This window comes from Lactuca saligna, chromosome 2 (genome assembly GCF_052625555.1).
Source record: "Lactuca saligna cultivar CGN05327 chromosome 2, ASM5262555v1, whole genome shotgun sequence".
NCBI lineage: Eukaryota > Viridiplantae > Streptophyta > Magnoliopsida > Asterales > Asteraceae > Lactuca > Lactuca saligna.
In genome coordinates, this window is record NC_136418.1 from 24,452,638 (window position 1) to 24,524,726 (window position 72,089).

The 72,089-nt window shown below is 34.9% G+C and overlaps 5 protein-coding genes and 2 long non-coding RNA genes across 8 annotated transcripts in view; 4 read left to right on the forward strand and 3 right to left on the reverse strand.

Moving 5' to 3' along the window:
• Positions 1–28,430: 28,430 nt before the first annotated feature.
• Positions 28,431–29,451, reverse strand: LOC145028811 (uncharacterized). Its single transcript, XM_078977543.1, has 3 exons — positions 29,182–29,451; positions 28,776–29,062; positions 28,431–28,637 (listed from the first exon to the last, which is right to left on the reverse strand). Exons 1-3 carry the CDS (start codon positions 29,233–29,235, stop codon positions 28,565–28,567), a joined length of 414 nt encoding a protein of 137 aa, XP_078833669.1. The 5' UTR covers positions 29,236–29,451; the 3' UTR covers positions 28,431–28,564.
• A 920-nt stretch (positions 29,452–30,371) lies between these two features.
• On the forward strand, positions 30,372–30,943 carry LOC145028812 (uncharacterized). Its single transcript, XR_013676194.1, has 3 exons — positions 30,372–30,420; positions 30,523–30,647; positions 30,755–30,943. It is a non-coding gene; the product is annotated as an uncharacterized LOC145028812 (long non-coding RNA).
• Positions 30,528–32,070, reverse strand: LOC145028813 (uncharacterized). The gene is made up of 3 exons (XR_013676195.1): positions 31,963–32,070; positions 31,814–31,878; positions 30,528–30,628 (listed from the first exon to the last, which is right to left on the reverse strand). It is a non-coding gene; the product is annotated as an uncharacterized LOC145028813 (long non-coding RNA).
• Positions 32,071–32,929: 859 nt separating this feature from the next.
• On the forward strand, positions 32,930–35,127 carry LOC145029600 (uncharacterized). Its single transcript, XM_078978096.1, has 7 exons — positions 32,930–32,944; positions 33,017–33,089; positions 33,161–33,409; positions 33,519–33,590; positions 33,701–34,371; positions 34,490–34,730; positions 34,814–35,127. The coding sequence occupies exons 1-7, from the start codon at positions 32,930–32,932 to the stop codon at positions 35,125–35,127; spliced, it is 1,635 nt and encodes a 544-aa protein (XP_078834222.1).
• A 12-nt stretch (positions 35,128–35,139) lies between these two features.
• Positions 35,140–40,439, forward strand: LOC145029602 (uncharacterized). Its single transcript, XM_078978097.1, has 2 exons — positions 35,140–37,886; positions 40,430–40,439. The coding sequence occupies exons 1-2, from the start codon at positions 35,140–35,142 to the stop codon at positions 40,437–40,439; spliced, it is 2,757 nt and encodes a 918-aa protein (XP_078834223.1).
• A 978-nt stretch (positions 40,440–41,417) lies between these two features.
• LOC145029603 (protein FAR1-RELATED SEQUENCE 11-like) lies at positions 41,418–43,125 on the reverse strand. Its single transcript, XM_078978098.1, has 4 exons — positions 43,100–43,125; positions 42,779–43,037; positions 42,649–42,702; positions 41,418–42,032 (listed from the first exon to the last, which is right to left on the reverse strand). Exons 1-4 carry the CDS (start codon positions 43,123–43,125, stop codon positions 41,418–41,420), a joined length of 954 nt encoding a protein of 317 aa, XP_078834224.1.
• Positions 43,126–70,515: 27,390 nt separating this feature from the next.
• The window catches only part of LOC145030783 (uncharacterized), a 6,661-nt gene continuing 5,087 nt past the window's right edge, over positions 70,516–72,089 (forward strand). For both annotated transcript variants that reach the window (XM_078979198.1, XM_078979199.1), the window contains exons 1-2: positions 70,516–71,098; positions 71,376–72,089. The exon at positions 71,376–72,089 is cut by the window's right edge and continues 37 nt beyond it. In XM_078979198.1, the coding sequence (XP_078835324.1) occupies positions 70,578–71,098; positions 71,376–72,089 (1,235 nt within the window). In that variant the 5' untranslated portion in view covers positions 70,516–70,577. The remainder of the gene's footprint in view (positions 71,099–71,375) is intronic.

Genomic DNA, 72,089 nt, shown 5'->3' on the forward strand with positions numbered 1-72,089 from the left:
CTCTTTTGATTGTATGAGTGCCATTAGTAAAGCTCACACCAAGCTCTGATTGTGAACCCGAAAGCTCTGATACCAACTATTGGAATAGAGCTTATAGGATCTTGAAGATTCACAACGCAAACAAACACACAACACACTTAAATTATAAATGGGAAAGAGAGAAATTTAGAACACAAATTGGTTCTGTATTTTTCATTGATAATAAACTGATTACAGGGAGATTAAATACTTCTAACTACTAACAATACTTCTGGGAAACTTGTATCAACCAATGCTTCTGCACGTGTGGCCACATGCCACTTTATTCTCCTAAAGACATGGTCTTAAGAGGACCATATCAACTTTATTCAAATGAGCCTCCAACGGCTATAAACAAGAATTAACCTAACAGTAATGAGCCCATGATGTCATGTGATGATGAACTTTAAAAGGCTTGGTTAACTGAATAAAAAAAGGAGTAGTAAATGAGGTTGTTGATGTGTCTTCGTGTTATTGGCAATCTGATGCAGTGGAGTTAAGTGAATGATGTTATGATTCAGTATATTAATAAGAATATCGTGGGTTTAGTTAAGCAACAATGCCTTGTAAAACTCAAGAAGAAAGTTAAGTTAAAGATAGGAAATCTTTTCTACTTCACTCCTTATTTGTCGATGTATTAGTGTTAAAAGCAGTTGTTGTCATTACGAAATCTTGCTAAAAGTAGCAGTTTTTCCTTCAAATGGTCCACCAAATCAGTTTTACATGAGGAGAAAGTTGGAGATTTGGTTATTAGAATTAAAAGAGATGTCTTAGATGCAAGCTCAAAGTTGGATGATAAAAAAACTTTCTTAAAGGCATAACAGCAGACGAGAGCATGATAGTTAATGTTAGTGAATTCCATATTTTATAAAAGAAACTTGCTTAGAAGCAAAATAGCAATTTGCTTTCATTTATTTATATGTTAGAGCATCCTACTTTCATTTAGTTCTATTACAACATTATACTTTTAGTTTCTTTTTCTTATTAAAACATTGTATTTTAAGAATCCTATCCAATTATGGCATTATATTTTTATTAGATAGCATTAAAATTATGATGTAATAATAAGGGGAAATGGAAGTATAATGCTATAATAGACAAATAAATGAAACTACATTGGTGTTTGTTGCATTTTACCCTTCGATAATGTTGTAGAAAATGTTTTTTGCCGTTTTTTTTCTAATTAATGTTATTGCTAAAAGATATAAATACCTTGAGCATCTATCTTTGACCATATTAAACCCATTGCAAAACATACATATAAAAAATTGCGGGATGCAAATTTCAGTTACGAGACCTTATACGATTGTCTTCGTTCCAGCATCAAGTTCATCCCAATTCTGATATTGACTTTTTAGTTTAACTTTGTCATTTAATGACATCAAGTTCATCCCAATTTTGATATTGACTTTTTAGTTTGACTTTGTCATTTAATCATTAAATCGAAATTACTCATTCGTAAAAGTGCAATTCCATTTGGCATTTAATTGACATACTTCAGCACCTCGTCATTGACTTATGAATAGATTCAAATGCGAATAGAATCAAAATCAATTCGAGTTGTGTGACCTCTGAAACCTTCGATTTTGATTTTTCCGTTTGACATTTCAATTGATTCAGACTCACACACAATCATCAAAACAACTTCACTTTGATCTGTCTTCATCGCTTCGATAAACATCAAATTCCTTGATTCCATAACTTTTTCAGATCGAACGATTAGTTTCAAACAAATTCATCATCGTCTTTAACTGTTCATCATCTAATTCTGAAATTCCAAAACTTTTCCAGATTAAAACAGTTAATCAATCATTAGTCACTGATTCTAATCCCAATTGAATCAAAACAATCAATCTCCGGAATAAATTGATATCAATACCGAATTGAGATTGATATTTCAAAGAATTTAAAGCATGATCATGATGCAAAAGCTTCGATGAACAAAAAGAAAGATTGAATCAAAGACGGAAAATCAATCGAGATCAATCCTTGAAGACATAAAATCGTGAATAAGCAGATAACGTCCTCAAAAATAAAATTGTGAATAAAGATTTTAACATTGAATTAAAACATAATCTGAAAAGAAACAGATAATGAAATAAGGGCCAAATGTCGGATCCTATGAACAGTAACGAATCTCAGTCTTGGCTCAATATAGGATTGAATGAACAATAACAAAATCAAAGAGATTTTAATTTTGGATTTGGGCTTGAAAAGTGAACAAGACATAAGGATCAAGAATATTGGGCAAGAAAATGAATATGATCCAATTAAATCAAAACGAATCACAATCGATAACATAAACACGATTCTAAGAGATTAATTGAGGGAACCGGACGGGCCTAAGCGGTTCTTAAATTTTTGAAACCAGTCCCGGAGCCATCCGTTCCGGTTCAGAATCGGGTAATCCGGTTACATCAGTTTTAATTATTATTATTATTATTATTATTATTATTATTTTTTAGTTTCGTCAATAAAAACCGCAATTTAGTTCGTTCCAAATCGAATTAATTCGAACCAAACACGGCCAAAATCTTACCATTATTTTCTAAATTGGTCTAACTCAATGGAGCCAACCAGATGAAAAGAGAACCTAATATATATATATATATATATATATATATATATATATATATATATATATATATATATAGGGAGTGGTTCAAATGAGAACCAAAAAAGGTTAAGAACCTCTAACTTTAGATGTTTATAAAGGGTTTAGAGTAACCCTAAACCCTAAACCCTAACCCCAAAACCCTTAACCCTAACCTCTAAACCCTAAACCCTAAACCCTTTATAAACATCTAAAATTAGAGGTTCTTACGGTTAGGGATGTCAACGGGGGCAAACGGGGCGGGGATTGCATTCCCCACCCCCGAAATCTCTAGCCTTCCCATCCCCGCCCCCGCCCCCGAATCCCAGGATTACCCCCGCCCCCGCCCCTGAATCCCAGGATTACCCCCGCCCTCGCCCCCGTTTCCCCACCCTCGTTTGGGTTGACTTTTTTTTTTTGGCAAACGAAGGTGTTGTTTAGGCTAACAAATATTCCCCATTCAGGATCGGGGCCCCACGGGTTCGGGATCCCGCGGGACTTTTTGACATCCCTACTTACGGTTCTTAACCTTTTTTGGTTCTCATTTGAACCTTTATCTAATATCAATCTAACCAGCGGCGAATGTTGTGGAGGTAGTTTTCAAATGTTTGCAACCGTTTACACGAGGGCGTATGAAGAATTACTTTTTGATTCTTACAAATTTTCTTCATAGTTTTTTGTTAAAATTTTCTGGAATAATAGATTATGCATTTTTATTTTATTGAACTTAATGTTTGCGTTCAAAGTGTTGTTAGATGCGAAAGTAAAGAGGAATAGGGTTGGTTTGCGTACAAAATTCACGAAGAAATATAAAATGGCCTCAGAGAATATGGTTTTCGGGAAGAATGATTGTGAAAATGATTGTGAAAATGACTATGTGGACAAAGTTGAATTCATGGTTAATTCCGTTGATCATCCCATTGAAATAGATGATGATGATTTATCAATAGAAGAAGAATTTCGAAGCGTTGACGTGAAAAAGGAGAGTAAGTTAAAGTGTTTTGTTGTTAAATTTTTTTAAAATGATCGAATTAGTATTGTATTTGTTTTGGTTTTGTTCTGCATCTATTTTCAGATATAGAGAATCCAATTGATATTAATTCAAGTAATTTTATGAAGAAGTCAATTGACATTTCATCTAGTAATTCTTGGAAGAAGAAAAAAGCAATGAATAATGTTTATGAGTATGTTTATAGTTTAATGAAAAAGAGAAAACATGGTTTGTTTGGTCGATTAAATTCAAAATCATCTGATAGAGAATAGAGAATGTTAGTTATCCTAAGTGTATTATTATTTGAATTAATTAACTATATAGATTTTAAGTTAATATTTTTTTGTACATATTTTAGACTATTTAAGTGATTGCAGTAAATTGAGTCAAATAGTGATTACTTAGATGTATGTTCAAATTTTCAGATTTAGTTATTATATATATATATATATATATATATATATATATATATATATATATATATATATATATATATATATATAGGATATAGATCCGGTAAGAAATTTTTTTTAGTAGGAAGGTAAGAAGTTTTTTTTCTACATAGTTTTTTGACGAACAAGAAAAATGAATCACTAGATGATTCATTTGTAAGATGTTGGTAGGAAGGTAAGAAGTTTTTTTTCTACTTTTTTTTTTTGCGAACAAACAAAATGAATTATTAGATGATTCATTTGTAAGATGATTCACAAGAAAAATTTCTCAAAAAAACATCTCGATGATTCATTTATACAATGATTTTGTTGTTATTCACTAAAATTATCATAAAAATGAATTTTTTCTTAATTTACTTAAAAATGAATCATAAAAATGTTTTTTTGGAAATTTTTTCTTGTGAATCATCTTACAAATGAATCATCTAGTGATTCATTTATTTTGTTCGTCAAAAAAATATGTAGAAAAAAAACTTCTTACCTTCCTACCAAAAAAATTTTCTTACACGATCTATATTATATATATATATATATATATATATATATATATATATATATTTGTTCTCAGGAGTTTCATTAAAAAATTAAGTGGTGTTTAATAGATATGTCTAAGAAGGTGGATAAAGCTATTAAAAAGCATGGAAATCTGAAAATAATAAAGCTCTATGGATTGAAGGTGTAACGACCTGTTCCCGGTATGTTAATTCATTGGTAATTGTTGTGAGTTTTGCAAGAGGGACTCGGCGAGTTCATAGCCTGACTCACCGAGTAGGGTCGCGTCTGCGAGCACGCGTGAGCCGGGGACTCGGCGAGTCCATATCCTGGACTCGGCGAGTCCATCCGTCTGGGTGAAACCCTAAATCCCCGGGTTGCCCACTATTTAAACCACCTTATAGCCCCCTTTCTCGCCTCCCTCACCCTGAGAACACAGTGAGAGAACCCTAATCCTCCCTTGAGAGCTTATAAGTGTTTTGGTGCCATTTTGTGAAGGTGTGAAGAAGGAGAAGAAGAAAGAAGCAAGGAGAAGAGTTGTAGTGAAAAGATCCAAGGGCAAATCTGAGTTAATTGAGGTATTTTCGGAGTTTCCTTCTTGTTATATGCTTTAAACTTCCATTAGAGCTCTCCTAAGAGCTAGTTGATGCTTGTTCCAAGCCTTATGTTTGCATGAATGTCTTAATAAGTCGAAATATCTTTGGATCTGAATGATGGGGTGTTGTAGAGCCCAGATCTACTGTCTTTTTGGAGTTACTTTGCATATTAACCATAGATCTACTCATTTTGTGCATCTTTTAGCCTTATTTCCCTTATTCATGAGGTTGTGCACGTAAAGTTGGAAACTTTACGTGGTAAATCAGCTTATTAGACTCAGATCTATCAATTGTATGTGTTGGATTCAAACAAAATCGAGTAAAAATCAGTTGCATGGCGGCAACTCGGCGAGTCGGGAAGAACGACTCGGCGAGTTGGGTCGCGAGTTCCCGAGTCCTTCAGTTTTATCAGTGTCGAGTGGACGAGGTGAGTTAGGGAGTGGACTCAGCGAGTTGAGAGTAGACTCAGTGATGGAGGGACTCGGCGAGTTTGTTCATACAACTCGGCGAGTCCAAGGCAATCTTCTTAGGATCAAGAACAACTCGTCGAGTTTGTTCATACGGCTCGACGAGTCGGATGAAGATTGTCTGAGTTCTTGGATCAAGAGGGTACTCGTCGAGTCGATGCCACACTCGACGAGTAGCAGCGTGTAGAACTGAGAAGTGAGAGTAGGACTCGGCGAGTTGGGTGGCCCAACTCGGCGAGTCAGCCCAAAGAGAGTTGACTTTGACCAAGGGTAAAAGAGTCATTTTACCCCAAGTGCAGTGTTTAGTATTTGATTGAGTGTGTTTATGGACTTGTAGCCGAGGAGATTCAGGAGCAGCAGCCGTTAGCTTCCCGAGCCACACACTCATCAGCCAGCTTACGAGGTGAGTTTCCTTTCAGTAGGGACGGGTCTAAGGCCACAATGCCGGCCCGTCCAGTTAGCAGTAGTTTCCGGACTTCGGTCCGATGTAGTAGTTGGTATGTTTGATGCCTTCGTGGCTCAGACAGGATTTATGTGTTATGTGTTCCGGGCTACGGGCCGATGCAGTATGCAGTATATGTGTTCATGCTAGTTGATATGCTATGCTATGTTCAGTCAGTCAGTTCCGGACTTCGGTCCGATGCAGGGACAAGGTCCCAGATAGTTCCGGACTTCGGTCCGATGCAGGGACAAGGTCCCAGATAGTTCCGGACTTCGGTCCGATGCAGTTAGTTCCGGACTTCGGTCCGATGCAGTTAGTTCCGGACATCGGTCCGATGCAGGGGACAAGGTCCCAGTTAGTTCCGGACTTTGGTCCGATGCAGTTAGTTCCGGACTTTGGTCCGATGCAGGGGACAAGGTCCCAATCAGTTCCGGACTTCGGTCCGATGCAGTTTCCGGGTTTCGGCCCGATGCAGTGGGCGGGGCCCAATATGTGTTTATATGTTATTGTATGGTATGTGGTATTTTGGGGGAGCTCACTAAGCTTCGTGCTTACAGTTTCAGTGTTGGTTTCAGGTACTTCCGCAAGTAAAGGGAAGAGCTCGGGGTGATAGCATCGCACACACCACAGCTTAGCTTTTATCCTGGGGATGGTTTTAGTTGTTTTGTATTTGATGTAGTATGATACAGTTTTCCGCACAGTATTTTATTATGATCGCATACATCGCGTATGTTTTTTATGTTACGATACTCATATTATGGTTTTGACTATATTGAAAAAAATGAAATTTTTGGGTCGTATTCTTGGGTTGTTTCAAGTTGGTATCAGAGCCTTGGTTTGAGGGATTCGGATACACTTCCGGGTGTATCTGAACTCAAACTAAGGGAAATAAAAGATTTTAGTAAAATAAAAAATGTTTTACAAAAAGAATTTTGAAAGCACTTAGAGAAAAAGAATTGTTTTTAACAAAATAGAGGTGTGTGCATGCGGTCAGCCGAGCTCAAGTAAGTACTCCCAAATTACCCATACAAGTTATTTGTTCAGTTTCAGTTTCAGTAGAACAGCATGCTAGAATAGGACTAAGGATCTAGGAGAATGCCTTATGTGCCTGCTTATGTGTTACAACTTTATGAGTATTGCATGCTAGAATTGAGTAGACAGCAGTAGGATAGTCTGTTTAGGTTATGCCTGATAGTATGAGCTTAGCATCCTATGCTAGTGCAGTTTCTTGTTATAAGAATAGTTTTGCTTGAGTCTGTTTCCCTTACCCGAATGCTGCTTGCTTCGTGCTTGGTGGGGTTATGAGTAATGGGAGTTAGCCATTAGGTGAACACGCCACACCACATGTAATCAGGATTGAATAATCCCAGAGTGCTGGAACTGGCCCTATTGCGCAACTCTTGTTTGAGTCCAACCGTTGTAGGGACGGATCTTTTACTTGAAGGATTATCTGATCCTCATCACATGTGATGGTGTTTAGGTGGTGGCTAACTGGCATTATGAAGAGACCTACGACAGCTGAGGACCAGTCGTGTTGAGCTTGAGTTTTTCCCTAGGGCAAGCCTAGGATGAGAGCAGCAGAGAATATCAGTAGTAGAAGTGACTTGGTGGAGTCAAGGCAGTTCTTGAGGAAAGTACGGATAGATGTGGAAGGTAGTATGGGCCCGTACTACTGAAAGCAGAGGATCCGTACTCGAATCAAGGAAGGCCAAGACAAGACCAGGAAGCTAGTAGTAGTAACATGATCCCTTGAGATATTTTAGTGTTCTGATGTTGTTATGATATGTTTCAGAATGGTAGTTTTGTGTCCGAGACCAGCAGTCGGCAGCTCAGATGCCGGAGGGGGATCAGGATCGGGATCAGGCCCGGAGGTCGGGCAGATGGATGAGCAGACTAGAGAGTTCCTTTCTTCTGAGGTTACTCGCATCATACTGGAGCAGACTCCTGTGATCTTCGGTTCGATCAAGGAGGGTATTTTAGAGCTGATGGATGAGAAATTGAGTACTTTCCGTGCTGAGATGGCGGCCGTGATGGGGTCGCGCACACTTACGTTCAGGGAGTTCAGGGCATGCGGAGCTCCAGACTATCATGGGGCGCGAGACCCCATAGCGAGTACCATATGGTTGGCGGATGTGGCCAACGCTTTCCGCACTAGTAGGTGTCCCGAGGGGGACAAGGTCAGATTGGCGTCCTGTCTTCTGAAGGACAGGGCACGGGACTGGTGGGAGGAGGTCGGACATGCCATCGGGGATGATGCGGCATTGGATGCCATGACCTAGGCTGATTTCTCTACCAGGTTCAGGGCGGAGTTTGCACCGGTCATTGAGGTGCAGTAGTTAGCTAGGGAGTTCCAGAACCTTACCCAGACTACCGAGACAGTGACGGAGATCACCGCCAAGTTCAGGGAGAGGGCTCTTCTTGTTCCACAGTACGCAGCCGATGAGGAGATGAAGAAGGCTCATTATCATGAGATACTGCGGAGTGACATTCGCATGTTTGTGAGCCGGTCCAGTTGTAAAACGCTGGACGATATGATTGCTAGAGCCAGGGAGAGGGAGATTGATCTCGAGATGGAGAAGAAGAGGAAATCGGAGGCGGTTTCGGGTTCAGGCAGTATGGGCAAAAAGCCCAAGGTTTCAGATCACAGGTCCAGGGGTCAGCAGAGCCACGGTCGGTGTGGCAAGTGTGGGAGGTTGCACGAGGGGGCGTGCAAGGCAGGGAGTTCCGGCTGCTACAAGTGCGGTCGGACTGGGCATTTGAGTAGGGATTGTACGGCCCCTGCTACTACAGTTACAGCATCAGATCTGATTTGCTTTCAGTGCAATCAGAGGGGACATAAAAAGTCCCAGTGTCCCAGTTTAGCTGCAGCAGGGAAGGTGTTTGCACCTGCCCCTGCCACCTTGAGGATTACGGATGGCCGGCAGGGCCGAGTTGATGCGCCAGTGGCGAAGAGCAGGGCATTTCAGATGACAGCAGAGGAGGCGCGAGCGACTCCTGATGTGGTGACGGGTATGTATATTTCCTTCATTCTTTTAACTTTTAATATATCGTTTGAATATTACTTGATGATACGTTTTATTTAGGGTCGTTCTCGGTGAACGGCATCCCTGCTTTGGTATTATTCGATTCAGGGGCCACCCAATCATTTGTATCGCTTACGCTTAGCAAGAGATTTAGCAGAGCTCCAGGGGAGCTGGATTGTCTATTAGAGGTTGAGATAGCAGATGATAGGACCGTGAGGGTCGGCAGAGTACATAGAGGGTGTTCCCTTAAGATATTTGATGAGCAGTTTTCAGTGGACCTGGTTCCTATTCCCCTGCGAGGGAATAAAGCTATTGTGGGCATGGATTGGCTAAGCCCCAATAGGGCGGTGATTGATTGTGAGCTTCAGCTAGTGAGGGTTCGCACTCCCAGTGGGGGAGAGATAGTGATTAAGGGCGAGAGGCCCCAGCGAGGACCGACCTTTTGTTCCGCCGCAAGGGCGAGGCGCTATGTTCAGTAGGGTTGCGCCGGTTTTGTAGCTTACGTCTTGGATGCCCGGGATAAGGGCAAGACGGCGATTGATGATGTTCCTATTGTTCGAGACTACTCGGATGTGTTTCCCGAGGATTTGCCGGGGATACCTCCTGAGAGGCAGGTTGAGTTCAGGATCGACCTAGTTCCTGGTGCGGCTCCGATAGCCAAAGCGCCGTATCGACTTGCTCCCCCTGAGATGCAGGAGTTGTCTACACAGCTTCAGGAGCTGTTAGACAAGGGTTTCATTCGGCCGAGCAGTTCGCCTTGGGGAGCGCCGATCTTATTTGTGAGGAAGAAGGATGGGTCGCATCGTATGTGCATTGATTATCGGGAGTTGAACAAAGTAACGGTGAAGAACCATTACCCACTTCCGAGGATAGATGACTTGTTTGATCAGCTTCAGGGAGCGTCTTGGTTCTCCAAGATCGATCTACGCTCCGGTTATCATCAGATGAGGGTTAGAGATGAGGATGTACAGAAGACTGCTTTCAGGACCCGGTATGGTCATTATGAATTCGTGGTGATGCCATTTGGGCTCACCAATGCCCCAGCCGCATTCATGGATCTCATGAACCGCGTGTGTAGACCGATGCTGGATCGGTCGGTGATAGTGTTCATAGATGACATCTTGGTATATTCCAAGACACAGGGGCAGCACGAGGATCACCTGCGGGAGGTGTTGGAGACTTTGAGGAGGGAGAGACTTTTCGCAAAGTTCTCCAAGTGCGAGTTCTGGTTGCGCGAGGTGTAGTTTCTTGGGCATCTCGTCAACCAGAAGGGTATTTTGGTAGATCCGGCCAAGATTGAGGCCGTGATGCAGTGGGAGGTCCCGAGGTCTCCATCTGAGATTCGGAGCTTCCTAGGGTTGGCAGGGTATTATCGGAGATTTATTCAGGACTTCTCCAAGATATCAGTGCCGCTCACCCGACTAACCAAGAAGTCAATGGTTTTTCGTTGGGGGCCTGAGAAGCAGGCGGCGTTCGAGACTCTCAGGCAGAGATTGTGCGAGGCTCCGATCCTTACCTTGCCAGAGGGAGTAGAGGATTTCGTAGTCTATTGTGATGCTTCGATCACAGGTATGGGAGCAGTATTGATGCAGCGAGGCCATGTGGTAGCTTATGCCTCGAGACAGTTAAAGCCTCACGAGGATAATTATCCTACCCACGACTTGGAGCTGGGGGCAGTTGTATTTGCCCTCAAGATTTGGAGACATTACCTTTATGGGGTCCGCTGTACTATATACACGGATCACAAGAGTTTGCGATATCTTATGGATCAGCCGAGTTTGAACATGAGGCAGAGGAGATGGTTGGACGTGCTGAAGGACTATGACTGTGAGATCCTTTATCATCCAGGGAAGGCCAACGTGGTGGCCGACGCCCTAAGCCGCAAGGTGTCGGCGGCCCCTATCAGGGATCTGTGTATGAGGATGACTGTGATCACTCCACTATTGGAGCGGATCAAGGAGGCTCAGATGGAGGGCCTCAAGGAGGAGAGGCAGAAGTGTGAGAGGATAGTGGGCCGAGTAGCTTCATTTGATTACAACAGTCGGGGTTTGTTGACGCTTCATGGTAGGATATGGGTACCGTACTGGGGTGGGGTACGGCAAGTATTGATGGACGAGGCTCATAAGTCTCGATTTTCTATCCACCCAGGAGCGACGAAGATGTATCGAGATCTTCGACCTGATTATTGGTGGCCCTGCATGAAGCGAGACGTCGCTTGGTATGTTGAGAGATGTTTGACCTGTCGGAAGGTCAAAGCGGAGCATCAGAGACCTCACGACAAGATGCAGCCGTTAGACATTCCCGTGTGGAAATGGGAGGATATCACCATGGATTTTGTCACCAAACTCCCCAGGACCGCACGTGGAGTGGACTCGATATGGGTAGTAGTGGATCGGTTGACGAAGAGTGCCCATTTTATTCTAATTCAGGAGAGTATATCGGCGGAAAAGTTAGTCGATATCTATGTGCGGGAGATTGTGGCACGTCATGGAGTGCCGGTATCGGTGGTGTCGGACCGAGATGTTCGATTCACGTCCAGATTCTGGAAGCGGTTCCACGACGAGATGGGTACTCGTCTCCATTTCAGCACCGCTTTTCATCCTCAGACAGACGGGCAGAGCGAGAGGACGATTCAGACTCTTGAGGACATGCTTAGGGCATGTGTTCTAGATGTTGGGGGCAGTTGGGATACGTATCTTCCGTTAGCGGAATTCTCGTATAACAACAGTTATCATGCGAGCATTGATCGACCTCCTTTTGAGATGTTATATGGCAGGAAGTGCAGGACCTCGATTTGTTGGGGCGACGTCGGTCAGTGAGTCATAGGGAGCACCGAAGTGGTGCTCAAGACGATGGAGTTGATCCAGCAGGTCCGTAGTAGGCTGCAGACTGCGTAGAGTCGACAGAAGAGCTACGCCGACATGAGGCGTTCGGACTTGGAGTTCCAGGTGGGAGATATGGTTCTTCTAAAAGTCTCACCTTGGAAAGGTGTCATCAGGTTCCGGAAGAGGGGCAAGTTGGGCCCCAGATTTATTGGTCCTTTCAGGGTTTTGGCCCGGGTGGGTCGGGTTGCCTATCGGTTAGATCTTCCTAAGGAGCTTAGTCAGATACACAACACCTTCCACGTATCGCAGTTGAGGAAGTGTTTGGTGGATGAGATGGCAGTCGTTCCCCTAGAGGATATTCAGGTTGATAGCGGCCTGAATTATATCGAGAGGCCGGTCGCGATTCTGGAACGGAAGATCAAAACCTTGAGGAACAAGGTAATCCAGCTAGTGAAGGAGCAGTGGCAGCACCAGAAGGGGTCTGAATGGACGTGGGAGGCTGAGGAGGAAATGAGAGCGCACTACCCGGAGTTATTTGCAGATCCAGCCGTAGCAGACTTCGAGGACGAAGTCTGAGTCAAGTGGGGGAGAATTGTAACGACCCGTTCCCAGTATGTTAATTCATTGGTAATTGTTGTGAGTTTTGCAAGAGGGACTCGGCGAGTTCATAGCCTGACTCGCCGAGTAGGGTCGCGTCTGCGAGCACGCGTGAGCCGGGGACTCGGCGAGTCCATATCCTGGACTCGGCGAGTCCATCTGTCTGGGTGAAACCCTAAATCCCCGGGTTGCCCACTATTTAAACCACCTTATTGTTGGATTAGTGTCTAAGTCCATAACTATTTTGGTATGTACTTGACCCGATGGTGCATGGTCCTTTTGGGTTGCCTTCACCAAAGCAACTTGATTGGAGAAATGAATAAAGAGAGAGAGGATAATATGATTTATTAATATGTTATAAGAATAATATATTAAAGGAGAAATCATATTTGTTTAATTAATATTGGTCAATAATTAATTAAGAATTAGTTTTGTGATCAAATGTAATTAATTAAACTAGAGGGGCTGAATTGTAATTATGTGATAGTTACAAAATAAGGTAAGGATTACCTTATATATATATATGGTGAACGAATTTGAGGTGTAAATCCCTTAGAATTCGAGTATGATAAGGATTCAAGGATTATCTTATTGGTTGCTTAATGGATAATCAACTAGATAAGGATAATGACTGAAACCCTATCTCTACACCTATATAAACACCCCTAGGGCTATGAATTCGTGTATCCCTTTCCAAGAGGTCCTAGATACGAATTCTAACCTCTCACCTCTCTTCTTATACCTTCTCCATTTGCTTATGGTGTTTGTGAGCCATTAGAGGAGTGACACTTGTGACTCTAAGCCTTCCAAAGTCAATTCAAGGAGGAATTGGGATTGTTATTGCTACATAACAATCAAGGTAACACTATAAACTTATTCTCAAGTTAATATGATTATATGTATGCTAGAATTAGGGTTTATAGTCTTGGAATCAAAGCATGTACAATAGAGAAACCTAGATCCAAGCATTAGGGTTTGTATAAGCACATAGGATGTCTTATGACCAAAACCCATCAGTGGTATCAGAGCCTAGATTGGTTTCAATTGTATTGATGCATATTTGATCGAAATAAGCACTGAAAATCGATTTTTTGAGTTTCTGAATGTTTGACTCGCCGAGTCACTTGGTGAACTCGCCGAGTCAGCTGTACTCGACGAGTCCAGGTCCAGACTCGACGAGTCAAAGGGTCTGACAGCTCAGATTCGCGATTTTCTTCCTGTTTTGGTTTTGGATAATTACCATAAACTTGCTTTTGAGATAAAATCCGAATTTTTTCATTATTATGTGATTATCCTTACCAAAATAGAAGATAATTATCAAAATTTAGATAATCACTTGTTTTATTAGATAAAGTTTGATTATTTGAATTATCTTGTGAAATAGTTTCAATTTATCCCTTTAGGTTTTATAGTTTAAATTTGAACCCCAAAAGTTTTGTTGTTTTGAAATTTAAATAGTTAAAACCCTAATGTTTTGAAATGTTTCAAAACTTGCCCTCAAGTTTTGGAATTTAAAAGTTGATTAAAAGTTTAATTAGAAATGTTAAATTCTAAAACTCTAGTAATGTTTTGAAAAGTTCAAATCACACCCTTATGGCTTTATTAATTAATTAAGGTGTATAATTAAAGGAGGTTTAATAAATCCATAAAAGTTTAGGTTAACCATTTAATTGAATTAAAAGTGTAATTGTTAAAGTTAACCATATAGTATTTTAAAAGTATAAAATACACCCTATACTATATATATAACATTAAAGGTCTAACATTATATATGTATGAGTAAAAGTCAGTCTTACCATTAGTAGGCCTCATTCACGAAACTGGTCTATAAGGGGTGTTTAAGGAAATTGCCTATAAAATGGCGATTGAATGGGTATCCACTCTTACCAACCGCACTCTTGACTAGTGGAGGGTCGTTAGCCGAACGGGTAGGATAGGACGAAACCTTCCATTATAAGTATAATGAAATACAAAGTAACTAAATGTTTCGCAAATTCCCAATATTAGTTACTTAGGCAAAAGTGAATTGATGCAATTCCATGAAATTACGCTTTGTGCCCTTGCGAAGACGTTAGTGGAGCGTGTGTGGTTTACCGGCACACTAAATGGTTCTAAGCAAAGGTAGCAAAGGGTGACTCAATGTTTGTCATAGTTCGGTGGAGCGTGTGTGGTTTACCGGCACATCGAATAGGTGATTGTAACATGTGAGGGCACCATGTAGTTTGCATGGTTATTCACACCCGCTTTGTGATCCTCGGCATCCCAGTCACAAACTAGAGGGGCATATCGAGATTTAAACATGCCATTGAAATGTTCAATGAATCTCAAAGGATCTAGGAGTTTTCATAAATTTAAAACTTAAATTTCTTTTTCGTTTTTCATGGTGGAAATTAGTGAATCGTCATTCACTTACCTTCAAATGTTCTGCATTTGGGTTACGGCATCCCTCTCCCGAGTTGTAGGATATTGTGTTGGGTCCTAGCCTTGGAATTTCATTTGGGTGATTTACCAAGGACTCAATCAATCAACTAACTTGAATTCGTTTTTCTCCCGATGTCAAAGTTCGACAACTATGGTCTTCTCAAATCCCGTGGAACAAGCATTCCACATGAAGATGATATTCCACGATTCGATCGAGGAACAAGAAATCATGCTTCACTTCCTCCTCCTCCTCCAATTATTCTCCCTAACCCACAAGATTGTAAAATTGAAAAGTTCAATATCACTCAAGCCCTTTTGGCAAGTAAACATAAAGAAGGAAAGTCGGTGTGTGCACACGTCCTAGGGATGAAGTCGCACATTGATAGACTAAGAATGATAGGATCCATTGTCGGTGAAGAGATGGCTGTTGATTGGGTTCTTCAATCACTTCCTAACTCATAGAGTGAGTTCGTAAGAGAGTACTATATGATGAACCGCGACGTGACCCTTATAGATCTCATCTATATGTTTATTGCTGCTGAATCAGCAATGGTTTGGCGCAATAGAAAAGCAAAGTTGATTGGTGAATCTGCCTTCGAGACCTCTGTGGATATAGACAATGGCAATGAAAGACATGCAATGATCGAAAAGTTTGATCATAAGAGAAAGGCGATGTCTGAAGTAGTTCCATGTGTTGTTCCAAAAAGAGTCAATTTGCTTTTATTGCCAAGAGAAGGGGCATTGGAGACGAAGCTGCCCTATTTACCTAAGAGATCTAAGAGATGGGAGAGTCGAAACGTATGGCTCTAATTTAGGTAAAATCCATTGACTAACTCTTTTAAGCTTCATTCTAGGTTCTGAATACATAATGTGATAAGATTACAATTGATGTTTAGAAGGATCAAAGAAAAGAAAAGAAGCTTAAGGGAAGAAGTGAGCAGAATCTAACCGTGAAGGAATGGATTTCGATTGCATTTCTCAAAGATTAGATTCTTGAGCTACTACTTAGAGTTAGAATTAGATTGCTAAGAAAGATGTATTCGCATAAGTTTTTCAATGAGTTGCATTGTGAAGGACAAATTTTTCCGCAATAAAATAAATTTTGATTTTAAATTTTATTTATTTATCCTTACAATGGCGTGTATGAAAAATTGATGTTAAAATTATTAGCAATAATGGATTTGTTTCTTATTGTGTTATGGAAAGTCAAGAGTTTACCAAATAGGGAGAGTTTCTCATCGCCCAAGTTTCAATTGGACAGAAACTTGGAATCATGCAACTTGGTTGCATGATGAATGAGAAATTTCATATTTGATAATTAGACTAATTCGTTGACAAAGTGTCAAGTGAAGGACTAGGAGATCGAGTACACAAAGTTGTGTGTTGATCAAGTTCACCATAAGAGTAACAAAGATATTCGTCATCATTTACTAAAGGTTTAGTAAATATGATTATACTTACAAGATTAAGTGTGATTTTGAATTGATTAAAGGGTTTAGATCAATAGCAAAACGAATAAGAAGAATCAAATAGGCAGAAAGATAAGAGTTTCTCCATTCTAAGAAGAAGGGAGAGTGGCTTTTATGCTTTATGATAGGTCTTAATGATTAAGAACCATATCTCAATTGATCCTCTAAGTGAGTCTTGGTACAATTGTATGTCCAAGAAGAGGAATCAAAGATTGATGAAATGGTCAAATCAAGAAGACAATCATACTTTGTTCCAATAACAAGTCTTAAAGTTAAGATTGTGACAATGAGTAAAAAGTATTAAAGGTTTATAACATTCATCAAATGTGGAAAGTTGTGATGTCTTGGATAAGACAAAGACCAACTATGACCAATTTATGAAGTGTTTTGATACAAGCTACACTAACTCTTGAAAATTTGTTTGTCAAGAAATGTTTATTGACAAAAGAATCTTATATGTCAAGGAGTCAGTGGGAGTCTTAATGGTCTTGAAAAGTTTCAAGAACAAATCAAATAAACCTTATCGATCATCACTAGCACACGAGTTGAGGTTTACAACCTATCGTAAAGACATTATTTTGTTTCTGTGCCAATCCAATCGAGTTAATTATGCATGTGAGTCCTATGAGTTCTCATTTGAATGCGTAAAAGGCAAGGACCTTGATCAATGAAAGGTACATTGATAGGAAAAAGGTAAGATGCTTAACTACTTGGAAGACGTGGTGGGCAGCTGTGCTACCATAAGGCAAGAAATCAAGATTAAGAAAGTTCGATCCATATGAGTTTGAATTTGTCGTAAACTTTGGTTTTAACAAATTCGCATGGATAGGAACACACACCGTTTAAATCTAAGTGTCATAAGATTTCCTCCTTCATGAAAATGATTGTGAGAAAATGCTTTCACTAAGAAAGATTTTAAAAGATAGTGATTGTAAAATTGCATTCTCAAATTCGATCATGGTTACGGCATCCATTTCCATAATTTGAATTGTGAGGTTTGGCAATTAGTCTTAATTGTTAAGACACACATATGAACTATCTAAGGCAAAAGTGTATAAGTTCAAGAAGCCTTGATAAAAGATTATCAAAGCACTAAGTATTAGAAACATGAACTTAAGAAATTCAATAAGTATTGTTTTTCTGAAAGTTAAGATGTTTATGAATACATGTCGAAGCTAGTGGGAGCATAAGTGTTATGTTTTATAATAATCATCATGATAGTGGGAGCATAAATGTTATGATTGTATGATTATTAAGGCACGTATTGCATAGTTGGCAATATTAATTATAGAAAACAAGAGTCATACTTTGCAAAGTTGTAAGAGTTGAAAGGTTGTTTTGCTATAATTAAGGGAGAGAATATTATGCTTCATTTCAAATCTAAAGGATTAGGTTGTGGAATGTTAATAAATTTAGTCAAAGGTACATAGTGTGTTCTTAAAATTTCGATTGTGATTACGGCATTCCTCTTCGCAATTCGAGTTTTGAGAACATAGCAAATAAAACATTATGTGTCGTGTCCCATACGCTCCGGGTATAGGATCGATTGCGAATGCTTTAATGTTTGACCATTCTAAAATTTTCCAAATGTATAGTGCATTTAGAGGGAAAAGGGACTAGAATTGGTTTTGACTAAAATAATTAAACAACTATCAAAGGACAATCCAAAGTTCGACGAGGATTGGTCGCTTGCGAGTAGTTGGAAGTATAGTATTGGAAATTATGGAAGTGTTTCCATATTGGATGGGCGATATCGACATCATTACGAATAGATAAGATTCTATTAAGAATGAGTTGTCATATAGAAAATATGGAAGTGTGTCCATGTTGGGAAGTAAAATCTATGTATAGATTAGAAACTTTATGCGAAAGGATGTTCAAAGGAATGTACTTTGAGTGAGAGACATCATATCTAAGGAATTGTCTTGTAACAATCTCCGATAAAGGAATTTGTAATATCATTGGCAATAGTCCTTGAGACCTTGGTGCAGTGACATTACAAAAGGATCGTTGCATAAAGTGTTAGAATCTAGTATATTCTATAAATAACAAGAATTTGACATTCTTACACTTAAGAAAATGGATTTGGTGTTGTAAAATGAGAATGATTGGAAATGTGTTCAATTTGTCTATTTCGCAAAAGTAAGAACCATAGGTAAACATTGTGTGCATACTAGGAGCATGGGACAAGTGTTGGAATTCAAATGCGAAGTTGATTACCCGAAACGACAAATAATGAGTAATCGATATGGTGATAAATAAAACGTGTTTGTTTATACTCAAAGGTTTGAGGCCATATGGGATTAGTATTATTCTTGTGTTTCACCTTGCATGTTTTGACTTCCAGAATAATTGAGTTTATTAAGAATAATCGAATTATTCAAACGGGCCACAGTCGTTCATATGTTGGAAGTAGATATGAATGAAGACTGTCGTGAATTGGTGTGTGGATTGTCTAGAAGAGTATTAGACATAAGCAAATGTTTGCTGCAACGTTCATGAGTGCTTATGAATATGATTTGAGCATTGGATTAAACCCACACTCACTTGGATCACTCCATGAATTGTATTACGAGTGATTAGTGAGACGATAACATCTTATATTCTTGAAACCGAGATGTGTGAGTTGTATCTTGCTGATCGGTTGCACATTGATAATATGTAAACGCACCAGTGACTTGGTGTTATAAAACATATTGTTGTGTGTAATTCGGTGAGTGAGTGCAAGCGAGCATTGTATCAAAGTTTATCCGTTCCTTTTATCCAAGGTAGGATAAAAGCGATATCTTTGGGCCCCTCGATGGTTTAGTGATGACATATGTAAATGCTCGGCCGGGCTAGGGCTAATTTGATTTGTTCAATTAGTCTGTCGTCATAAATCGGAAATCGAGATATAGTACAAAGAGAATGATTTGAAATCATATCTCATACGATATCTAGAATGGAGGAATATATGATCCCTTATCTAAGGACACGCGTATCTGATATGATCAGAGTTGACAGCGGCTTTGGAAAGCTACGATTGCAGATCAGGATCTGAAGTCATATGCAGAATAGTTGTTAGACTTATCCAAGTGGGAGACTGTTGGATTAGTGTCTAAGTCCATAACTATTTTGGTATGTACTTGACCCGATGGTGCATGGTCCTTTTGGGTTGCCTTCACCAAAGCAACTTGATTGGAGAAATGAATAAAGAGAGAGAGGATAATATGATTTATTAATATGTTATAAGAATAATATATTAAAGGAGAAATCATATTTGTTTAATTAATATTGGTCAATAATTAATTAAGAATTAGTTTTGTGATCAAATGTAATTAATTAAACTAGAGGGGCTGAATTGTAATTATGTGATAGTTACAAAATAAGGTAAGGATTACCTTATATATATATGGTGAACGAATTTGAGGTGTAAATCCCTTAGAATTCGAGTATGATAAGGATTCAAGGATTATCTTATTGGTTGCTTAATGGATAATCAACTAGATAAGGATAATGACTGAAACCCTATCTCTACACCTATATAAACACCCCTAGGGCTATGAATTCGTGTATCCCTTTCCAAGAGGTCCTAGATACGAATTCTAACCTCTCACCTCTCTCCTTATACCTTCTCCATTTGCTTATGGTGTTTGTGAGCCATTAGAGGAGTGACACTTGTGACTCTAAGCCTTCCAAAGTCAATTCAAGGAGGAATTGGGATTGTTATTGCTACATAACAATCAAGGTAACACTATAAACTTATTATCAAGTTAATATGATTATATGTATGCTAGAATTAGGGTTTATAGTCTTGGAATCAAAGCATGTACAATAGAGAAACCTAGATCCAAGCATTAGGGTTTGTATGAGCACATAGGATGTCTTATGACCAAAACCCATCACTTATAGCCCCCTTTCTCGCCTCCCTCACCCTGAGAACACAGTGAGAGAACCCTAATCCTCCCTTGAGAGCTTATAAGTGTTTTGGTGCCATTTTGTGAAGGTGTGAAGAAGGAGAAGAAGAAAGAAGCAAGGAGAAGAGTTGTAGTGTAAAGATCCAAGGGCAAATCTGAGTTAGTTGAGGTATTTTCGGAGTTTCCTTCTTGTTATATGCTTTAAACTTCCATTAGAGCTCTCCTAAGAGCTAGTTGATGCTTGTTCCAAGCCTTATGTTTGCATGAATGTCTTAATAAGTCGAAATATCTTTGGATCTGAATGATGGGGTGTTGTAGAGCCCAGATCTACTGTCTTTTTGGAGTTACTTTGCATATTAACCATAGATCTACCCATTTTGTGCATCTTTTAGCCTTATTTCCCTTATTCATGAGGTTGTGCACGTAAAGTTGGAAACTTTACGTGGTAAATCAGCTTATTAGACTCAGATCTATCAATTGTATGTGTTGGATTCAAACAAAATCGAGTAAAAATCAGTTGCATGGCGGCAACTCGGCGAGTCGGGAAGAACGACTCGGCGAGTTGGGTCGCGAGTTCCCGAGTCCTTCAGTTTTATCAGTGTCGAGTGGACGAGGTGAGTTAGGGAGTGGACTCAGCGAGTTGAGAGTAGACTCAGTGATGGAGGGACTCGGCGAGTTTGTTCATACAACTCGGCGAGTCCAAGGCAATCTTCTTAGGATCAAGAACAACTCGTCGAGTTTGTTCATACGGCTCGACGAGTCGGATGAAGATTGTCTGAGTTCTTGGATCAAGAGGGTACTCGTCGAGTCGATGCCACACTCGACGAGGAGCAGCGTGTAGAACTGAGAAGTGAGAGTAGGACTCGGCGAGTTGGGTAGCCCAACTCGGCGAGTCAGCCCAAAGAGAGTTGACTTTGACCAAGGGTAAAAGAGTCATTTTACCCCAAGTGCAGTGTTTAGTATTTGATTGAGTGTGTTTATGGACTTGTAGCCGAGGAGATTCAGGAGCAGCAGCCGTTAGCTTCCCGAGCCACACACTCATCAGCCAGCTTACGAGGTGAGTTTCCTTTCAGTAGGGACGGGTCTAAGGCCACAATGCCGGCCCGTCCAGTTAGCAGTAGTTTCCGGACTTCGGTCCGATGTAGTAGTTGGTATGTTTGATGCCTTCGTGGCTCAGACAGGATTTATGTGTTATGTGTTATATGTTATGTGTTCCGGGCTACGGGCCGATGCAGTATGCAGTATATGTGTTCATGCTAGTTGATATGCTATGCTATGTTCAGTCAGTCAGTTCCGGACTTCGGTCCGATGCAGGGACAAGGTCCCAGATAGTTCCGGACTTCGGTCCGATGCAGTTAGTTCCGGACTTCGGTCCGATGCAGTTAGTTCCGGACTTCGGTCCGATGCAGGGGACAAGGTCCCAGTTAGTTCCGGACTTTGGTCCGATGCAGTTAGTTCCGGACTTTGGTCTGATGCAGGGGACAAGGTCCCAGTCAGTTCCGGACTTCGGTCCGATGCAGTTTCCGGGTTTCGGCCCGATGCAGTGGGCGGGGCCCAATATGTGTTTATATGTTATTGTATGGTATGTGGTATTTTGGGGGAGCTCACTAAGCTTCGTGCTTACAGTTTCAGTTTTGGTTTCAGGTACTTCCGCAAGTAAAGGGAAGAGCTCGGGGTGATAGCATCGCACACACCACAGCTTAGCTTTTATCCTGGTGATGGTTTTAGTTGTTTTGGATTTGATGTAGTATGATACAGTTTTCCGCACAGTATTTTATTATGATCGGATACATCGCGTATGTTTTTTATGTTACGATACTCATATTATGGTTTTGACTATATTGAAAAAAATGAAATTTTTGGGTCGTATTCTTGGGTTGTTTCAGAAGGTGAAAGAGTTATCTTTTGTATATAAAGCTTTTCATTGTAGTAATTCTAAATCTGAATCAACTTTTGAGTCATATGACAAAAGTAGTAGTTATGATGATAAGTTTTCAGACATTAGAGATTTTGATCAGTCTATTAAGAACAGTGTTGGAATTAATAAATCTGGTGTAGGTAAAGAATATGGCAAAACTGGTTTTAATGAAACTAATTTGCCTGTGGATTGTGAGGGTGTTCATAGGAACAAGTGCGTAATTGAGGATATTTCTTCTTTTAATTTAGGAATTGAGGATGACATCTATACTCCCAGAAATGTTAATACATGTGTTGATATTTATGTTATTAAGAATTTTGTTTATGTTGGAATATGTTATTCTTCAGTCAAAGGAAATGTAATAAATTCTCATGATATAAGTGAAAACGTTAAAATACTTGAGAATGATATGATTTCATCGAGACCAAAGAGAAGTCAACCGTTACCTCCGGTGCTTAGGTCTCCATTTGTTGTACGAGCTGTTGAGATTGATAGTAGTTTGACAAAGGATGAGAATATGAAATCGAATTGGGTATTCAGCTTATGTGGAAATCCAACATAATGTGTTTGTATATATACATATTTATTTGTATACAGGATTAATATGTTTAATGGATTTGAATTGTATTTTAATAGGGATAATCTTTTTCATAGCATAAATGGTCAACGTGGGGAAAGATACATATTCGAGAGCTTATATCCTGAAGAATATCTTTTTTCTGGGACTATTGGTTGTTTTGTTGAAGTGTTAAACTATGATGGAGAGCAAGGAATTTGGACACTCCTGCATGTTTCTTCTTCAAGACATTGGTACTTATATTATTTGTTATTTATATTTTTTAGACAAAACTTCAAAAATGGTCCCTGTGGTTTTCGAAAATATCAAGTTTAGACCCTAAGTTCAAAAAACCTCACGGATCGTCCCTGTGGTTTCAAAACTTTTAACATTTGGTCCTTCCGGCTAACTCCGTTACCATTTAGCCGTTAAGTCAGGGGCATTTTTGTCATTTCACTACACAGGGACCATTTATGAGGTTTTCAAATACTTTTTTTTAAATAAATAAATAAATATATAATATTTAATATACAAGGGGTCCCACCCCACCCCATCACTCTCTCTCTCTCTCTCTCTCTCTCTCTCTCTTCAGATCTTATAGTTTCCATCTCTATGTTGCACTGTTGTTCCCAGTAGCCACCCCTCAAAGCTCTCCATCTCCATCAATAATGAAGAAAAACCATGAAACGATCTCAATGCCAACGATGACACTCACATTGTATCTCTTTTTTTCTGGCCATACTAACACAACGATCCGAACGAGCTACTGGGTTAAATCGCCTCCTCCATCTCTGTCTCACTCTCTCTCTCTCTCTCTCTCTCTCTCTCTCTCTCTCTCTCTCTCTCTTTCTCTCTCTCTGATGAGCCTCATCTTTATCTATCATTCTCAGCCTTCGTCTATCTCCATATTTCTCCCTCGCACCTGAAGTCCAACGCAAACCAATGATTTGGCGAATTAGGGAAACCCCAATCGATATGGTGGCGATGTTCTATAGAAGACGAAGGGGAGCGACGAGTTAGGTTTTTCAGATCCGGCGAGTTAGAATTTCCAGACCAACGATTTAGGGCCGCTATCTTCCCCATAAAACCCTAGCTCCAAAATCTTCATCGGCAACCCGAGCCCCGATATGTTGAACGATGACCCTAGCTTTGATTTCAAGTTTGATAGCTTGATTTCATATGTGGTTTTGACCAATGATTTCAGGTACAATTATGCTTGTAGATACACTCCTAACATTCGATAGTTTGTAGCTCCATATGCTTGTCCGCATAACGTCTCCAAAGCACTCGCCATTCCTAACTGGATCGATCCCACATGAAAAGATTTAGAAGCAAAGAAACAAATAGAAAGTACTCAAATATTTCGAAAAAGGCTAAAAATATTTGGGTGTTTAATTACCAAAAGGCCGAAGTCGAAGCCGACGATGACACTGGTGCCAATGGAGATGGCGGCGAGCTCAAGATCGCCGAGATGGTCGGCGAAGGCTTGGGTGATCATAAACATGGAGTAGGAGGCTATGCGGCTGAAAATGGCAGGGCCAACTATGTGCCATAGCTTTTTGGATTCAATCAAGAACCGGTGTCGGAATGAGAGATTGTACCCTTTCATGTATTTGACAACGAAAGAGAGAAGCCTCGCTGCTTCCTTTGATCGATTTGGAGAGAGAGAGAGAGAGAGATGGGGTGGGACCCCTTCCATATTAAATATTATTTATTTATTTATTTATTTATTTAAAAAAAAGTATTTGAAAACCTCATAAATGGTCCCTATGTACTGAAATGAAAAAAATGCCCCTGACTTAACGGCTAAATGGTAACGGAGTTAGCCGGAAGGACCAAATGTTAAAAGTTTTGAAACCACAGGGACGATCCGTGAGGTTTTTTGAACTTAGGGTCTAAACTTGATATTTTCGAAAACCACAGGGACCATTTTTGAAAATGTTAATTATATTAGTATGATGTTAATTATATTAATGGTTTTGTTTTTAGGATCCTGCATACATGCATAGTAAGGCATGTAAATTTGATGATGAGTACAACAATTTTATCGAAAATGTTGTTCATTGTTGGGAGAGTCTAAAGACAGAAGAAGTTTAAAAGGAATTGATTTCGTAAGTTTTGTTTTATTTTGTAAATTTTATTATTTTTTTTGTTTATATCTAATTAGGAATTTGAATTTTTTATATTTAGGTGTTCTTTCCTGCATGTGCAAACAATCACTATTTTGTGTTTGTTTTTTATTTTAAAAACCGCAAAGCTATCATATTGGATAACATATTGTATAGATGTTCTGAAAATCCATACCCTTATCTTACTCAAAAATTGGTAAGTTTGATTGTTTTGGTTTGTAATTTATAGGTTTATTTATATTCAAAAAGTATAGTTTTTACTATAATGCATATTGTAATATTTTTTTTATTTGTTAATGCAGAAATATATGTTTGGTAGATATCTTCAAGAGATAAATCATTTTATGGCATTTTTAGTTAAATATGAAATGGAATTTGTGGATCAGTATATGACGTGGAAAACAAGAGGTAACAGTAATGATTGTGGGATTTTTTTGATGCATCATATGGAAACTTATAAGGGAGGTCCTTTAGCTCAATGGACATGCGGCTTTAAAATGGAAAGTGATGCGCAAATTTATCAACTTAGAAAGCTTCGAAGAAGATATAGTTTGAAAATTGTATTGAGTGAAGTGAATATAATGAAACATGAAGTTGAGCAACTTATTGATGAGTATCAAAAGCTTTCTGCAAATGATAGACGTGTATTGTATCATGAAGGTATTATCAATATAGGAGCTCGGTTAGCTGTATTTGGTCCATGAAATATGTTTGTTGAAGTAAAGAGCTAGTGGTTGGTATTATGTAGAAGTATTCATATTAATGGTTATGAATGAGTCATTAGAACAATTTGTTTGAAGTAGGTTATATCTATTAGGTTTTGTTTTGTTTATTGTAAACTCTTTTATTTATGTTAGAATTGTATGCATTCCATCAAACATAATAGTTGTTTTATAAATTTTGTTTTAGTTATAATACTTTTATTTCACATTCGTAGTATTATCCGGTTTCATAAAGGTAAAGTTAATAATAATCAAGATGTATAGTTTTTAATATTTTAAAAACAAATTTGATGAAATTCCAGCACATAACAGTTTTTTTTTTTAAAAACAATAAGTAATGAAATGATGCTGCTTTGCACGACTTAAAAGAAAAAAGTATAGCAACGTTTATTTGCATTAGACTTTGTTAAAATTCATTTATTCAAACATTTAATATATCAAACAAAATACTATTAGTTTATCTATAAACATATCTAAAATAAACATATTAAATAGGGCTTGTTTATCCAACGTTAACAACCATCATCGATAATATTTATAAATATATTACAATAATCCCCAAAATAAGCCTACATAAACATATAACATAAAGTTTAAACATTAACAAAATACAACATACCAATATTCTTAATAAAACCACAGTAAAAAACCCAAAGACTTACATTTCCACCTTGTTGTTTCCTCTAAGAAGATTCGCTTGAAACTTTGTGTATTCCAAAGCTTCATGGAGTTCGTGAACATCAATCCAAAAGATGAATCTGTCAAAAATGTTGATTCTTGGTTCACACACATTAACATTTGGATTGGATGCAACCAATGTATTCAGTAGTGTGCAAAGATAACTGTTTGTGGCCAAGTTTAATGTGTGTGGGAAAAAGGTTGAAACAGTTTTACGATGATGTTCAAGATATATCTCTTGAACACATAAGAAACCATCATTTTTCACTTTTTTGAGAAATTCAAAAATATCCTTACCAATTTCAAGATTGTTTAAACTTTAAACCAACATCTAATGAAGCATAAGAAACCAAAGAGTAGTAAAAGGTTTTGTTGATATTATAACCAAAAGAAGTTATTATTTTCTAAAATACCTCCAAAGAGAAATTAGTTATGTTGAGGAAATCTACATGATCAATTGTTCCTCAATGGTAACCTCTTTTTAGATAGTACAAGAAACTTCCTTCATGGTTTATCTTCATTGAGAAGTATTTTGAGTTTCAGATCCTGAATGAATAAGAAATAAAATTAGATAAATATGAATATCATAAGATATTAACAACAAGAAACGTACCATATCGTTTATATAGATCAAGATACTCTGATGAGTTGCGTAATACCCAATTTAATGTTTCAAAAACCATGAATGGAAATTGTATGTGTCTTTACATTTATGATAATTGCAGAAGTTGTGGAGGAGGTATATATATATATATATATATATATATATATATATATATATATATATATATATATATATATATATATATATATATATATATATATATATATATATTACTACTTATAAAAGAAATCTAACTATTTCTATAAATAGATTGAATATAATAATATTATTTTTTTAAGACGTACAAACGATTAAGCTAATATTACAAACAACCATTAATAAAATAATATTAAATTTTAAATTTGTTTTGACTCCTTATATTTCTCAGCAAAATCCTAATTTCATGGTCATTCAAAATTTAAAACCTTTTCATCCTAATACGCTTCAACAAATATCCTTTAAATGTTGCATTTGCAGCTGATTAAAATATCTCATAGCAGACGTGTGTTTGTTCTCTCCACCTTATAAACCCTGCTATAAATCCCACTGCCATGAAGTATTTCCCTTATAAACCCTAATCGTTTTTCTCCCTCTCTTAGACGAAGACAATGTGTTTTTTTTAAGAAAAAAAGTTTGAAAATATTCCAATTTCTCAAAAAAAATTACCCCAAATGCGAAACTGGGTAAAATTTTCCATTTTGCGAAGACTACAGGGATGCGAAATGAAAATTCTGAACTTTTGTCTTTTTATGACCCCATTTTGCGAAGTTGGACCACTTATATTATTTCTTGAAAAGATCAGGTGCCAAATGCGAAACTCTAAGCTTTCTTCCCCAATTCGCATTTATACATTAAAAACTTCGCATTTTCATTCAAATTCTTCGCATCTTGCATCCATCCGTCTTTGAGTTCATTCGCATTTCATCGCATTAACTGAGAAATTAATCAGTTGTCTCATATTCGCATTTCAGTTGTTTGAGAAACCCAGATACGAACCCAAATGCGAAACCCACTGATTTCAAATGCGAACCAACCAAAAATCATCAACCACGTACTTGTGTCACCAAATGCGAACTGAATATCACCATTAAATTCTCCTCGCATTCTATAGATGCGAACACAATCCAGATCTCCGACTCCAAGCTTGCGAAATCAAAATCAATTAACCTCAAACAAATCGTGAACTTCTTATGCGAACTGTTTTGACCCACAAAACCAAATGCGAACTCAATTGATGTCATATGCGAACTGATTTCATAGATGCGAACACAATTGATTTCATATGCGAATCCACATCCATCGATATGAAACCAATACCAGTTACAAGCAATTAGTAGCAACCATCGATCCTCTAATTTTCAATTACTCAGCCTTCGCTTTTCATACAACCCGTCGACCCTGAAAAATCGATAAACACCAAATGTCTCATTTTTAGATCGATTTTCTGATTAAATGTCATATTTGAAGAATGATCGATTTTCTGATTAAATGTCATATGTGTGACATTGGTTGCCTTTTAAAAGGCATAAAAACAAGGCATGCATTTATACCCCAGAAAATAATAATGTAATAGCAAAGGAAAAACAACACCATAAAAACATGTTACTTATTTGAAACAATCCAAAAAAAAGACAACCATAAAAATTCCAACATCAAATAAATCTACTAAAAAAACTTAGGTGTTAACAACTGCATCTTCATCATCCTGAGATGGCTGGTTTTCAGCTGCAACAGTAATCAAACCACTCCTGACAAAAAAATAAAATTTAAGGCATTCATAAGTTTCTTGATCCTTGAAATATAAAAAAAAAAAAAAAAAAAAAAAAAAAAAAAAAAAAAAACAGTTTTTCATGATCGTTTGTAAAACAAAGTACAAATGATCTTACCCGACATCAACAGGAAATTCACCATCTTCTTCATCACGAAGCCTATAACATCTGTTTCGGCTTTGAACTTTGACACGGGGTCTCTTCAGTGGTGGTGACAAAGTTTTTGGTTTTGTTGAATCTAATGTGTCAGACTTTTCCACAGCTTCATCATCCAGCTTTTCATCTTCAGAACTTAGAATATCAATAACCTCATCCCAATTCCAATTTAGCAATGCCCATTCCCTTTTCTTTTCTTTCTCATGTTTCTCATGCATACAAAGTTGAAGGATGATTTGATCACATTCCTGCTTATTTACAATGCTACTTGAGTTCGACATTATGGCTGTTTTTCTATGTCAAAAGTAGTATTAGTTACAACGTAACAATTAAATCAAAAGAGAAAACAAAAAATATGTGAACATACCTTCTTCCCAGGTGGAAGAATCAAGTCATTATCGAATTTCAGAGAAGCAAACATAGGTATTTATTGTAGAGGGTTACCCAGGTGTCAATATTTTCCCGCTCAAAACCATTCATATCCCAAATTTTAAGGATCAATGTTAGTCAACATATTAATTTCGAAATTATCTTTACAGTTTATATCATTATTAATTAGAAAAAGATAACACTAACTTCGAAATTATCATAGTGCTTATCAGATAAGCACTTCAAATTCTATCCAAACTGATTAGGATTTTTTAAATTGTCATTTAAAAAAAAAACTGATGATATACATTAAATCTATCTCATCCATTAATAACAAACATGTTTTGTAATCTGTACATATATACATATTTAAGATTACGAATCTCGCTTCCATACTTTACCATCAAACCATTTGCTCCATTGATTTCATAAAACCATCTGTTCTATATGCTATATCAGAATCAAACAGGTATTGAACTTTTACTTTATTTCATAGTACAAGCAATATGTATTAGAAAAACCATCAAGTATAGCAATTATTAACTGAAGTGTTTTTCAGTTGAAATGGATATTTATCATACTACTGTTAATGAATTTTCTGCTTTGGGGCAAATATATGAATGGTGGAACATTACAAGTGTTAGAGTATTGTATGTTTGGGAGGACATGGAAAACAACAGGATGCTCTTGTGGATGATAGATCGCCAGGTAAGGTTTTTTTCCAATTAAAATATTCAACTTCTATTAAAAGTTTAATTTTGTAAATAATACCATTACCATTTTGTTATTTACACCAGAGAGAAAAAATATTAGCAATCATACCTCGCCATTTAGTGCCCGGATATCGAAACATGAATCTGAAAGGAAATGTATTCTCTGTGCAACATTTCCAAGTTGATGAATACTATTTGGACAATCCAATGTACCACAGTACAAAATCTGCACCAGTGATAAGGCGATAATGATAAACCATGCCACAACTTTTACTCGGTTAGCAAGCGATTTTGCCAGTGGATATCCACTTTATCCAATTGTGTCTACTGTCACAACTGTTGCACAAGATCATACAAATAAAAGAAGGCTTGTTGGTATATTTATATCTTTTTTTTAATCATTTTTATATCATCTACTATAAATTTAACAAGAAAATATGTTTTTTAGATGTGGTTGGAAAAATAGTATGGGGCAATCGAATCAGACAGCTGCGATCATTTGAGTTAATTCTCCAAGATGAGACGTAAGTATATATGTATTCAAAAAACACTTAAAACAACATAATTTTTTTATTAAATTTATTATCATTCATTATAAGAGTTTAAACAGCATTACCTTTTAATAGGGGGAACGTAACAAAGTTATTGTTGTATAACGTACCAGCAAACCTTATGATTAAGGTTATTGTTGCAACATACAACAAATCCATACTCTATGTTTCTTGCATGAAGCTGGTCCACAACAATTTGGGTCAGTTAAAAAATATGATCAGTATATAATTTATATTAATATCAACATATTCCAAATTGTAAATACATATTATTAAATTTTATGCCACATGTTTCATGTTTTTGCAGGTAATTTATTGGTTTCTACTGTTTTAACCGACTTTGATGTTGAACCACAAATGTATGAAGCTGATAGGATTAGAGCTAGATATTGATGAGAGTATTAGAAAAAGATTTTCTTGAAAACTTTTTTAATTCCCGTGTTTTCAATTCAGTTGTGGAACTTTTAACACATATGGTTTTACCACATTATATCTTTTATCAGTTTTAAGTTTTATTATTGGTTTTGTTAATTTGTTAACTTTTCATTCGTGAATGTGGTGTTTTTATTTTCTTTTTGACTTACTACTATATATATATATATATATATATATATATATATATATATATATATATATATATATATATATATATATATAAGGGAAATACTTCATGGCAGTGGGATTTATAGCAGGGTTTATAAGGTGGAACTGGGTAAAATTTTCCATTTTGCGAAGACTACAGGGATGCGAAATGAAAATTCTGCACTTTTGTCTTTTTATGACCCCATTTTGCGAAGTTGGACCACTTATATTATTTCTTGAAAAGATCAGGGGCCAAATGCGAAACTCTTAGCTTTCTTCCCCAATTCGCATTTATACATTAAAAACTTCGCATTTTCATTCAAATTCTTCGCATCTTGCATCCATCCGTCTTTGAGTTCATTCGCATTTCATCGCATTAACTGAGAAATTAATCAGTTGTCTCATATTCGCATTTCAGTTGTTTGAGAAACCCAGATACGAACCCAAATGCGAAACCCACTGATTTCAAATGCGAACCAACCAAAAATCATCAACCACGTACTTGTGTCACCAAATGCGAACTGAATATCACCATTAAATTCTCCTCGCATTCTATAGATGCGAACACAATCCAGATCTCCGACTCCAAGCTTGCGAAATCAAAATCAATTAACCTCAAACAACAAATCGTGAACTTCTTATGCGAACTGTTTTGACCCACAAAACCAAATGCGAACTCAATTGATGTCATATGCGAACTGATTTCATAGATGCGAACACAATTGATTTCATATGCGAATCCACATCCATCGATATTCACCTCTATCCTTTCTCGATCAACTACCTCATCGTTTTTCAGTAATAAGTGTTTATCCCCATGAAACTGCATCCACTTCCAACTGGATTAACCTATATTCATACTAAAATTTTAAAAAAATAAATAAATGCTAAAAAACCAAATAGGTTACTAAAATAAAAATAAAAAATTCAGACCCATAATTAAAGCTATATGCTACTTCATCGTTTTTCAGTGATAACTGGTTTTCGTCCATCAAACTGTATCCACTTCCAACTCTGATTAAATTATTAGACCTGTATTAAAAAACAAGGAAAAAGTAAGAGAATTTTATACGTTTTTTCATGCAATTCCTATTTTTTTTTTTTTTAAGAATCTACAAAAATAATAATTAAAATTGAATTACATGTAAAATCAATTCAAAACAAAAAATCTTATTTTGTTTCCCGGTATAATTTTGAATACTTTTCAACTAATAAGATAAAAGTAAATCAAAATGGATTACGAATTTTCAAATTTTATTATAAATATACACATAAGTATGAACTATATCTAATCCTTTCATAACAAACTTTTAACCTATATATATATATATATATATATATATATATATATATATATATATATATATATATATATATATATATATATATAGAGAGAGAGAGAGAGAGATATTTGCGTAGTAGATGAACCATAGGCGCCAATTGCAAACATATTCTATAATTATAATTTAACATATAAGAAGGCTTCATCGGTTCTACAGTCTGCTACTGCGTATGTTTACTATTTACGATTTTTACTTTCTCGATTATACACCATTCACACTCACTTTGGGTTCCTTTGTACATGCATAAACTACATATATTCTATCGGCTTCACAAAAACCATCTGCTCTATCGGATTCATCAAAATCAAACAAGTATGTGTATTTAACTTTAAATTATCTCTTATTCAAGTACTATATGATGAAAAAGTCTACTATTTATAGTATTTTTTTAGTTAGATGCAACGTGTTTCAAAGTAATTAGCTTCACCTAAGAAAAGAAGTATCATCAAACCAATATATGTCGGCAACTCAAGCATCATCTCCTTATAGACCATTCACATTACCAGAAACACATAAATAAAATCTGGTTTTGATCTAAACTATTATAACAAAAACAAATGGTAATAAATTTCGTATTTGAATAATCATACTTTTTGATTTGTTATGTATAAAATAAAGTATACATTTTTTTGTGTGTTTTACAGTTTGCAATGAGGTTTGACGGTAAAGAAAATAAACATAATAATGTTATCCAAATTGATGCAGAAAATACAAAAGGTATGTCACATATTTACAATCATTATTAGTATATCATCGTTATACATTTTTCATTTAAAAAAATGTTGCAGAAAAACGAAAAGCATATAATAAGGCATGTTACGAACGACGAAAGGAGAAAAACAAAATGAGACGAATAGCTAATGGGGAAGGAAATAGTCAAAACGCAACATTTTTGTCAAATGTGCCAACAGTAAATAGGAATCTGGTGGATATTACCAATGCATCTCCTACATGTGTAATGGATTTTGGTCAAAAAAAGTTGATTTATAATAGAAACCCTTATCAACGTCAGACGGAACCAACCATAACAAAACCAGGTAACTATGTCTGAAGTTATCATATTACAATCTAAGTAGTACAACATTACATTTAACCATAATCTTTCATAATTTACATTCTTAATGAGAAATTTTTGTTTATACGTAGGTATTCAAAGTCATCCTGATGTAATACTACCTCCACGCGATGAATTGATAACTCAAATTTCAACATCAATAGGTCAGTATTTGATTTTTACCGAAAAATATCATATATATTGGCTAATAATTATGTGTAATTATTTTAATTTTATTTATATTACATGTAACTAATGAATAAAATGTCTACAGATCCACAAGGTTGTATCCATGGCAATGTCACTCCATCAGTACAAAATGGTAGCATCTCGGATGATCCATATAGTTTTGTTTTCACCGGTATCCGTAAAAAACATCGTGTGGTGAAGTTCAATGATATATGTAGATATTGTGGGGCAAAACGACTACAATTTGAATCTGCTGGCTTTTGTTGCATGAGTGGAAAGACAAAGTTGGCAGACTCATCTATTCCTGACGAATTACACAATCTTTTCACCTCAGAAACAAAATTAGGCAAATTGTTTAGAAAGAATATACGTGCATACAACACCAACTATTCATTTGCATCAATGGGCGTAGAAGTGGATGAATCGATGGCCAATATGACATCTGGGGTATACACTTTTTGTGTGAATGGAGGGATATACCATAGAATCGATCAGTTAGTTCCAAGGAAAAAGGATGAACCTAAGTTCTTACAATTGTATTTTTACGATGTTGAAGCTGAGATGTCAAATAGACTCGAATGGAAGAATCTTGCTAAACCAATTGTTGAAATTTTGACTCGCGTTCTTGCTACAAACCCATACGTTGCAATATTTCGTAGCCTTGCTGATCTAGGACCGCTCGACAATTACAGAGTCACTTTAAATGCATCAGTAGAACTAGACCAAAGGGTGTACAACCGGCCAACCACATCCGAGGTTTGAAATTAATTATGTACATATGTTTTTGAGAAAAAAGATGTTTCATGTATTAAATATAAATATGCAAATTACGTACCAGTTTTAATCATATTTTTTCTATTGTATAATTTCACAGGTTGCTGGTATTTGGATTGAAGGCAATGACAACATAACCGCATATAAAAGAAGTATTATAGTATATGGAAGGTCCGACAAACCAAAAACAATTCAATCTTATTGGGGATGTTATGACCCATGGTGTTATCCTTTATTCTTTCCAAATGGTGAGCCTGGATGGCATTCTAACATACTAAGGCAAGGGGTTTCATTCAATGAGATGGTTAATGACGACCAAATCTTCGATGAAGATCTAGAAGGTACGCATAGCCACAATTTTAATATTGTTAAATTTTACAAATGTAAAAATTGATATAATTTATTCAATTTAATCATTATGTAGAGACTGATATAAGAACAGGTAGGAAAACTGTAACTATGCGGGAGTACTACTGTTACAAGTTGCAGATTCGATCAAACTTGAACGTAATTATGTTAGGATGGAGATTATTACAACAATTTGTGGTAGATATCTACATCAAGATTGAGACTTCGCGTTTGGAATTTTGTAGAAAAAACCAATCTACAATAAGAGCGGAGTTATACCGAGGTGTTGTGGATTGTGTCAATGCCGGTGAGGTACAAGCAAGTATGATTGGGCAACGTGTTGTTTTGCCAGCAAGTTTCATCGGAGGTCCTCGTGACATGCGACGATGATTTCTCGATGCTATGGCTTTAGTTCAAGATGGAGGGAAACCTGATATATTCCTTACAATAACGTGCAATCCGAATTGGTCTGAAATCCAAAATGAGTTACTTCATTTTCAAACAGCACAAGATAGACCAGATCTGGTTGCAAGAGTTTTTCGTGCTAAGTTACATGACCTTAAGGAACAACTCTTGAAGAGGCACGTCCTTGGTGTGGTGAGTGCATATGTTTATGTAATAGAGTTCCAGAAACGTGGTTTACCACATGCTCATTTTCTCTTAATAATGAAACCTGAATGGAAGCTCACCAATACAGACCATTATGACAAGTATGTGTGTGCCGAAATTCCAAACCCGACAAAGTATCCTATACTACACGATCTGGTCAAATCACACATGATACACGGTCCTTGTGGTACATTAAACAAAAAATGTTCTTGTATGCAAGGCGATCCACCAACCTGTCGTTTTAGATACCCTCGACAATTCAACGAAGCCACAACACAAGGAAAGGACACATATCCGGTTTATCGAAGGAGAGATAATGGAATTGCTGTGAATAAACAAGGTATTATGATGGATAATAGATGGGTTGTCCCATATAACCCAAAGTTGTTGATGATGTTCAACTGCCATCTAAATGTTGAGGTTTGCTCGAGTATAACATCAGTGAAATACATCTTTAAGTATATTTACAAGGGTCATGACAAGCAAGTTATCCATATTGATCCAGATGCACAACCTGTTGTTATCAATGAGATAAAACGTTTTCAGGATGCACGATACGTCTCCGCTCCAAAAGCAGTATGGCGAATTTTTAGCTTTTCTCTTAATCAAATCCACCCTAATGTGATCACTTTGCAATTGCATCTTCCAAACCAACAGTTGGTTAGGTTCACTGATGATGATGCAATGAAATCAGTTGTTGAGAGGGAGAAAGATAAGAGATCAATGTTGACTGCATTTTTCAAGATGAATAAAGATAACGTTAATGCAAGAGAATATTTATACAAAGATTTTCCCAAACACTTCACATGGAATAAAGAATCGCGTCTATGGAATCCTCGAAAAGTATCACGAGCAGTTGGTCGTTTGGTTTCTGCAAATCCTGCTGAAGGTGAGCGATACTATCTATGTGTGTTATTATGTCATGTTAGGGGTCCTACATGTTTTGAAGATCTGTACACAGTCAATAACGTAAGACATCCTACATTTCGAAAAGTGGCTCTTGAAAGAGGGTTAATAGAGACAGATGATAGTTTATCGCAGTGTCTTGTAGAGGCCTCCTTGTTTCAGTTTCCAAATGCTCTCAGAAGGTTGTTTGCAACGATATTAGTTTTTTGTGATCCTGGAGATGTTCGCAAGATATGGAATTCCCACTACAATTCTCTCTCCGAAGATTATAGTAGACAATACGATAATGTCAATCGAGTACAAAATATGGTCCTTACAGACATAAGCGTATTCCTACAATCTATGGGTAACAAGCTTGATAACTTTGATCTCCCGACTGTAAACACCGATTTGAATTTTCAGTCTGGAGTTTTTCGAGAGGTACAAGAAGAATGCTCTATAATTGTGGAAGATGACCATTTGCGTGCCAAAGAGTTTCTCAATCCTGAACAAAAATATGTGTATGATGAGATCATGAGGCATGTGTGTACTGATTGTACAGGAGTGTTCTTCATAGATGGTCCTGGCGGAACAGGAAAAACATATCTGTACAAAGCTTTACTTGCTAATATACGCAAACTTGGTCATATTGCACTCGCCACAGCTTCATCGGTTGTTGCGGCTAATAACATGCCTGGGGGGAGAACAGCTCACTCGCGTTTCAAACTTCCTCTAACTCCAGATAATAACTCATTCTGTAGAATCCAAAAACAAAGCGGTACCGCTCAACTACTTCGGCTTGCAAAAATAATCATATGGGATGAGGCATCGATGGCAAAGCGACAGGTGGTGGAGGCGTTTGATCGGACAATGCAAGATATCACTGGGGTGGCACTCCCTTTTGGTGGAAAGATAATGGTTCTGGGAGGCGATTTTAGACAAGTATTGCCAGTCGTAAGACATGGGACACGAGCACAAATCGTAGACTCTAGCCTACGAATGTCACCTCTTTGGTCTTCGATTATAAAGTTGCGGTTAACAATAAATATGAGAGCACTTACTGATCCATGGTTCTCAAACTTTCTATTACGGGTTGGTGATGGAGTTGAAGAAACAGTGGACGGAAGTTTTATTCGCATCCCTAATGATATGGTCATTCCATACACTGATAAAGAAAAATCATTAGATTCTTTGATTGATGCAGTGTTTCCCTCATTGGAATTTAATAGGTCTGAATCAGATTATATCATATCGCGGGCAATATTATCTACAAAAAATGATAGTGTCGATGCGATTAACGATTACATGATCGATCGATTTCAAGGAGAAGAGAGAATTTACTATAGTGTCGATGAAGCCATAGATGATAAAAATGGCTTCTATCCGTTGGAATTCTTAAACTCGATCAGTGTTAGTGGTTTACCTCCGCATTACCTTCGATTAAAAGTTGGATGTCCGATAATACTGTTACGGAATATTGACCCAGCAAATGGGTTGTGTAATGGCACCCGATTGATATGTAGAAGCTTTCAGCAAAATGTTATTGATGCAGAAATAGCTGTTGGTCAACATGCAGGAACAAGGATATTTTTGCCTAAGATTCCTTTATGTCCATCTGATGATGATATGTTCCCATTCAAGCTAAAGAGGAAACAGTTTCCTATTCGATTGTGCTTTGCAATGACAATCAATAAAGCTCAGGGACAAACAATTCCATATGTAGGTATCTATCTTCCAGAACCAGTATTCTCGCATGGACAACTTTATGTTGCATTGTCCAGAGGGGTTTCACGTTGCAATACAAAAGTATTAGTAAAGCCTAACGAAAATTCAAAAGGTGATGGGGTTTATACAGCAAATGTGGTGTATAAAGAAGTATTGCACGATTAATATTTTGTGTCGTCTTGACTGGTTGCTTTTTATTGGTTATTTGATGCATGATGTAACAAATAACACCATAGTTTGATTATATTGTCTTCAACATGTACTTTTTTTTTAACATAACAATTTTGTAATGGAAACATATCACCGAAAGAACTCACGTGCCCCGCCGCTTTGCGCAGGTAGACGGCTAGTATATATATATATATATATATATATATATATATATATATATATATATATATATATATATATATATATATATATATATATATATATATATATATATATATAGTAATTGTAGCTATTAAATGTGGTAATTAATTGTCTAACAACATTTGCATAGATAAGAATTTTCTCCTATTTTGGTGGGTATAGGGTATTAGATAATCATATAAAGTATAGAGTCTATATTATAATGTTTATCCTTTCTTTAATTTGTAATTTTTAAATATTGTCATTTAAAAAAAATGAATGTGCAATTTATATAAACTATGTATTGATATATATATATATATATATATAACCAATTCGATGTGACCATTTAGTATTAATTCATTGATTCTCTAAGTTTTAATAAACGAATATTACTTTTTATTTAAATTTTTTTTTTTCAAAAAGTAAATATGCAATATTAATGAAAAAGGTAATGTTTGAAATATAAAAATTAATAAATATAAATATTGCATTCTTTTAAACGGTTGATATAAGATTTTTGTCAAATAAGAAATATGAAATATGTATAATATATGTATTGTAGAGATTATTAAAAGTAATCAATATACATTAAAATTTCTTATTTTTATTTTTTCATTATTTTTTTTTAAAAAAGAAATATGAAATATTATTGAAATAGTTTTTGTAGGGAGTATAAAATTAATAAATATATATCGCAAATCATTTAAATGTATGATATATGATTTTTTTAAGTAAAAATAATTAATTTTTTGTTGGTAATTATTCGATGTGACCATATAGTATTAATTCATTGATTCTTTAAGTTTGAATAAAAAAAATATTATTTTATATTTTAAAAATATAATTTTTTTCAAAAAGTAAATATGCAATATTAATGAAAAATGTAATGTTTGAAATATAAAAATTAATAAATATATATTGCATTCTTATAAACAGTTAATATAAGATTTTTTTCAAATAAAAAATATGAAATATGTATAGGGAAAAGTGAATATGTGGTTGTTATGTATCTAAGCTTAGGTATAAAACCTTTTAAACGATGTAGTTTTAAACAAAACAAATCCAATTTCATTTTCTCTTAGTTTTGTTTTAATAGAATACCATTGAATTAAGTTCAATTATGAAATGAAAAAGATCAATTATATATATATATATATATATATATATATATATATATATATATATATATATATATATATATTGCAAATAATTATTGAACTTTATAGAGAAAATAAAAAACCAATATTTTTTAACGAATATAACTTAAGTGTTTTGTCTTTCAATTGAAAAATTATATCCAATGATTTTGTAAAAAGTTTGATTGAGTTATGACATGTTCTTTTATCTTTTATTCTATTAGTTTTCATTTAGAATTTAGTAGGGTTGATTAAATTGTCACAAATTTTAATGCTTTAAGTTCTTAGACACAATGAAGAAAAAGAACATAAATTTGATCGATTTAGTAAGTCACATGATTAATGAAGAATAGTAAAAGAGATATCATAATTTGTTTGGATATAAATGGATCAAAACTACATTGTTTGGAGGGTTCTATATATAAACTTAGTACATGACAACCACATATTCCCTAAGTTCGTATGTATAATGTAGGTATTATAGGAATTCTAAAAAGTAATTAATATATATTGCTAGTTCTTTAAATGGATGAGAGTTAATGTTTTTAAGTAAAATGATTGTTTTTATTTACTGTAATTAATACGATTTGACTATTCAAGTTATGAGTATTCTTATATCTTTTTAATAAATGTGTAATTTACATTTGTGCTTCGAAATAAACCTAAAAGTATAGATAAAATTTCTAATTTTTATTTTTTCATTAATATTTTTTTTCAAAAAACAAATATGAAATATATATAAAATAGGTTTTTGTGGTAATTATAAAATTAGAATATAATATATATTGACTAATCTTATATCTTTTAATATTTACATTATCATTAAACGGGATATATATCAGTAATAATGATAGTTATTAAATGATGTAATGTGTTGACTATCACATTTGCATAGAAATTAGTTATTTCCCATTTAGGTGGTTATAGGTACTAAGTGTTAATCATTTCAAGTATATTTATTGTAATCTTTATCCTCTTTTTAGGTGGTTATAGGTACTAAGTATTAATCATTTTAAGTATATTTATTGTAATATTTATCCTATTTTTTAAACATATATTAATATTTTAATTATTAACTCTAAACGAATTCAAGTACTTTGTGAAAGAATTTAGGAGGTAATAATTTTTTTATAAATTGTTTAAAATGTTTATATTTAATTGAAAGTAGATTAATTCATGAAAAATTGGTTGTTGAATTGAAAACGTCTTAACATATATTTCGGATGTTGTGTGGCTTATATATGTTTTAAAGATAATTTAAAATTATATCTTACAACATAATGAATAGTTTACATCAAAATAAGATTAAGAACAAACAAAAGAGATTGTGTAATTTTTATTAAAGGTTGGTTCATCATAGCTCTAGAAATTATCCATTTAACAAAAGGCACGCACAAAAGAGTCGCAAAGAAGATTTTGAAGGAAATAGATTTTGTAAGTTCTGCAAAAGAATTGGTTTTCATTATAAAGGAATTGTCCTTATGATAAATGAGATTAAAATTTATTTGTTGTTATTACAATAAGTTTTGAATTGATTTTGCGTTATTTTTTATTTGAGTGTTTTGCAATAAGGTTTCGATTGTAGCTTCATTTGTAACAACGTTTTATAATAATTTTATGAATGTTATTAAATAAGTTTATGATAGCGTTTGTTTTTTTATGTTAATATGCTCCTCCTTTATTTTTTATTTTATCTGAAATATTTGTAAATTGATGGAAATGATAAAATTATGTTGTTAAAGCAATACAACATATAACACTTTTTATATTTTGTGTCTTTAATTTTTTTTATTGTATGTTGTTATTATCATAGATTCATATATGTTGTACATATGAAATTGAAATAGTAAAACATTACATTATCCATAATAAATATTAAAATAAACTTCAAACGTTACAAAGTTTTAATCCTAATATTATTTATATAGAGAAGCATAAGTACATGCAAAACTAAAATTCAAAATAAAGTTATTATTGTTTTTTGAAAGGCTTAAGCACTTTTGAAGGATTTATTGGGCAGTTTCTTTGATCATGGTTGACTAATTGCTTGCATCCGTTGCATATACGTTTTGGTTTAAGAGACTTAGCTATTGCTTTTTCCGCAACACTTTTGATTTGATTCCTCTTTCCACTTCCTTTTGTTTTTATCCCACTAAGTACTTTGATTTTCACATCAATTGAAATTTGAGCTCCAATGATATTTTCAACAACTTCCTTTATTGGATTTGAACTTGATTTAGAAGCAACATCCTTTCCACAATTTACACTTAATTCTTGAAGAGAATTCACCAATTCTTGTAATTTTTCCTTGTCATGAATAACTGGATCAATGCATTTCTCATAAAATGAAGAAGCATCCTGCAAGAGATTCGAAATATATGTATTGCACACTCGCCATTTTTGGTTTATCTTTTGAAAACCAATATCCACCATGTTCTTTCTCCATCTATCCAAAATGTATTTATTAGGTATCTTGAAAATGTCATAATTTATTAGAACTCTAAAAGCATGACTACAAAGGATTACAAAAAATCTGAAATGCAAACATTCATATTCAATTGTTTGATCTTGTGCATCGAAAGATAGCTGAAAGATAATAATAATATTTAATTAGACAAATATTATTAGAAAGTCAAAATAATTGTAAATTAAGATAATTAATAAATAGCATATACATTAACCTTAAATTCTGGTCTTTTGCTCGACTTAATTTCTTTGTAAACGATTATGCATTCTTGATAGCCATCAACAAAGATAGAACTCTTTTGAAAAAACTGATAAAATGCCTATTTTATCTGTTTCTGCACTTTAAGGAATGCTTCTCGTGTGTATACCAATGATGTATGTTTTTCAATCTTCAAAGGATCAAGTGCAAATAAAAGTTGTGAAGAAGTATCTCTTGATGCAATATCCAATCATTTTTGCTCATGACGTTGCTTCGAAAGTGCAGTGTCAAAATTGAACATAAAGTTCACAAGTAAGTTTGTTGGACTGGAGAAAACATTGAAAAATGAATTTGAATTTTCAGACCGAGATGTAGTCTTCATAAGTCCACACATAGGTATCTCTAAAATATGAAGGAATCCATTTGTCTCTCTTGTTGATCATATCATAACCATTTGTTATCCTTCAAATGAAATTCATTCAACATCATATATCACTTATTCTCAAATTCTGATGGTTTAATATTCATATTCCAAACGAGTTGATTTATGCGTTTCTTGAAATCTGAATGTGAAACTACATCAGGTTCAATCTGTCATTTAAAATGTTTTTATATTAGTATTTTTACATAAGATATATTTAATTGAATAAATAAACCAATTTATTACCTTTGAAGGCATTTTTGACATTATGTGCCACATACATAATCTGTGAGTACATCCTTGAAGCACCTCTGATATGGAAGAATTTAATGATGGATCCATATCTGTCAAAATCATTTTTGGTTTCTTCTTTTGTGATGACAAAAAAGCTTCTAATAACCAAGAGTATGATTCAATTGTTTCATCTGATATTATTCCTGCTCCAACATTGATTGTCTTTTCATGGTTGTTAATAGCAGTGAAAGGAACAAATATCATATTGTACCTGAAAATATTTATAAAATATATCAATTATTGTATAATATAATGTAAGAAATATACTTTTACCTGTTTGTTCTATATGTTGCATCCATTGAAATAACATCAGAAAACTTGGAGTAGTTTTCTTTTCATGTTTAATCAACCCAAAACATAGCACTTAGTTGCTCATCATTTAACTTATATTCAAAATGGAAATTTTGATAATTATCTCTACGAATAATCAACTGGTCTAAAACACATTGAGCATCATTTGGTCCAACAATATTGGTATAATCTCTCCAAAATTTTTTGAAATCCTTATTTGTTGTTGGCAAATTATCATATCCTCATTTTAATGATGTTCGTATCTTGTGTGCTTTAGTGTCACCAATGTTGATAGTTGAAGCTTTAACAATAAGTTCATGATCAAAAATACTAAATCGATGATTAGGAGAACATATGCTTTCTTCATTAAATTCAGTAAGTGGATGGTTGTGTGCTTCTTCAAATGCATATACAATGAGAGTATTTGTTGCATGATTTCTATCAAAACCAATCATAGCCATATATCCTGTAACTTTAGAATATGATTTTCTTTCCTGCTTTTTCAATCTTTTGGATGTAAGAGTATCAATGGATTTTTTTCCTTGGTTGTCCATATCTGTTGCATCTTACATGTTTTTTTCTTAGACTGAAGTCACCATATGATGTTGTTCCTAATTAAATTCCAAGACCAGCAGATTTTCCATAATTTCTATACATTTCAATTCCTTCGTCTACACTTGACACAATTTGTCCTTTTTTAGGAATCAAATCTGTTTGATTTTTTTTTGAATATACATATCTTCTTGATTTACGTAAGATGTTCCTGTCAAATTTTCAAAAAGCTTAATATTGAAGTATGTTTATATATAAATATATCAATTTAATATAAAGTATGAAAACCTGCATTTATGATTTTCCTTTACTGTCGAAGTTGAAGTTCCATTTGAAGAATGATTGAAAGATTCAGTTATTTCATTAAACAGATATTAGTATTTTAAAATATAGCGTAGTAATCTATTTCAAATATAAATATTGAATTTTAACATCAAAAATATAGTAATTATAATCATTGAAAACTTGCCTTTATCACCATCATTAATAGCTAAATCACTGAAAGATTCATTTTCTTCACGATTTAAATCAGAAGAACAATTCTTTTCAAATTCTTTTGTAGACATCTCTTCAATTCGAATTTGTAATCAAATGAAGAGTTAATTGCATGAAGATTATTGCATCGTTCATAAAGAGAATGAAGAAGTTAATGTTAATTTAATATTGCAGTTTATGTTTACGGTTATTAATTTGAAGAATCGGTTAAATTTCGTTTTTATATAAATTACCTTCTTACCCTTTATTAATAATTTAAATAAAACAAAATGAATAAAACATGAATAATGATGTGGCATGTTCTTATTGGTTCTCGCATTTTCACTATTCTTTGCATTTTGCATGAGCCTTCCCATATATATATATATATATATATATATATATATATATATATATATATATATATATATATATATATATATACACGCTTAAGGTGGTTCCATAATTTTAGGAACTGGAATTGGAACCGCTTAAGGCGGTTTTGATTCCTGGACCGCAGTTTCGATTCGGTTCTGGTACCGAAAGCGGATACCCGGTTTCGATGTTCATCATTACTCCCTCTCTTTCTCTCTCTCCCAGGGGGTGTTTGGGATTGCTTTTGAACATCAAAAATACTTTTTGCAATGAACTATTTAAAATGTGTTTGGATTAGCAAAATGACTTTTGGTGTAACTTTTATATGTAAAGTCACAAAAAGTTATAAAAAAAATCACGTTTTTTGTGACTTTTTGAAACCCCTCATTTTCCTCACAAAAAGTCATTTTAAAAAGAACTTTTCTATTACCCAAACATATTTTGGTTTTTTGAAAAAATTAAAAGTCATTCTAAAAACAATGTCAAACACCTTGTGTCACAAAGCATAATAACCACACATGCAAGTGAGTATTCTCAATCCAAGCCTCATCTAATGGAGAACTTTATATCCAATTAAAATATCAAGATAAAAATTTGGAAAAATGATGATTATATATATATATATATATATATATATATATATATATATATATATATATATATATATATATATATATATATATATATATATCGTTTTTCTATACAAATAAAAGATGATTGTTTTTTAAACTTGTAAAACAGTAAAAAAGAATTAAACTATAATTCAAATAAATAAATAAATAAATAATAAATTAACATATTTGATTCAAGAGTGAGGTCTTCCCTGAGGTACAAGGGATGGATGAACCGATTTGAATTACAATAGAAACCCTCGCAAAAGCAACAATAGCAGATGAATCATCACTAGGAGAAGAAACTCTCCAACCAGCAACAACATGGTTCTCGGTTTTCAATCAAAACCCCTCAATAGCCTTCGAACCAATAAACCCTCTACAGCCCTCTAATTCCAACGCTCCAGGCTGGCTCAGCAACACCAGCTTCACCGCCGACATCTCTACCATCAACGATGTCGTATCTACTCGCTACTATCAGTACACCGAACCCAACGACGACGAAGAAGAAGAAACAACAGTAGAAGTAGAGGAAAGGTGGCCGAAGGCTCGTTACAATTTGGTGGACTCTTCGGCATCAGATCAGGACATTGACAGGAATAACCGCAACAGTAATAACAAGGAGAAACGGAAACAAAGAAAGACAAAGAAAGGAACGACAAACAGTGGTTACGAATATGGATATTCTTCAAGGAAACAAAATATTCAATCTTGGGCATATAATGCCACCACTTCATCTACAAACAAGGAATATTACTTCGCTTCTCGCGGTGATCGTGATAATTTGGCTTTTGGCTCTCTTTTACAGGTAAAACCTACTGATATGCAATTGAATTAACATGGGGGAAACCACCCGTAATAACAAACTCATTGTTTCCCCCCTTTTTGAAATTAGAATTGATATATTGTAAAAACTCAACATTATGGTTTCTCAATTTGACGAAATGACTACACCTTATTTATTGAAATCTATTCCTCCCTTTTCTTGTTGATTGTTTTGGAATGGGATTGCATATATGATTTATATTGCAACATCCTGATTTTAAAATGGTTTTTACTACAATGTAGAATGGATGTTACTCGATATAAACTCTTCCATGGAACCAAGTCTTCTGGATTTAACTCCAATGTATACCATTCTTAAACCACGAGGATTTGGGGGTTTGATGGAGATAATGATGTAAATTCATTAGATGCTAAGCTTAGATACGAAGGTCGTAACTAGCCTGCTAAGTATGCTGCATTGGAGCACCATAAGAACTTTAAACGCCTTAGAATCATTGCCCCTAAAGACTCCACCCCAGAACTTGGTACAGATTTTGTACCACTTTCAGATGAGTTGACTTCTTCCAATGGTCAAGATTCTTCATTGGTTGAAGAATCATGGGAAGATGAGGTGTTACGAAAGACTAAAGAGTTCAATATAATGACTAGGGAGCATCCATATAATGAGAAATTTTGGTTAGAATTTGCTAACTTTCAAGATAAGGTTGAAAGTAGGCAACCACAAAGAGGTGCTAGATTACAAACATCGGAGAAGAAGATTAGCATATTGGAAAGGGCAATTGAGGTCAATCCTAATAATGAAGAACTGCTTCTTGCACTTATGAATGCGTATCCTATAAGGGATAATAATGATGTGTTGATTGGTAGATGGGAGAAGCTATTATGCATCATTCTGGAAGCTATAAACTTTGGAGGGAGTTTTTAAGAATTGTTCAAGGGGATTTTTCAAAATTTAAGGTTTCTAAAGTGAGGAAGATGTATGACTCTACTTTAGGTAAAATCCACTATCTAACTCTTTTAAGTTCCTATCTGTAGATTCTTAATACATGATGTGATATGATTACATTTTGATGTTTTGTAGGATCGACGAAAAGAAAGGAAGCTTAAAGGAATAGTGAGCTAAGTCTTATCACGAAGAAATGGATTTTGATCGCATGATTCGAAGATCAGATTTGTGAGCTGTTGTTTAAGAGTTAGGATAGATTGCTTAGAAATGTTTAGTAACATAGTTTTCATTTGTAATTGCATTGTAAGGACAAGTTTTTTTCCCCGCACTTTTATAAATAAAATAAATTTTGTTTTGTCTTATTTATCATTGCAATGACATTTGTGAAAATTGATGGTTGTATGTTTCTATTGATAGCAATATTGAAAAGGATGTGATTCTTAGTTATGTTATTTGTGGTAGTGTCAAAATTTACCAAATAAGGAAAGATTGTCATCACACAAGTTTCAATTAGACAGAAACTTGGAATCATGCAACTGGTATTGTGTGATGAATGAGAACCTTCGTATTTGGGAAATTTAGACTAACTCCTTGTTCACATAAGTATGTGAGTCAAGTGAAGGAATAGGAGATCTAGTACGCATTGTTATGCACTAGGTCAAGTCCACCGCAAAGAACGATAAGAATATTCATCATGATTTGCTAAAAGTTTAGTAAATATGGTTATGCTTACAAGATTAAGTATAATTCTAATACCTTGAAAAGTTTCAATGTATAGCAGAACGAATAAGAAGAGTCAATTAGGCAGAAAGATAAAAGGTTTCTCCAATCTAAAAGGAAGGGAGAGTACTTAAGTAGCGTGTTTTATGATTAACTTATGATTATGAAATCGTGACGAAATTGATCCTCTAATAACACCTTAGTGCACTAGTGTGGCTAAGAAGAGGAATCAGAAATTATTGCATGGTTAAATCAAAAGGTGAATCATACTTCGTTCAAAAATCAAGTCTTAGAGTCGTACTCCAAGATTATGATTTGAGTGACATCATCTTAAGAAGTTTTATAACACTCATCAAATGCAGAGTAGAAAAGGTTCTTACTTTTGTACATTTGAAATTGGTAAGTTGTGATGTCTTGGATAAGACAAAGATCAACTAAGACCAATTGCGTGAAGTGTTTGTCTTGATAAGAATCTGCACTAACTCTTGAATATTTGTTTGTCAAGAAATGTTTCTTGACAAGAGAATCTTATATGTCAAGAGCTTAGTGGGAGTCTAAATGATCTTGAAAAGTTTCAAGAACTAATCAAGAATAAACTTATTGTTAAACACTAGCACACGACTTGAGACTATCGTGTTGACACATTCTTGTTTCTGTGCCCATTCCATTTAAAGTTGACTAGGCATGTGAGACCTATGAGTTCTCATTTGAATGCATAAAGGCTAATCACCTTAATCAATGAAAGCTCATTGATTTGTATGGGTGATCTGCTCAACAACTTGGAAGACATGGTAGGCCCTTGTGCTGCCAGGCGACAAGAAATTAAGATTGAACAAATTTAGTCCATATGAGTTTGGATTTGCCACAAACATTGTCTTGTGATAATGATTATGAGAAATTCACATGGATAAGAATGTATACACCATAAAATCTAAGTGGTAAGGTTTCTCTCCACTTCATGAAAATGATTGTGAGGAAACGCTTTCACTAAGAAAGATTTTAAGGAGTTATATGTTGTGTAAATTGCATTCTCAAATTTGATTATGACTACGCCATCCCTCTTCATAGTTCGAATTGTGAGAAATGGAAAATAGTCTAAACACTTGGGACTTGCTGTTGTGAGTTCTGAAATAGTTTAGACACACATATGAGCTTTCTAATGAAAGATGTGTGGGTTTGAGAAGCTAAGATAAAGGCTTATCGAAGCTTCTCATATCAGAAATATAAACTTCAGTTAAGGAAGTCAATAAGTATTGATTTCTAGAAGTCCAACTGATTTATGAATACATGTCAAAGCTAGTGGGAGCATAAGTTTTATGTTGGTAAATATATAATGATCATGATAGTGGGAGCATGATTATTATGTTGCAAGTTAACAATATTAATTATAGAAAACAAATGTTTCATTTTGCAAAGTTGTAGAGGTTAAAAAGTTGTTTTGCTATAATTAAGGGAGAGAAATTTATACTTCATTTCAAATCTAAAAGCTTAGATCGAGAAATTTTAATCAAATTTAGTCAAATGACATATATGAATGTTGTGTTGAAAAGATTCAACATAATGAAATTCTATATTTGGAAATATTATAGCAAGAGACTGGTAAAGTATCATGTCTTTATGTAATACATTGTGAATCATATCCCATGCGCTTCGGGTATAGGATTGATGCATATGATGTAATATTCGACTTTTCTATCTTTTCCAAATGCATAGGGCATTAACAAGAATCGGATATGACTAAAGTAAGTTAAATGACTGTCAAGTACAATCTAAGGTTCGCCAAGGATTGGTCATGTCACAACTAGAAATTTTTGGTGCCTTGTAACTACAACACTTATGTCAATTATGAATCAAAAACATGAAAGCATGCATGACGCTTACTCTATGACAACAAAATTTCACTCAAACACTTCATACATGCACTACAAATAGTCAACAAATAATTGGAAACCCCAGAAGTCCTTGTTTAAGTCCATTTTGGACTATACTTCCTTATTGGGCCCAATGGACCAATAAGCTTCCAATTGGAATATCATGGGCTTAGACCTCTTAAATGGGCTCTAATTGGACCCACTTTCATTTATTTCAATCTTTTGGGCCATATTGGGCCTAGAATGAAGGAAATTATTTAAATGCACCATATTGGTTCATAATTAACCTAATTTAGCCCTAATAGGTTATAAAAATCATATTTATATTTATTTGGGCCAAACATCACTTAACATAACCATGAAATAGGCTTAAGCATACAAGGCCCAATCCTTTGCTTTTTCCCTCTCCAAATCTCGGCCCAAGCCTAAATAAAGGGAGGAGTTGACTTTTCCTATGCCACCTCACAATTGCCTAAAGGATTTCTATGCAAAAATAACCCATACATCCATGCATTTCCCATATTTCCATGCAAGCACTCTCTTCTCTCCCCTCTCTTTTGCTCTCATCCGAACACAACACACACACTCACAAAAATTCACTCCATTCTCTCTAAGTCTTCAAGAACATCTTCTCACTTCTTCTTTAAAACTTTCGAGATTTAGAAGGCTTTCAAGGATATTCTCCACAAAATCTAGCTAATCTAGCTACTTCTTTTCATCAAAAATCATCTCTTAATCCACTCAAGTTCATGATCTTGCATCTTAGAACCCACTAAGTTCGAGATCTATCCAAGGAACTTGCTAGGGCTGAAAATAGCACCAAACTTCTCCAAATCTTCTTCAAAACCGATCCACAACTCAAGGTGAGTTTCATACCCCCTTCTTTTCTGTTTTTATGAGTTTTTATGGGGGAGAATACAAGTAAATGTGTAGATCTATGTGTAAATGTATGCTATGTGTGATTTGATGCATGTATGTGTGTGATATCATGTGTTTGTGATGAATATGTTATCCAAAAAGTGTGTAAAAACCGAGATCTAAAACATGAGGAAGGAAATAAACATAACTTAAACTATTTTACACTAATCAAGTCAAGAAAAATAGTTTATATGGTTAGGATGAACATACTTGAACACAAAACCCATTTTTGGGCTTAAATTGTCAAAAAAAAACAAAACTTAGGGTCCAAACCGACAAATTATAGTTTCTGGAGGGTCAAAAAGGGTCCAAAAAGTTTCTATAATAATTTTTCTGAACAACAACATTTTTGAGGGGCTTAAAATGTAAATTTTGAATTTAACGGGCGAAATTTGGGCTTTTCGGCCCAATAAGCCTTAAAATGCGAGATTTCTAAGTTTGAGGGGCTGAAAATGCAACTTTCTGTAAAAAAGGGGATTTGAAGTGTATTAAAACTATTTCCCTGGTCAAAAATGCTTTTCAAATTCAAAAATGATCAAAAATGTAAAAATCTTCAATTTTGGGCCAAAACTGTAAAAGTTGCGAAATTGTGGGTTTTAACCGAGAAAACATCATTCTGGAAGGATTAAAGCTGTTTACAAAATAAATTTGCGCTAAAAATGTATTTTCAACAAGTCTATGATACAAATGTGTCAAAATAATGTTTTAAGGACTAAAATGAAATTATTTTATATAAAGGACTAAAAGTGCTATTTTTATAAAAGAAAGGTTGTGGAAAGGTGAAAATCCTACTTTTAAACAAATTAATTCATTTAGACAAAATACAATACCCACGACTACCGATGAAACGTAAAAACAAATACACTCTCAACAACCAATATCGTTACAAAACGAATTGATTCGGTCTCAAATCAATAACAAAACAAAAATCAATAAACCATAGTATTTCAATAAACACACGATAACTATGAGGAGTCAACATTCAAACATTGGGCTTGAAAGTTTCAAATCGTGCTTGTTGGGCCTTGCTAGCCCAATAACATGATCTTTGGGCCCGAGGGGAACGCACTTACATGTTAACGGGCCTTCTATGACCCAATTTCATGTAAAAGGACTTTTAATATCTCTATTGTGCTATTGGGACCTAATGGTCCATCAGTACTACTAGTGAGGTCGAGAAGTCAAATACGAGTTGGGCCAAGTGCCTTTCGCATTCCCAATAGCCTTGAATAACTTATGGAAATGAAGGGGGCTTCGTACCCTCCTTTCTCCTCGGTTGACCGGCTTATGAGAATTCGAGTAATCAGATTTGTGGCGTTAATCAAGAGGAGTCAGGGTGGTTGGATTATGTGAGTAGTACGGTCGACGCCTTAAGGATCGTTCCTAATTTGTAGTTATAAACTAGTCGTTTTCATTAATGCGTGATTGTAACAACTCACAAACCTTAATTAATCCAATGTCACCTAGGTAATCAAAAACAATCGTCGTATCGGTATAACAATAAACAAGTCATGTAATTTACATATTGGGAAAACATCGGGTTTTCCCGGGGAGTTCAACATTTTAAACTATGTGACATATACAAAGTTCAACAATTATACATGTTTTCAAAATCGACAAACATATTTATGGATCTTCACACTTTTTATAAACAAATACTCTTTTCAGAAAATATCGGATTTTCTGGGTTTTCAAACTTCACAAAAATCATTTTTCCATAACATTACTTATGAACTCACCAACATTTCATATGTTTACGTTTTTCAAAATAACTTGTATTTTCAGGTAACAGGTAAGCCGAAGAATAAGTACCAAGTTATGTCACGGTGTTTTGCTTAGATTTCCTATCGAACGGTTTATGTTATGAAATTGTAATGACTAAAACAATGTAATAGATGTAAACAATATCAGTTGTACTATTTTAATGCATGGTGATGAATGATGTTATGATTCATGTATAATTATTGTGATGGTATTCAATTTAAGTCACAAGAGCCCTCGGATGTTTCCGCCGTTCGGTTCGGGGTGTGGCAGGTCACTTGTGGGCAGCTGAAGTATAGTAATGAATGGAACATATTGACATTATTATGAATAGATAGGATACTATTTAGAATGTGTTGTCATATGGCAAATATGGAAATGTTTCCATAATGGGAGTTGGATACTAAGGATTTATGTATATTAGAAACTTTTATGCAAGAAGGATGTTCAAAGGAATGTACTTTGAATTTGAGACTTCATGTCTATGGAATTGTCTTGTAACAATCTCCAATAGAACACTTTGTAATATCATTGGCAAAGTCTTTGTGACTTTGGGGCTATGTCATTACAAAAGGATCATTGCATAAAATGTTAGAATCTAACACATAGCAAGAATTTGGTATTCTTACACTTGTGATAAGAATTGGGAATTGTGAAATGAGAATCATTGGAAATTTGTTCAATTGATCTATTTCACAAAGTAATGACCATAGGTAAACATAGTGTGCATGCTTTGAGCATGGGACAACTATTGTTATAATTCAAGTATTAAGTTGATTATCCAAAACATTATACAATGAATAATGTGTAATCGATATGGTGATTAAATAAAAGGGGCTTTATTTATACTCACAAGTTTGAGGCCATATTGGATTCGATTATTCTTGTGTTTCACTTCGCATGTTTTAACTTCCCGAATAATAAGATTATTCAAACCATCCACAGTCGATCATACTTTGGAAGTAGGTATTGAGGCAAGACTGTCATGAATCTGGCTGTAGATTGGCTGAAGCGTTTTAGACATAGCAAAAGTATGTTGCAATGTTCATGAGTACTCCTGAAATAAAGATTTGAGTATTGGATTAAACCCACGCTCACGTGAATCACTTCATGGATTTTATCACATGTGATTGTGAGACGATAATATGTTATATTCTTGAAATGGAGACATGTGAGTTGTAGTTTGCAAGTCGGTTGCACATTGACATATGTAAACGCACCAGTAACTTGGTGTTATAAAGCATATTGTTGTGTGTGATTTGATGAGTAAGTACAAGCGAGCATTTGAGTCGAAGTTTATCCACTACTTTTACCCTAAGAGGGATAAAGATGATATTTGGGGGCCCCTCAATGATTTAGTGATGACACCCTAAGCACTTGGCCAAGCCTGGACTAAGTTGATGTGTTCAATTGTAGTCTGTTGTCAGTCGTCATAAATCGGAAACTGAGAAAAAACACGTAGACAGAGAGAATGATTATAATCCATGTCTCATGTCTATACAATATCTATAATGGAGGAATATATGATCCCTTATCTAAAGGACGTGTTTCTGATAAGATCAGAGTTCGACAAAGGCTTTTGAAAGCTACGATTGCTAATCAGGTTCTGAAGTTGTACATGCAAAATAGTTATTGGACTTATCCAAGTGGGATACTGTTGGATTAGGTGTCTAAGCCCATAACTATTTTGGTATGTACTTGACCCGATTATGAGCATGGTCCTTTTGGGTTGCCTTCACCTTAGCAACTGATAGGTTGAATTATGGAGAAAGAGGATTAATTGTGATTTATTAATATATTATGTGAATAATATATTAAAAGAGAAATCATATGGTTTAATTAATATTGATCAAGTATTAATTTAAAATTATTTTTGTGGTCAAAATAGATTAATTAAATCAAGGGGACTGATACTATAATTATAAGATGCTTACAAAGTTAGGCTTAGGATCCATAAGGAAGCAATGGACGAATTCTATATGGGAGTCCATATAGAAATCGTCCAAGGGGCCTTCTGGAAGGATCCTTTGGGTTGCTTAAGGACTAAGCAACTGGATTTGGGTTTTGACTGAAACCCTAATTGCTCAGCTATATAAGGAACCCTTAGGTATGTCAAAATCGGCCACTAGAATCCCTAGAAGGATTCCATAGCCAATTTTGAGCCTCTCTTCACTCTCTTGTTCTTCCTTGTTGCTAGTGGTGTTTGTGACTCCATTAGAGGAGCAACATTTACGGCACTAAGCTTTCAAAGGTCAAGGAGTTCTTTTTATTACTACATAACAAGTTGAGGTAATCATTTTAACTTGTTTATTATGTCCATTTCAAAATAAGCATGCTAGATTAGGGTTTATTGCTTTGGTATTCAATGGTGTATGTTCAATTTAGAAAAACCTAGATCAAAGCAATTAGGGTTGCATGTACACCATAGGAATGATGTTATGCTCTTAACTGATCAGATTCGATCATGAAAAGGAAGTTATACTTCCAAATGATAGAGATGAATGGAGAACATTGAGGTTTCAAGACTTCAAGAAAGTAAATGAATACAACTCAGCTTTGTTCAAAATATGCTCACAACTCAAGTACTGTGGACAAGAAGTTACTGTGACAACCCGAAATTTTCTCTTGTGCAAACCATTTAGAAATAAATCAATTCGGATTTATTTCTGTTCACGTTAGTATTATTTTGGGTCTAACGGAATATTCTAAGCTCAGTTCAATCGAGTTTTGGATGTTGGGTTTTGAGCATTCTAACACTCCTAAGTGTACATGCAACCCTAAATACATTGAATCTATGTTTTCTCTATTATACATGAAAATATGAACTTTCCAAGGTATTCATCCTAACTAGCATAATAACATTGATTCATATGAATATATCAAGTTAGAATTACATACCTTTTTGATGTAGAATGTCTTCATGAAGCTTGAGTGCCTAGTGCCCCAAGTGTGACACCTCAAATGGTTCACACAACACCAAATACACTTGGAATAGATTGAGAGAACATACACACTTCATGAAATCGGCTAGCCCTTTCTATTATCCATAGTGGTCGATTTTCTCCAAGAATAAGATCATTATATAGTTAAGGTTACACCATGTAAACCCTAATTGTCATGGCCTTTCATTTCCATGATCCATGGGTACAAATACACCATGGAGCATCTTATGGGTTTTAGCCCAACTTGACAATCCATGGAGCATTAGACCACTATATAAGTATGGATGATTTACACAATCAACCCATATATTTAATTAGTCTTCTTTTGATCACTTAATTAATCCTAGATTAATTCTTGATCAATACTAATTAAATAATCTTATTAATATATTAGAACTTATAATATATTAACAAACCTTAAGTGTTATTTCTCTCATTATAGTCTATCCAAATGCATGATGCCATGCAACCCAAATGGACCATGTCGGGTCGGGTCAAGTCTTACCAATTATAGTTATGGACTTAGACATTAATCCAACAGTCTCCCACTCAGATAAGTTTAAAACTATTATTGCAAGTATGACTTCAAGAACCGACTGGCAATCATAGCTCCCAAAAGCTTCTGTCGAACTCTGACCTTGTTGATGATCTCTGACCTTTGTTAATGACTTGTCCATTAGATAAGAGATCATATATTCCTCCATTCTAGATATCATATGGACTGAGACATGGATTACAGTCATTATCTTTGTACATTTGTTGTTTCCCGATTTCCAATTTATGACGACTGACTAATTGAACAAATCAAATCAGTCCTAGCCCTTCCGAGCACTTACATTTGTCATCACCAAATCATCAAGGGGACCACAGATATCACTTCTATCCTGAAGGTAAAAGGAATGGATAAACTTCGACTCATATGGCTTCTTCTACTACTTGTTGAATCATACACAAAGGCACGTTTTATAACATCGAGTTACCAATGCATTTTCGTGCAATCAATGTACAACCAAATCATAGGAACAACTCATATCTCTAGGTTTAAAGAATATAAGATATTATTGTCTCATGATCACTCGTGATAAAATCCATGAAGTGATTCCAATGAGCACGGGTTGAATGCAATACTCATAACTTATGAGCACTCATGAGTGTTGTAGCCCTTTGTCCAACATATTAGACCTCTACAAGTTAACCCATGCCAGTCTTGATTCATATCTACTTACAACATATGACCGACTGTGGATGGTTTGAGTAACTTAGTCATTCCGGAAGAATAACCTAGTTTATTCTGGAATTCAAAACATGTAAAACGAAACACAAGAATAACTGAACCTAATATGGTATCAAAACCTATGAACATAAATAAAACACCTTTTATTTATCACCATATGATTACACATTATTCATTGTATACTATTTCAACTATTAACTTTATTCTTGAATTTAAAACAATAGTCATCCCATGCTCCAAGCATGTACACTATGTTTTCTAAACACTAGTCATGCCATACACCAAGTATGCATACTATGTTTATCTATGATCTTTAATTTGTGAATTAGGTCAATTAAACATAACTCCAATGATCCTCTTTTCACAATCCTAAATCCTTACTGCAAATGCAAGAATTCCAAATTCATTCCATTTACTGAAATCTGTTAGATTCTAAACTTATATGCATTGATCCTCTTGCAATGATTATGCACTAAGTCAGAAAGACTTGACAACAACCATTACAGAGCATTCCAAAGGAGATCAGCTCCTTGGAAACATCCTTCTTGCATTAAGTTTCCTAATCTTACACATATTGAATACTTTCTAACTTTGAAACATTTCTAGATTCTATTTTGATTATCACTTCTGAACAAGAGTTGCCTCCTTACAGATTATGTCAATATGGTCCTTCCAGAATTATCACTATACTTCCAACTGTCCTTGAGAAATCAATCTTTGGCAAACCTTAGATTATACTCGACAATTGTTTAATCCTTTTAGTCATATCCAATTATAGACCTTTACCCTTCTTAATGCCCCAGGCATTTGGAAAATTTTAGAAAGGATGAATATAACACATGTAATCGATCCTATATCCAAAGCATATGGAACACGATTCATGATGTCTCACATAAAGACTAAACCATTCTTTTGCTATAACATTTCCATTTCTATTTGCCAAGTTCTCAAAATTCAGATTATGAAAAGGGATGTCGTAATCATAATCGAATTTTAGAACGCAAATAATGGACCCATATACAGAATTTCCTTATGTTGAGCCATTCCAACATGAAATTCATATATATATATATATATATATATATATATATATATATATATATATATATATATATATATATAGGAGTAGGATCAAATGAGAACACCAAAAAGGTTGAGAACGCGAGAACAAAGTATATTTATATGTGATTCCATGTATTCATTTGTGGAAAAATGATAGATTTTTACGCCTTTAATTTCAAATGAAGAGAAAAATTATATTCATGTTGATTGTACATAAAATTTTATCATTTCTCCACAAATGAATACATGGAATCACAAATGAATATACATGTTCTCGCGTTCTCAACCTTTTAGGTGTTCTCATTTGATCCTTTCCCTATATATATATATATATATATATATATATATATATATATATATATATATATATATATATATCCTTGACTAAATACGATTAAAACCTCAATATAAGCTTTTAGATTCGAGATGAAGTATAATTTCCTCTCCCTTAATTATAGCAAAACAACTTTTTCCCAATTGAAACCTTTTGTTTTCTATAATTAACATTGCTAACTTGCAACTATTATCATAATTATCATGCTCCCACTAACATGATGATTATTAGCATAACACTTATGCTCCCACTAGCTTTGATATATACTCAGAAATCAGTTGGACTTCTAGAAATCAATACTTTATTGACTTTCTTACCAAAGTTTAGATTTCTGATACTAGATTGCTTTGATAAAACTTTATCATAATCATACAACTTATCTTAGATAGCTCACAAGTGTCTAAACAATTTTAAGAACTATGAAAACGGATGTCGTAATCATAGTCTTGAATGTTTAAAACTTTGCCACTTCTCACAAGTCCATGTTAGTGTGCCGATAAACCACACACGCTCCACTAATGACTTTGAGAATGCAAATATCACAATTGCTATCTAGCTAAAATCTACTTAGTGAAAGTATTTCCTCACCATCATTTTCATGAATCGGAGAGAAACCTTATGACACTTAGATTTAATGGTGTATGGGTTCTTATCCATGTGAATTGTCAAAACCATAGTCACAAAACAAGGATAATGACAAATCCAAACTCATATGGACTGAACTCAATCTTAATTTCTTGCCACCTGGCAACTTAAGGGCTTGTCATTGCTTCCAAGTTGTTGTGCAACCAATTGAGAACTCTAAGAACTCATATGCAAAGCCAACTTTAATTGGAATGGGTACAGAATATGTCAACACGATAGGTTATAAACCTCAAGTTGTGTGCTAGTGAAGAACTTCAGGTTTTATTCTTGATTAGTTTTTGAGACTTTCAACACCTTTAAGACTCCCACTATCCTATTGACATATAAGTCTTTCTTTTCAGATATTCAAGAGATAGCGTGGATTCTAATCAAGACAGACACTTCACACAATTGGCCTTAGTTGGTATTTGTTTTATCCAAAACATCACAACTTACCAATTTCAATTGTACAAGAGTCAAAAACTTTTACTCTTACATTTGGCATGTGTTTCAAACCTTCTCTAAGACATGTCACTCAAGTTATAATCTTAGAGTATGACTCTAAGACTTGTATTGAAACGAAGTATGACTCATCTTCTTGATTTAACCATTTCAACAATTCAATATTCCTCTTCTTAGTCATAAGAATGCACTAAGATTTCCTTAGATAACTAATTGTGCTATGGTTTCGTAATCATTAAGATGATCACAAAAACTGATACTAAAGTACTCTCCCATCTTTTTAGATTTGAGAAACTTTTATCTTTTTGCCTAAGTTGATTCTTCTTATTCGCTCTGCCATACATTGGAACCTTTTCCAATGTCTCAGAATTACACTTAAGCTTGTAATTATAACCATATTTACTGAGCTTTAGTAAATTATGAAGAATAATCTTATCGATCTTTTTTGGTGGACTTGACCAGTGCACAAGAATGTGTACTCGATCCCTTGGTCCTTCACTTGACTCACATATACATATGAACAAGGAACTAGTCTTAATTTTCTAAAGATGAAAAATTCTCATTCACCATGCTATTTAACTTGCATGATTCCAAGATTCTATCCAACTGAAACTTGGATGATGAGAATCTTTCCTTATTTGGTAAATTTAGACACTACCACAAATGAAAGAATCAATTTCATATTTCCACTCTTGCTCTTAATGGAATCTTATAAGCACCATTTTTTTTCACAAATGCCATTGTAAGGATATTTTAAAAAAAATAAAATCAAAATTTTCCTTTTATTTTAAAAACTTTGCGGAAAAACTTATCCTTACAATCCATATGAAAACTTGTTGTTATCTATTCCTAAGAAATATCTCATAACTCCTAAGAAGTAGCTCAAGAATCCGATCTTCAAACTATGTGATAGAAATCCATCTACGCGATCACATTCAACATATTATTTCTTTAAGTTTTTTCTCTTTTCTTTGATTTTTAAAACATCAACATGTGACCCAGTCACATCATGTATCAAGAATCTCAAAGTAGAAACTTAGCAGAGTTAGATAGTGGACTTTACCTGAAGTAGAGTCAAACTTAATGACTTTAACACCCTTAGGTAAATTGCCATCTTTGCAACCAATGCCCCTTCCTTTGGCAGTTCAACATATGGACACTTTAGTAATGGAACATGGGACTATCATAGACTTAACCTTCCTCTTTACCATTTGGTCAACCGGGTTGACTATGGCCGATCCCTTTCCATTGGGAAGAGAGAGTTTTACTAGATATCCAATGTCATTATTGTCAATGTCCACAAGTTTTAGGAAGTTGATCTTAACAAATAGATAAGATCATTAAGGGTCTTTTTATAGTCAGTTTCATAGGAGTCCCAAAGTAACCCACTATGTGACTTAGAAAGTAGTTGAGCCACCAACTTTCTCAAGACTTTGACACCCAACTCTCCTGACTTTTCAATATGTGACTACATCTCCAAGATGTGATCACATATAGAACTTTTCTTGCCAATAGGGCTTGAGTGACCTTAAACTTTTCAAGAACTTGTGGGTTAGGGAGAATAATTGGAGGAGGTGAAAGAAGTATGATTTCCACGGGACATCATCTTCATTTAGGAAAGCTTGTTTCAAGAGATTTGGGAAGATCATAGATGTCTAAACCAAACATCTTTTGGGAGATATTCAAGATAGTTGATTTAAAGTCCTTAATATAACACCCAATATGAAATATTAAGGCTAGGACCCAACACAATACTTTTATAACTTGGAAGAGGGATGTCGTAATCCAAGCTATAAAGTATTTGAAGGTAGGTGAATAATGATTCACCAATTTTCACCAAGATAAACGAAATGTATTATTAGGTTTTAAATGGATTTGAAACTCCTAGATCTTTTGAGATTCATTGAACTTTTCAATGGCATGTTTCAATCTCGAGTGTGCCCTTCAGGTTTTGTGACTGGGATGCCGAGGATCAAAAAACAAGGTGTGAAGTAACCATGCAAATATACTGAGTACCCTTAATATTTACCCCTTAATCGATGTGTCGGTTAACGACACACGCTCCACCGATACTATGATAAATATTAAGTTACCCTTTGCCTACCTTGTTAAGTCCAGGTTAGTGTGCCGGTTAACCACACACGCTCCACTAACGACATAAGCAAAGTGCAAAGTGTAATTTCATGGGTTAGCACCTTATTCACTTTTTCCTAAGTAACTAAGATTACGTATTTATAAAAGGTTTAGTTACTTAGTATTTATCATTAATACTTTTAATGAAGGGAGAATTATAGTCCTTGTCCTAACCGTTCGGCTAACGACCCTCCACCAGTCAAGGAAGCGGTGGGTGAGAGTGGACACCCATTAAACTGCCATTTTATAGGCAGTAACCTTATACCCCCCATTATAGACCGACTTCGTGAATGAGACCTACTAACGGTAAGACTGACTTTACTCTTATACACACACACACACACACACACACATATATATATATATATATATATATATATATATATATATATAAATATTATTAACTTATAATATTATAAAGTATAAGAGTTGAATTTTAACTTTTAAAATTCTAAGGGCTAACTTGGAATTAAAGTATTCATAAGTGAAAACTTTTCAAATTCCAAAACTTGAGGGCAAGTTTTGAAACTATTCAAAACTAATTAATTCCATAACTTATGTGTTTAAAGTAGTTTTAAATAAAAAAACTCTTCAAGTTCCATAACTTGAGGATAAGTTATGGAAGACTTTAAACTAATAAAAGAATGTATTATTTTGTAACTTATGGAATTAATTAAGGTTACACATTTTATTACTTAATGAAGTGACTCGTGAACCTCCATAACTTGAGGACAAGACTCTTAATTTTTTTGTAACCATTGCCAACTTTTATGAGTTTTATGAAACTTGAATGTGACTTTTCATATAACTTGAGGACAAGTTACAAAAACACATTTTAGAATCAACTCTTAGATTAAAATGGATTGAAAACACATAATCAATTAACTTTTCTATTAATCTAAGCAACTCATAAGAACAAGATAATTCAAATCAAACTTTTCATGTAATTATCCTAATCACTAAACTAATACAAAACATGAATCTATTGACAATTATCTTTGAAATTGGATTAGCATGAACATTACCACATCAAAAACAAGTTTATAAGTCCAAAAACAGCTTAGGGTAATGTTCCTAGTCCATTTCTAGCAAAAAAACTCGAAAATATGTTGTCTGGGGCTCCTACTCGTCGAGTGTATCAACCTACTCGACAAGTAGGATGAGTTTTGCCTTGGACTCGGCGAGTTCATCAGTGGACTCGGCGAGTCCAGTGCCCAGAAAGCCAGAAAATCGATTTTTTCAGCATTTTTCAGCAATTTGCATCAAGTATAATTGAAAACAAGCCTAGGCTCCGACACCACTGTTGGGTTTTGAGCATTCTAACACTCTTAAGTGTACATGCAACCCTAAATACCTTGGATCTATGTTTTCTCTACTATACATGCAAACATGAACTTTCCAAGGTATTCATCCTAACTAGCATAATAACATTGATTCATATGAATATATCAAGTTAGAATTACATACCTCTTTGATGTAGAATGTCTTCATGAAGCTTGAGTGCCTAGTGCCCCAAGTGTGACACCTCAAATGGTTCACACAACACCAAATACACTTGGAATAGATTGAGAGAACATACACACTTCATGAAATCGGCTAGCCCTTTCTATTATCCATAGTGGTCGATTTTCTCCAAGAATAAGATCATTATATAGTTAAGGTTACACCATGTAAACCCTAATTGTCATGGCCTTTCATTTCCATGATCCATGGGTACAAATACACCATGGAGCATCTTATGGGTTTTAGCCCAACTTGACAATCCATGGAGCATTAGACCACTATATAAGTATGGATGATTTACACAATCAACCCATATATTTAATTAGTCTTCTTTTGATCACTTAATTAATCCTAGATTAATTCTTGATCAATACTAATTAAATAATCTTATTAATATATTAGAACTTATAATATATTAACAAACCTTAAGTGTTATTTCTCTCATTATAGTCTATCCAAATGCATGATGCCATGCAACCCAAATGGACCATGTCGGGTCGGGTCAAGTCTTACCAATTATAGTTATGGACTTAGACATTAATCCAACATTGGATTCAAAGCGAGTTTTTTAAAGTCAAAGCTTAGCATCCGGACCAAACACCCCTTCGAGAGGAGTGTACGACTGCAAACTCGAGTTTACGACTGTACACCCCCCACCCCACCCCTTGGCCGAAAACTCACCCCTATATACGGGATGAGTGGCCTTTATTCCACACTTTACACACCCCAATATCTTTCTCTCTCTACTCTCTCTCTACCTTCATCAAAAATTCTTCAAGATCTTCAAGAGGTAAGTGTTTTCCCACATTGATTGTTGCTACATTCCTTATTCTAGTGATGAATCCATGTTTCATCTCATGAATTTCATTTTTCTCTAGATTTTCTCTCTCACCAAGAACACACACTAGTTCTTGGTGGCTAAAAACCTCATTCCAAGCTTCTTAACAGTAAGTAACTACCATTTATGCTTAATAGCTACTAGAAACCATCGATTTTCACCTAGAAATCGGCCTAAAACGCATGAACACAGAGGGTTTGTGGCCGTAAACCATGTGTACGGTCGTACAACCTTCATTGGTCGAGAACTCCAATTTTGGTCAATTATTGGTCTTAAACCCTTCCTTAAGCCATACATGGGACATAGAACACTTACAAGAGGCTAGAAAGGACCTATAAACGCCACAAATCACACTTTTCCTCGAATGTTTATGGTTGTAAACTCATGGGCCGTACACCCATGGGCCATAAACCCTGTTGGGGTGCAAACCCCTGACCGTACACTCCTTTTACGGCTGAAAACTACCCATTGTCAAATCACATGCGATTCTAGCACTTAGTTTCAAGTGTTTCCTAGACCCTAAGGTGATTTCATTTCGTAACTAACAAGTGTTATAACCTCACCTAGTACATGTATATGCTGCTATATGTTAAATAGGATCCATTTGTTCCCGAGGTTTCTTTTGGCACTCAACATTCCTACCGACGTACCTTCGAATCCCTCGTCAAACTGTGAGTTCATACCCCTACGTTTTTCTGAGTTTTTCAGGGGGGGAATACAAGCAAAAGTACAAGGAAACTTGTGCTCAAAATATATTATTTTGATTAAGATAATTATGTGTTAAGAATGCTTTTAACACAGAAAACGGTTTTTCCAAACGATTAATAATTCAACTCGTAGAAACATATTTCAAAACTAAAGCAATGAACTCATGAATCATACCGTAAAATGTGTTATTTTATAAAGGATTCATACTATCATAAACAGGATTTTCAGTATTATTACTTGTAAATTGTTAGTTTAAAGTTGGAGACACATCCTTAGTAACACCCCCATAGAATCAGGGTGTAGGATTAACACTTGTAACCAGAATCTCTTGGAGGGAGAACATGATTGTTGTGTATAGATCTATACGAGGCCGACTATCCCGCACCTTACTGCTAGCTACAGTTGGACCGATAAGTCCAGGGGTGACAAAGTCATAAAAAGATATTGGCCCCGTTACGTGCCATATCAAGTCTAAGTACGGTTATGACACTCGCAACTTAGATAATAGTAATTTACTTTTGTAATAATGAATCAAGTGAACTAACCTCAAAGTAATAACCGATTTGATTACTAGAGGGTATTAATAGTACCTTCAGGATTTAGTTCAATACGTTTTCTTTTACCAGTTTTATTTATATAATAAGGCTAACATACATCACTGGGAGTAACGAGGGTTTTTAAAAGAAAACTACGTTTATCGATATAAGTATGGTAGATACTTGTATACCTCGGCTCAGAATGGATAACCAACCATCAACTTTTAGGGAAAATATAGGATTCCCCTGGATAACTCAATATTTCATAAACTGATTTTTTTTTTACATGTAACTAATGGATCTTCATATTCATTCCATGACTCCTTGGTTCGTACATATCTCGTATGAATATGAGAGTCATGGAAGGAATGGGCTTTCAAATACGTTTTTCATAATAAAATATAGGATTTTCTTGAGGAACACTTTTCAAAAGGATTCAAGAAAACATTTTCCACTAAAACTTAATGCTTATGAACTCACAAACTTTATGCTGATATTTCTTTCAAAAATACTTGTATTCTTAGGGGGTTTAGTAGACAAGTACTTCCAGAACTTTTGGAGAAGTCAGCATGTAGAGTTACATCTTCCTATTTTACTTTTGCTAAGAAACAAAACTTTGTACTGAGACAATGTAAATGTTATTCATATATGTATTCAATGTATGGTTGTGTTTACTATGCTTGTTATGATACAACTGTTGTGATACTACGTATGACGTCAACCACCCCCGAACGTTTCTGTCGTTCCGGTTTGGGGGTGTGACAGTTACTGATGAAGATATGTTGGAGAAAACTTACTCCACATTTCATGCAACAATCATTACCTTGATGCAACAATATCGGATGAAAAGGTTCACAAGATACTCTAAACTGAATGCATGTCTGCTTGTTGTAGAGCAAAACAATGAACTCTTGATGAAAAACCATGTATCTCGTCCAACGGGATCAATAGCACTTCCTGAAGCAAATGTTACAAATACCGATGGTCATTGAAATAATACACGTGGACGAGGGCGTGGTCGAGGACGAGGCTGTGGATATTTTAATCTAAACCAAAGCCATAATCAGAACCATAATTCTGGTCATGGACAAGGTAATAGTCGTGGTCGTGGCCAGAAAAGGAATAATTACCATTCTTCACAAAGAAACAATGTCCATACACAAGATAAGGCCAAAGTGGCAAGGCATGATACTGGGACATCACAAAAATCTGATGGTTCATATTATAGATGTGACAGCACAGGCCGTTGGTCAAGGACCTGTCTCATACATGTACATCTTTGTCAACATTATCAAGAGTCCATTAAAGGAAAAGGAAAAGAAGCAAACCTCGTTGATAATGTTGAATTCACTCCACTAACTTTTGTTGATTTTTACAATGACATGGAAGACATAAACTAAAAAAAAAAATTCTATTATTGTTCTAATAAACTTGTTTTTCCTTTATCTATTTTTCATGTAGTGTCTTTCCTACAATAAATTAACTTTCTTTATAATAATTATTATGATTATGTTTATTCGCTTATTATTTCTTTCATATGTGAAGTTTAATATGAATCCAACTGGAGCACAACACCAAGAAAAGGTTGGAGATCTTTGTATAGCAGATAGTGGTAGTACGCATACTATTCTGAAATCAAAGAAATATTTTTCTAAATTAGTACCAACAAAAACAGTCATACATACAATATCAGGTCTTGTAGACTTGATAGAGGGAACTGGGAAAGTCCATTTTATATTACCAAATGGTACAAGATTTTGTATAGAAAATGCCTTATTTTCTCCAAATTCTAATAGAAACTTACTAAGTTTCAATGACATATATTTCAAAGGATATGACACAAAAACTGTGACCATTAAAAATAAGAAATATATGTATATTATAGACAAAAAGCATGTTCTTGAAAAACTACCAACACTTGATTCTGGTCTGCATTATACATATATAAATATGGTTGAATCAATTATGGTAATAAAAGGAAAACTTTGTGATCCTGGGACATTCAGTTTATGGTATGATAGGGTGGGCCACCCAGGATTAACAGTGATACGAAGGATAATTGATAATACGCATGTGCATCCATTGAAGGACCAAAAGTTCCCTCAATCTAATAGAATAAAACCATGTGCATCTTATTCCCTTGGAAAGTTAATTATAAAACATTCTGCAATGAAAGTTGAAAGAGAGTCACCTAGATTTCTAGAAATAATTCAAGATGATATATGTGGACTGATTCACCCACCATCTGGACCATTTAGATACTTTATGGTCTTAATAGATGCATCCAGCAAATGGTTTCATGTTTGCCTATTATCAACTCGTAATATGGCATTTGCAAAGTTTCTTGTCCAAATTATTAAATTAAGGGCACATTTCCCTGGTTATACTATCAAAAGTGTGAGACTTGATAATGCTGGTGAATTTTCTTCACAAGCATTTAATGATTATTGTTTGTATGTAGGAATTGTTGTTGAGCATCTAGTTGCTCATGTACACACACAAATGGTTTAGTTGAATCACTGATTAAACGTCTCCAACTAATAGCCAAACCATTGATAATGAGGACCAAACTTCCTGTTTCTGTTTGGGGCCATGCAATCTTACATGTTGAATCATTGATACGCATGAGACCAAGTTCATATCATGTATATTCTCCACTACAACTTGCTTTTGGTCAAGAGCCAAATATATCCCATTTGAGAATTTTTGGATGTGCAATATACGTCCTTATTGCACCACCTCAAAGGACAAAAATGGGTCCTCAAAGAAGGTTGGGAATATATGTTGTTTATGAGTCGATTTCTATTATAAGATATCTTGAACCATTAACATGTGATGTTTTTCCAGCAATCCTAGAAGATTGCCAATTTGATGAGGCAGGTTTCCCATCATTAGGGGGAGAAAAGAAGACTCAGGAAAAGGATGTGTCATGGCATGAACCTTCTTTATCATATCTTAATCCTTACATAAAGCAATGTGACATGGAAGTTCAAAAGATAATGTATTTCCAAGAAATGGCAAATCAATTACCTGATGCATTTACTGACACAAAAAGGGTGACTAAATCATATATACCAGTTGTTTATGTTCCAGCTCGAATTGAAATTCCACATGGACAATCTGATGATAAAGTGACTCAAAAGTTTAAAACACGCCTGAAGCGTGGAAGGCCATTTGGTTCTAAGGATAAGAACCCATGAAAAAGAAGAAGAGCAGAAAATGCACTAGATCATGAGGAAAGAGTTCCTCGAGAAACACAAATTATTCAAATCCCCCCAGGAAAGGAGGATGATGCACAAAATTATGGTTAAACAAATAGAATATGTAACCAAAATAAAACTGACAATGTAGGTGCAATATTTTCTCATTCAGTTGTATGTGATATTATGAATGATGATCCCGAACGACAATCTGTCATTGAATGTCAAAGAAGAAATGATTGGGCTAAATGGAAGGAAGTTATGCAAGTTGAATTAAATTCTCTTAACAAGAGAAAGGTTTTTAGGACCATTATCCTCACACATGAAGTTGTGAAACCATTAGGATATAGATGGATCTTCGTACGAAAAAGAAATGAGAAAGACGAAATTGTAAGATACAAGGTCAGACTTGTTGCTCAAGGTTTCTCTCAAAGACTTGGAATTGATTATGAAGAAACTTAATCACCGGTAATGGATGCAACCACTTTCAGAAATTTAATTAGCTTGGCAGTATCTAAAAAATTAGAGATACGTCTTATATGTTGTTACAACTTACTTGTATGGATCACTTGATAATGATATCTATATGAAAGTCCCTGAAGGATTTAAAATGCCTGAAGCATTAAGTGCAAAACCCAAAGAAATGTATTCTATAAAATTACAAAGATCTTTGTATGGGTTAAAGCAATCTGGGTGCAGGTAGTACAATCGTTTAAGCGATTATTTGACAAGTAAAGGTTATAAAAATAACACTATATGTCCATGCGTATTTATTAAGAAATCAACATCCGGATATGTCATCATTGATGTCTATGTTGATGATCTAAACATTATTGGAACAAATAAAGAAATACTTGAAGTAATTGAACTTTTGAACAAAAAATTTGAAATGAAAGACCTTGGAAAAACCAAATATTGTCTTGGTTTACATATTGAGCATATGCCTAACAGAATACTTGTGCATCAATCAAATTACACAGAAAGAGTCTTGAGACGTTTCAATATGGACAATACCAATCCTTTAAGCACTCAAATGGTTGTTATATCATTAAATATTGACAAGGATCCATTTTGTCCATGCGAAGAAAAAGAAAAAGTCCTTGGTCCAAAAGTACCATACATTAATGCAACTGGATCTCTTATGTATCTTACCAATTGTACTAGACATGACATTTCTTTCGCTGTAAACTTGCTAGAAAGATTTAGTTCAGCCCCAACAAAAAGACATTGGAATGGAATCAAACATATTTATCGATACTTTCGAGGAATGAGTGATTTAGGGTTATTTTATCCTAACAATTCAAAACAAGGCTTGATTGGTTATGCCGATGCAGGTTATTTGTCTGATCCTCATAAAGCTAGATCGCAAACTAGATACGTATTCATGAATGGAGGTATTGTAATTTCCTAGTGTTCTCAAAAGCAAACACTTGTTGCCACATCCTCTACTCATTCTGAAGTAATTGCACTAAATGAAGCTAGTAGAGAATGTACATGGTTAAGATTGATGACACAACTAGTTTTAACTTCATGTGGATTTGAAAAGGATATAAGCCCAACTTTAATTTATGAAGATAACTCAACATGTATCACTCAAATGAAAGAAGGATATATCAAGAGCGACATGACAAAACATATATTTACAAAGTTTTTTGAGTACACTCAAGAGCTTATAAAAAACCATCAAGTTGAAACCAAATATGTTTAATCCAATAACAATGCAACATATCTTTTTACAAAGACACTTCCTACTGTAATCTTCAGGAAACACGTCCATGGCATCGGAATGCGACATTTACATAGAATATAATGTGACAAATATCTAAATAAGGGGGAGTCAACTATACACTACACTCTTTTTCCCTTCACTAGAGTTTTTTCCCACTGAGTTTTCTTTAACAAGGTTTTTAATGAGGCAGTACTTCAAAATTGATCTCTAATATGAAATGATGTCATCAAAGGGGGGTGTTGTAAATAATTGATGGATGACACAATAATTGGTGCATGGTAATTTTGTCAACATTTCTTATTAGTCACCATTAAATGTAGATAATAACATTTGTAGCATATATACTCTTCTACTGTAAAGAATTGGATGCACGATGAGATACATTTTCACAAGATAAAGTATTTCATATCCCTTCTAAATCTTCTTTTTTCTCCATCAAATTTCTTTATCAAAGTTACTAGTTTGGTTTGGTTTAAAGTCACATTAATTATGCTTAATTTATAATACATACACACACACACACACATATATATATATATATATATATATATATATATATATATATATATATGTACACACACATACACTCGACGGGTATCCAGTAAGTAGCAGTTCCAAAAAAATAAGAACCGCAATCGGAACCGCTTAAGACGGTTCCATAATTTTAGGAACCGGAACCAAAACCGCTTAAGGCGGTTCCAATATCAGAATTGTTCCGATTCCGAAAACGGATACCCGATTTCGATGCTCATCCTTACTCCCTCTCTTTCACTCTCATGTCACAAAACATAATAACCATACATACAAAGTGAGTATTCTTAGTCCAAACTTCACAAGTCATCTAATCTAATGGAGAACTATATACCCAACAAAAATATTAAAATAAAAATTTGGAAAAGTGATGATTGTTTTTATGAAGATAAATATATATTTTAAAAAAACATATATTGTTTTTCTGAACAAATAAAAAATGATTGTTTTTTAAACTTATAAGACCGTAAAAAAGAGTTATCTTGTAATTCAAAGAAATAAATAAATAAATATCAAATAAACATATTTGATTCGAGTGAGGTCTTCCCTAACTTTTACAAGGATGGATGAACAGATTTGAATTACAATAGAAACCCTCGCAAAAGCAACAATGGCGGATGAATCACCACCAGGAGAACCAGCAGCAACATTGTTCCCGGTTTTCAATCAAAACCCCACAACCACCTCCGAACCAATAAACCCTCTACAAGTCTCTAATTCCAACGCTCCAGGCTGGCTCAGCAACACCAGCTTCACCGCCGACATCTCTACCATCAACGACGTCGTATCCACTCGCTACCATCACTACAGCGAACCCGACGACGACGACGAAGAAGAAACAGCAGCAGAAGCAGAGGAGAGGCGGCCGCAGTCTCGTTACGAATTGGTGGACTCTTCGGCATCGGATCAGGACATCGACGGGAATAACCACAGCAGCAATAAAAAGGAGAAACGGAAACGGAGAAAGACAAAGAAGGGAGCGGCAAGCAGTGGTTACGAATATGGACCTTCTTCTAGGAAACAAAACATTCAATCGTGGGCAAATAATGCTACCACTTCATCTGCAAACAAAGAGTATTACTTCGATTCTCGCGGTGATCGTGATAATTTGGCTTTTGGCTCTCTTTACAGGTAAAACCTACTGATTAATTTTCGAAAAGTATATGCAATTGAATTAACATGGGGGCAACCACCTGTAATAACAAACTCATCATTTCCCCCCTTTTTGAAATTAGAATCGATATATTGTAAAAACTCAACATTATGATTTCTCAATTTGAAGAAATGAGTACACCTTATTTATTGCAATCTATTCCTCCCTTTTCTTGTTGACTGTTTTGGAATGGGATTGCTTGTATGATTTATATTGCAACATCCTGATTCTGAAATGGTTTTTACTACAATGCAGAATGGATGTTGCCCGATATAAACTCTTCCATGGAACCAAGTCTTCTGGATTTAACTCCAATGTATTCCATTCTTCAAACGCTAGGAGTTGGGGGTTTGATGGAGATAATGATGTAAATTCATTAGACACTAAGCTTAGATCCGAAGGTCGTTATTGGTCTGCTAAGTATGCTGCATTGGAGCACCATAAGAACTTTAAACGCCTTAGAATCATTGCCCCTAAAGACTCCACCCCAGAACTTGGTACAGATTTTGTACCACTTTCAGATGAGTTGACTTCTTCCAATGGTCAAGATTCTTCATTGGTTGAAGAATCATGGGAAGATGAGGTGTTACGAAAGACTAAAGAGTTCAATATAATGACTAGGGAGCATCCATATAATGAGAAATTTTGGTTAGAATTTGCTAACTTTCAAGATAAGGTTGAAAGTAGGCAACCACAAAGAGGTGCTAGATTACAAACATTGGAGAAGAAGATTAGCATATTGGAAAGGGCAGTTGAGGTCAATCCTGATAATGAAGAACTGCTTCTTGCACTTATGAATGCGTATCAAAGAAGGGATAATAATGATGTGTTGATTGGTAGATGGGAGAAGCTACTTATGCATCATTCTGGAAGCTATAAACTTTGGAGGGAGTTTTTGAGAATTGTTCAAGGGGATTTTTCAAAATTTAAGGTTTCTGAAGTGAGGAAGATGTTTGCCAATGCAATACA

Coding starts and splice junctions, on each gene's coding strand:
- LOC145028811 (XM_078977543.1), bottom strand. CDS start 29,235: ATGTTTGCTTCTCTGAAATTCGATAATGACTTGATTCTTCCACCTGGG. Junction 29,063..29,181: donor TTCTTCCACCTGGGAAGAAG/GTATGTTCACAT, acceptor GTAAATAAGCAG/GAATGTGATCAAATCATCCT. Junction 28,638..28,775: donor GAATTTCCTGTTGATGTCGG/GTAAGATCATTT, acceptor TTTTTTTGTCAG/GAGTGGTTTGATTACTGTTG.
- LOC145029600 (XM_078978096.1), top strand. Junction 33,591..33,700: donor TCAAATTTCAACATCAATAG/GTCAGTATTTGA, acceptor AAATGTCTACAG/ATCCACAAGGTTGTATCCAT. Junction 34,731..34,813: donor CTTCGATGAAGATCTAGAAG/GTACGCATAGCC, acceptor ATCATTATGTAG/AGACTGATATAAGAACAGGT.
- LOC145029602 (XM_078978097.1), top strand. CDS start 35,140: ATGGCTTTAGTTCAAGATGGAGGGAAACCTGATATATTCCTTACAATA.
- LOC145029603 (XM_078978098.1), bottom strand. CDS start 43,125: ATGGATGCAACATATAGAACAAACAG. Junction 43,038..43,099: donor GCAACATATAGAACAAACAG/GTAAAAGTATAT, acceptor AAATATTTTCAG/GTACAATATGATATTTGTTC. Junction 42,033..42,648: donor AGAAACGCATAAATCAACTC/GTTTGGAATATG, acceptor ATTATCTTTCAG/CTATCTTTCGATGCACAAGA.